General features: G+C 44.8%; 1 pseudogene across 1 annotated transcript; it reads left to right on the plus strand.

The window, feature by feature from the left end:
- The first annotated feature begins 2184 nt into the window (after nucleotides 1-2184).
- On the plus strand, nucleotides 2185-32470 carry LOC311240541 (annotated as a pseudogene). The gene is made up of 8 exons: nucleotides 2185-2618; nucleotides 2652-3095; nucleotides 14131-14296; nucleotides 17072-17134; nucleotides 18317-18398; nucleotides 24871-24972; nucleotides 31038-31137; nucleotides 31268-32470. The product of its transcript is annotated as an uncharacterized misc_RNA (transcript).
- Nucleotides 32471-72089: the final 39619 nt, after the last annotated feature.

Genomic DNA, 72089 nt, shown 5'->3' on the forward strand with positions numbered 1-72089 from the left:
TCCCTTTTTGTACACAAAGACATTCTAACTAGTGTCATTGATTCACACGAACAATGACACAAACGTCCCCGTTCCAAGAGCATGTGAATACGGATCATAAATGACAGTATTGATTCATATTTTACAGTGCGTCTCCCCGTGTGACTGGCAGGCGGGACCAGCAGGGGGCAGTAGCAGGCAGAGAGTGGCGGAGAGAGCTGAGAGATGATAAAGAGAGGAGTGCAGCGGAAGTCGTTCTCTTCTCGGCAGTGAACTTGACCACGAGAAGTCACGTCTAACGGGGGAGCTCTAGACAGCCCCGTTGCTGACGTTTATGCCGGAGTGCCCCGTGGAACAGAGACGGGTGATAGGAAGTACTGGCTAGTGGAGACGATATCCTAGCAGTACCAGTGTTATGATATTATGAACATTAAGTGCAGAGTCGGGCACTAAGAGTCGAGTTATACCTAGTTACAGTGAGCGGTATAAGTAGCGTGCGGCTAAGGATCACAGTAGCATTGCTCGTGTTATACCTAGTTACAGTGACGGTATAGTCTGCGTGCCAGAGACGTACGGGACATCCAAGCAGTCTGCCCGGGCGTCAACAGCTGTCTGCACCGGAGAGCAGCAGCACACCTGCTCAGGCTGCCTGCAGGACACGGGGAGTTCTTTACCACCAGCAGAGTTCGCCCAGCACCAGCTCAGCCAGCACTGCCTCTCTGCTATAGCTCTGCCTGCTAGCCCCTGCGGCGCGAGTGTTCGACGCCATCTTGCCTCCCGGACAACAGTGGAGTGACGAGGCGGCCATTTCGGATGAGTACAAACGAGCATTGATGCTCCCGACTCCATATACAGTATACAGTGTGGTGCTGCCCGCGGGCGAAGTTAACGTTGTTAACCACAGTTCAATAGGGGTACCCCAGACAATATATACCGGTATTAGCATAGGACTTTTGCAAGGTATTTTGTGGGCTCACTCTTTTATTTTATTCCTTTCCTTTGAGCGTGATAAGGTGTGTATTTCCTAAATAATTCCCGTTCTGTGAATCCCTTTATTCTCTTCCCTATGCTTCCCCCTTCCTTCCCCATATTCTCAACCGGGGACAGTAAGAGTGTAATTCCTTAAAGAAGGTGAATACTGTGGTCCGCCCAGACGTGGGCAGCGTTTAGTCTGGGTACCTGAGAGCACTTGGTGCCTGTGTGTGATACTGTAATTGACTTATGCTAATAATTCATGCCAGTAATTATTGTATGGATACCCATGGTGCAGTAATCACCAGCCGTAGCTTTGTTGTAACCAGGCTGAGTTACAATACAGTCATCCAGAGCGGGAGCACTGTGTGTGTCTTTCATTATTTCTAACCCTAACCCTAACCCTTTGCTACGGGTAATATATGTAATCGTAACCCCTTGCTATTCTACCTTTTCCATTGTAAGGGTTCTGGTCGTCTCACTAAGGGAGGGTACTGCTTGCGGGGGGAACCCAGTTATTTCTCTACCATCCGGTCAGTAGGTGTGGGAGGGAAAAAGGGGCAACTGTGGAGGGTGAGGGTGTGTTGGGGAGTACTGCGGACTACTCCAGAGAGAGGGAGGAAGACCAGAGTACCGGACCAGGTTTGTAAACCCTGGGCCTCATTCACCCCCACTACCAGCCTCCAGTTGACGCTCCGGACCCCAAAGACGGAGGTGCAGCTGGCCAGGGTGCTACTGTGTCTCGCTACCTATTGACCGCACCCCACAGTTCCCACGAAGCAGGGATAATCCACCCTGCTACATTTGGCGTCACGAACAGGATCAACATCCTACTCCACTCCCTTGTAAGTGACGACCCAGAGACCTGAGATGTCGGACAACGACAACCCGAAGCCCGATGCCAAAGCCGGGCCGTCCCGGGTGACGCAAGGAGGTGACTCGCCGCCCCCGCTCAAAGAGGAAGAGGGGGGAGCCGAGACGGTGCAGACCTTGACCGCCGAAGTGGAGTTCCTAAAGGGTCAACTCCAAGACCAGGCGGAAGCCCTAGACCACCAACACGAACAACTGGAGCAGGCCAGGCACAGAGAGTCGCATGCCTTGGCCCAAGCCATGATCCAACAGCTTCCTCCAGCGCCCCTCCCAGTGGTGTACGTCCAACGAGAGCGGAAGTGCAGCGAATTTGGAGGGGGGAAAGAGAGAGGAGAGCCGCTGGTGGACGACTGGATCCGAGACATGAAGGTGCATTTTCGGAGCAGCAGAGTGCCCGGTGACGAACAGGCGGAGTTCGTACAGCAGCATCTAAAGGGCGCGGCTAAACGGACAGTGCGCTTCGTGCTAGAAGGGACCGCCCCGGAGCCGGACGCCGTGTTCCGGGTGCTGCAGGAGACGTACGGAGACAAGACCTCGGTCAGTGAACGCCTGAGAGAGTTCCTCGACCGCCGACAAAGAGATGGCGAGACCGTGAGGGAGTTTGCGTATGATCTACAGGAACAGATGCGTCGCATACAGGGCCGGGAACCCCAACGAGTCGCGGATCCTGCCGCCCGGCTGCAGGAGCAGTTTGTGGTAGGCCTGAAGGATGGGATGCTGCGACGGGAGATGAAGAAGTCCATAAAAGAGAACGGAGAGCAGACGTTTCTCGAATTGATGATGGCGGCGATAGACTGGTCGGAGGAGGAGATGGTCCTGCCCCCCAATAGGGGTGGCGCCCAGGCCCTGGTCCACGCCGCAGCCGCAGAAGGACGAGAGGCCCCGATGAGCGGAGACGCAATACAGGGAGCTTTTAAGCGGCTCTTCGCAGGGCAAGAGCGGCTGGACGCACGTCAGGAGCAACTCTTCCAGGCCGTCCAACAGACGCGGGACGCGACCCAGAGAGGCGGCCCCGGACGGCGACGCAGAGACGACGCGCCCGCCGCTAAGCGGGAACTGCCCCGCCGGGACGAAGAGGGCAGGTTGATTTGCTATGCCTGCAATCAGCCGGGCCACATCAGCAGGGAGTGCCCCCGCCACGCCAGCGAGCCCCACCCAGCCCCTGCCCCCACCCCCGAAGTTCCGGGCTCGTCAGGGGACCGACCCGGATCCCGAAGGGCAGTCAACGGCGTCGTAACCGGAGTCGCCGACTCGGCCGCAGGGGGCACTAAGACGCAAGACATGGGGGAATGTCTCACCTTAGACGTCCAGATTGACGGGGTCGAGACCTGCTGCCTCTTCGACACCGGCGCCGAAGTCACCACCATGACCGAAAGCCACTTCCGCAGACACTTCCCGCGGTCGCGGTTGACCCCCTCCAACTGGATCACTCTCTTCGCCGCCAACGGGTTGGAGATCCCAGTGGTGGGGTGTCTCTACGCCGAAGTGAAGTGCCTGGATATGACATTTCCGGGGAAATGCATATTCATACTAAAAGACGATCCAGGCCGAGTGGCCACAGGAGACGCTATCCCGGGACTTCTGGGCATGAACGTGCTCGGCGGGGTAGATGGCCTGTTCAAGGGGATCAAGGGGATGCGGCCGGCGAGCCGAAGACGTGTCGACGCGGGGAGCGTCGCCATCCGCCGTGTGGTCGCCGCCATGGCCCAGGAAGCCCGAGAGTGTATCGCCCCGGGAAGGATGGGGTACGTCAAAGTGGCCGGCAGGGAACCAGTGGTCATTCCCCCGCACAGCGAAGTGGTCGTCCCAGGCCGTTGTGAGACGACAGCGGGGATGCGGCGTCCCGTGATGATAGAGCACACGCCGAGGGCCAACCTGCCTCCCGGACTATTGGTGGCGAACGTGGTGGCATACGCCCGACAGGGGAGAGTGCCTGTGCGGGTGTTGAACCCGACCAACGTCGAGATGGTGCTCCGACCCCGGGCCAGGTTGGCAGAGATCCACTGCCCCCGTCAGGTACGGCCTAAGGAGAGAGTGACCGTGGAGGAAGTGGAAGGAGGCGTCCGAGTGACGGCGATTCAGACTCGGGACCGCCCGCCAGAGGCGGAGCCGGACGGGAAGACCCGCGGGCTCGCCGTGGACGTACAGGCGAACCTGCAGGATCTCACACCGGCCCAAGTGAGTCGGCTGAATCAAGTATTGGAGAAACACAAGGCGGTGTTCTCCGTTGACGACGGGGACTATGGTTACACAACCACGGTCACACACTACGTTCCCACTGGTGACGCACACCCGGTCAAGCAACGGCACCGCCGAATACCGCCCCACGTGTTCCAAGAAGTAAAGAGACACGTGCAAGATCTGGTGGACCTGGGTGTCCTGATAGAGAGCTGCAGTCCGTGGGCGTCACCAGCCGTGATCGTCATAAAGAAAGACGGCTCCGTGCGGTTCTGCTGCGATTACCGCCGCCTAAATAACGTGACACACCGGGATGCCTACCCCCTACCTCGTATCGAGGAGTCCCTAGACGCCTTGGGGCAGGCCAAGATCTTCTCCTCGCTCGATCTCACCGCCGGCTACTTCCAGGTGGCGGTGAAAGAGGAAGACCAAGAGAAGACGGCTGTCACGACGCCCTTCGGCCTCTACCAGTGGACTCGTATGCCCTTCGGACTGTGTAACGCACCAGCGACGTTCCAGCGGTTGATGACCGCCGTGCTGGGGGACCTGGCCTTCGACGTCCTACTCGTCTACCTAGACGACGTCTTGGTGTTCGCCAGCGACTTCGAGAGCCACTGTCAGAAGCTGGACCTGGTGTTTGGACGGCTTCGGGAGCATGGACTCAAACTCAAGCCCCGGAAGTGCTTCCTTCTGAAGACCGAAGTCAAGTTCCTGGGACACGTCGTCTCCGCGGCCGGCATACAGGTCGACACCGACAAAGTGAAGGCGTTGGAGGACTGGCCGGCGCCACGCTCAGCGAAGGAAGTGAGGCAGGTGATCGGGTTCCTGTCCTATTATCGGCGGTTCGTGCCCCACTTCGCCCAGGTGGCCCAGCCACTGCACGCCCTGATGGGGAAAGAAAAAAAGGGGTTCGCCAAGGGCCGGCCCGAGGCCTTCAAGTGGACGCCGCAGTGTCAGACGGCCTTCGATCATCTGCGGCAGTGCCTCTTGACACCCCCGGTGCTGGCCTACCCCGACCTCCAGCTCCCCTTCATAGTGACCACCGACGGGAGTTACTTGGGACTGGGAGCGGTACTCAGTCAGGAACAGGAGGGCGTGGAGCGAGTCATCGCCTTTGCGAGCCGAGGCCTGCGTGGGTCCGAAAGGAATGACCAAAATTATAGTGCGTTCAAGCTGGAACTCCTCGCCCTGAAGTGGGCGGTCACCGAGAAGTTCAGAGACCTCCTGATGTACGCCCAGTTCACCGTGATCACCGACCACAACCCGTTGAGACACCTCGGCACGGCCAACCTGGGAGCAGTGGAGCAGCGGTGGAACGCTCAGCTCGCGGAGTATGACTTCGTGGTGCACTACAAACCTGGTCGACTCAACCAGAACGCAGACGCTCTGTCTCGCATGCCGATGCGATCAGAACCTGAAGTGGAAGACACCGAGAAAGACTTCCTAATGATAGCCGCGGCTGGCACCCACACCCGTCAGGGTCTCCAAGAACGGGCCGTTCCATTGTCCGTCCCCGCCCCAGTCGCCCGCGAGGGCTACGTCATGGTCCCAGCGGAGGAAGTGCGGGCCCTGCTGTGCCCTGGGAGACCGACAGAGACGCGGGAGGTCTCGAGTGTCGGCGCACGACGGATAGCGGCACAGAAGGGGAACAGCGGATATGACTGGGCGGAAATGCGACAGCTCCAGGCGGACGATCCCGAGTTGGGTCCGGTGTGGCGGGCGGTGGCACAGGGGGTCCCCCCCACTAAAGTACAGCTGAAGGAAGGAGACCCGAAACTCCGCAAGTTATACGGGCAGTGGGAACGATTCCGTCTGCATCAGCAAGTGCTGTTTCGGCGCGTAAGCGATCCCCGGGATGGAGAGGAGGTTCTCCAGCTGGTGGTGCCCACAGCCCTGCGAAGGAGGATCTACGAGACCCAGCACGAAGACGCGGGACACTACGGGGGACAAGGGACGGTGGTCCTGATGAGGCGAGGTTACTACTGGATCGGAATGGCAGAAGAGGTGAAGCAATGGGTGAAGCAATGCAAGCGATGTGCATTAGCCCGCGACGTGTTCCCTAAAGCCCAGGCACAGATGACCTGCACTAATGTGACGGCACCCATGGAGGTCCTGGCCATGGACTTCACCGTGTTGGAGAGGTCGGTGGGTGGCTATGAGAACGTACTGGTGCTGACCGATATGTTCACCAGATTCACTATTGCCGTACCGACCAAAGACCAGACTGCGAAGACCACCGCCGCTGCCATCATCAAGTATTGGTTCGTGTACTACGGTTGCCCTGCCCGACTCCATGCTGATCAAGGGCGAAATTTCGAGTCGAGCGTCATCAAGGAGCTCTGCCGACTGTATGGGATTTCAAAGAGCCGCACCACGCCCTACCATCCCCAGGGGAATGGGCAGTGCGAGAGATTCAATCGGACAATGCACGACATGCTGCGTAGTCTGCCCGCAGAGAAGAAGCGGGACTGGAAGGAGCACCTACCCGAGTTGGTACTTACATACAATTGCCACGAGCACTCCTCCACTGGATACTCTCCCTTCTACCTGCTCTTCGGGAGGGACGCTAGGATGCCCCGAGATGTCCTAGGGGGCAGAGACGTCATTGAGGAGGGGGCGGCGGACCTAGATGAGTGGGTGCAGAGTCACCACGAGCGACTAAAGGCCGCCGCGGAGGCCGCTGAGGCCACGGCGAAGCAGGCTTCCCATCGACGCAAGAGAATTTACGACAGGAAGAGCAGAGGTGCACTCCTGCGGGCCGGAGACCGGGTCCTGATACGCGACCACCGAATCCGGGGCCGTAATAAGATACAAGACAAGTGGGAGCCTACGTCATATGTGGTGGTTAAGCAGAGCCACGAAGGGACGCCCGTGTTCACGGTCAGGCCCGAAGCAGGGGGTCCAGAAAGGACCGTGCATCGAGACCAGCTCAAGACCTGTCCCTTCCCGGCTTCTGACCCGGAAGTGCGGGGGAGGGCCCCTCGACAGATCCCGGTGGCACCGCGGAGCTCGTCCGAATCAGACATCGGAGGTGCTTGCGGGCACCGGCGGGAACCGCATCCTAGGGCGTGTAACCACCCCGGTCCCCTGCGGGACGCCCCTGAGGAGGCCGTAAGCGCCGAGTCAGAGGTGGAGTCGACCCCTTCAGGAGAGGAGGGGGAAGGCGGCGGAGACGGAGTCGAAGAGGAGGCCGCGGGCGGTCCACCGAGGGCCCCGGAGGGTGAGGCCGTGGTCCGTGACCCGCCGACGGACACTGAGGAATCCGACACGGAGTCGGAGGCGGGGGAGGTGGAACCCCCCAGAGTGGAGGCCGCTCGGCCCCAGAGGAGCACCAGAGGTCGGCTACCCGCTCGGTATCGCCAGGACTACGTGCTCAAGAGCGTGTTCGCGGAACAGTGTGTCCAACTCCTGAGGGAGTGTGTAAAACTGTTGGCATAATGTGTAATTGTCAACCGATGTGTAAAACTGTTGGCATAATGTGTAATTGTCAACCGATGTGTGAAACTGTTGGTCTCAGGACCGTTTTCATGCATGCGTTTGTTTTGTTGTTTTGTTGTTAACTTGCAGAGGACTTAGCAAGTTCAAAGTGGGGGGAAATGTAGCAGTCTGGAAAATATGGTATATTATTCAGAACTGCTGACTGTGTTTATATCCCTTTTTGTACACAAAGACATTCTAACTAGTGTCATTGATTCACACGAACAATGACACAAACGTCCCCGTTCCAAGAGCATGTGAATACGGATCATAAATGACAGTATTGATTCATATTTTACAGTGCGTCTCCCCGTGTGACTGGCAGGCGGGACCAGCAGGGGGCAGTAGCAGGCAGAGAGTGGCGGAGAGAGCTGAGAGATGATAAAGAGAGGAGTGCAGCGGAAGTCGTTCTCTTCTCGGCAGTGAACTTGACCACGAGAAGTCACGTCTAACGGGGGAGCTCTAGACAGCCCCGTTGCTGACGTTTATGCCGGAGTGCCCCGTGGAACAGAGACGGGTGATAGGAAGTACTGGCTAGTGGAGACGATATCCTAGCAGTACCAGTGTTATGATATTATGAACATTAAGTGCAGAGTCGGGCACTAAGAGTCGAGTTATACCTAGTTACAGTGAGCGGTATAAGTAGCGTGCGGCTAAGGATCACAGTAGCATTGCTCGTGTTATACCTAGTTACAGTGACGGTATAGTCTGCGTGCCAGAGACGTACGGGACATCCAAGCAGTCTGCCCGGGCGTCAACAGCTGTCTGCACCGGAGAGCAGCAGCACACCTGCTCAGGCTGCCTGCAGGACACGGGGAGTTCTTTACCACCAGCAGAGTTCGCCCAGCACCAGCTCAGCCAGCACTGCCTCTCTGCTATAGCTCTGCCTGCTAGCCCCTGCGGCGCGAGTGTTCGACGCCATCTTGCCTCCCGGACAACAGTGGAGTGACGAGGCGGCCATTTCGGATGAGTACAAACGAGCATTGATGCTCCCGACTCCATATACAGTATACAGTGTGGTGCTGCCCGCGGGCGAAGTTAACGTTGTTAACCACAGTTCAATAGGGGTACCCCAGACAATATATACCGGTATTAGCATAGGACTTTTGCAAGGTATTTTGTGGGCTCACTCTTTTATTTTATTCCTTTCCTTTGAGCGTGATAAGGTGTGTATTTCCTAAATAATTCCCGTTCTGTGAATCCCTTTATTCTCTTCCCTATGCTTCCCCCTTCCTTCCCCATATTCTCAACCGGGGACAGTAAGAGTGTAATTCCTTAAAGAAGGTGAATACTGTGGTCCGCCCAGACGTGGGCAGCGTTTAGTCTGGGTACCTGAGAGCACTTGGTGCCTGTGTGTGATACTGTAATTGACTTATGCTAATAATTCATGCCAGTAATTATTGTATGGATACCCATGGTGCAGTAATCACCAGCCGTAGCTTTGTTGTAACCAGGCTGAGTTACAATACAGTCATCCAGAGCGGGAGCACTGTGTGTGTCTTTCATTATTTCTAACCCTAACCCTAACCCTTTGCTACGGGTAATATATGTAATCGTAACCCCTTGCTATTCTACCTTTTCCATTGTAAGGGTTCTGGTCGTCTCACTAAGGGAGGGTACTGCTTGCGGGGGGAACCCAGTTATTTCTCTACCATCCGGTCAGTAGGTGTGGGAGGGAAAAAGGGGCAACTGTGGAGGGTGAGGGTGTGTTGGGGAGTACTGCGGACTACTCCAGAGAGAGGGAGGAAGACCAGAGTACCGGACCAGGTTTGTAAACCCTGGGCCTCATTCACCCCCACTACCAGCCTCCAGTTGACGCTCCGGACCCCAAAGACGGAGGTGCAGCTGGCCAGGGTGCTACTGTGTCTCGCTACCTATTGACCGCACCCCACAGTTCCCACGAAGCAGGGATAATCCACCCTGCTACACATGCATTTCTACATTTTATTTCCTATTTTGTTTATTCATCCCAGTATCTTTCTTTCTTATGTGTGGAATTCTACAAGGTGCGCGCACACACACACACACACACACACCTACACACACACCTACACACACACACACACACACACACACACACACACACACACACACACACACACACTTACATTTAGTCATTTAGCTGACGCTTTTATCCAAAGCGACTTACAAGTTCTGTACGACAAGACAGCAAGAAGGGTACAACTCTATCAGCTGAGTAACAATGTTCATCAAATTGTTGCGTGTTACAGTGTAGGTTAGTTTATTAGGACAAGTGCATGAAGGTTAGTCACGGTTAGATTTTTTTTTTTTTTTTTTTTAATAATTTCATATAATGGTTGAAGAAGTGAGTCTTTAGTCGACGGCGAAAGATTGGACGGGATTTGGCTGTCCTAACTGGGATGGGTAGTTCACACACACACACACACACACACACACACACACACACACACACACACACACACACACACACACACACACACACACACACACACACACACACACACACAAATCGAAGTAAAAAAAAAAAAATTGAAATGAAAAAAAAAAATTGAAAAAAAATAAATTTTATTTTTAATTTTTATTTTTTTAAACTTCGATTTTTTTTTTAATGTTCGAAGCTTGTGCCATCGAATCGAACGTTCGAAGCTTCGAAGCATTTAAGACAGCCCTACTGATGATCCTCCTCTACCAGCATGACCAACCTCTCCAGATACTGATGATCCTCATCTACCATGTCAGTATGACCAACCTCTCCAGATACTGATGATCCTCATCTACCATGTCAGCATGACCAACCTCTCCAGATACTGATGATCCTCATCTACCATGTCAGCATGACCAACCTCTCTATATACTGATGATCCTCCTCTACCAGCATGACCAACCTCTCCATATACTGATGCTCCTCCTCTACCATGTCAGCATGACCAACCTCTATATACTGATGATCCTCCTCTACCATGTCAGCATGACCAACCTCTATATACTGATGACCAACCTCTCATATACTGATGATCCTCCTCTACCATGTCAGCATGACCAACCTCTCATATACTGATGATCCTCCTCTACTATGTCAGCATGACCAACCTCTCCATATACTGATGATCCTCCTCTATCATGTCAGCATGACCAACCTCTCCATATACTGATGATCCTCCTCTACCATGTCAGCATGACCAACCTCTCATATACTGATGATCCTCCTCTACCATGTCAGCATGACCAACCTCTCCATATACTGATGATCCTCCTCTCCATATACTGATGATCCTCCTCTACCAGCATGACCAACCTCTCCATATACTGATGATCCTTATCTACCATGTCAGCATGACCAACCTCTCCATATACTGATGATCCTCCTCTACCAGCATGACCAACCTCTCCATATACTGATGATCCTCTACCATGTCAGCATGACCAACCTCTATACTGATGATCCTCCTCTACCATGTCAGCATGACCAACCTCTCTATACTGATGATCCTGCTCTACCATGTCAGCATGACCAACCTCTATATACTGATGATCCTCTACCATGTCAGCATGACCAACCTCTATATACTGATGATCCTCATCTACCATGTCAGCATGACCAACCTCTCTATATACTGATGATCCTCTACCAGCCAGCATGACCAACCTCTCTATATACTGATGATCCTCCTCTACCAGCATGACCAACCTCTATATACTGATGATCCTCCTCTACCATGTCAGCATGACCAACCTCTCTATACTGATGATCCTCATCTACCATGTCAGCATGACCAACCTCTCTATATACTGATGATCCTCTACCAGCCAGCATGACCAACCTCTCCATATACTGATGATCCTCCTCTACCATATCAGCATGACCAACCTCTCTATATACTGATGATCCTCCTCTACCATGTCAGCATGACCAACCTCTCTATATACTGATGATCCTCCTCTACCAGCATGACCAACCTCTCCATATACTGATGATCCTCCTCTACCATGTCAGCATGACCAACCTCTATACTGGTGATCCTCCTCTACCATGTCAGCATGACCAACCTCTCTATACTGATGATCCTGCTCTACCATGTCAGCATGACCAACCTCTCTATATACTGATGATCCTCTACCAGCCAGCATGACCAACCTCTATATACTGATGATCCTCCTCTACCATGTCAGCATGACCAACCTCTCCATATACTGATGATCCTCCTCTACCATGTCAGCATGACCAACCTCTCCATATACTGATGATCCTCCTCTACCATGTCAGCATGACCAACCTCTCCATATACTGATGATCCTCCTCTACCATGTCAGCATGACCAACCTCTATATACTGATCCTCATCTACCATGTCAGCATGACCAACCTCTATATACTGATGATCCTCCTCTACTAACTTGTTCCTGTTTGCGGACGACTCAGCCCTGCTGGTCTCTGACAAGAACAAGTTACAGGTTGAAAAAACCCTCAGCTCAGAACTAGGCAAAATCTGCATATGGCTCGCTGATAACAAACTATCATTACACATGGGCAAAACAGAGTCCATTCTCTTCGGTTAAAATAACAAACTCAGCAAGACCGACGGCTTCTCAGTTACAGTGGGTGACAATATTGTCACAAGGAAAGAAGATATTACCTACCTGGGTTCCATCCTAGAGGCAAATCTTTCCTGTGACAAAATGGCATCCAATGTAATAAAAAAAGTCAACCAACGAACTCGATTCTTGTACCGGATCTCCTCACTGGTAAACAAGAATACCCTAAAGACTCTAGCAGGAGCACTCATTCAAGGGTACTACGACTATGCTTGCACCTCATGGTACCAAAGCACCTCAAAGGCGCTAAAAACAAAATTACAAACATCTCAAAACAAACTGGTCAGACTACTGCTTGACCTTACTCCTAGAACCCACCTCACCCCTGCCCACTTTGACAACCTAGGATGGCTTAGAGTAGACGACAGAGTACAGCAACTTGCAATGGGCCTGGTCTACAAGATACACTACACGACCAAGGTACCCATGTACATGACAAAATACTTCCCAAAGGTCAGTGAATACCACGATCACAACACCAGAGGGAGCTCCACAAATCATGTTAAACCCAGATTCGGCTCAAACAAGGGACTAAACACGTTTCGCAATTATGCCACATCAATGTGGAACGCCCTACCCAAAGCTGTAAAGGAATGTGAATCACTACCCACTTTCAAAAACACTCTCAAAAAACACCTAAGGGAGACTGCAACTCGAAACTGGCCCCTGTAAATGTCCGAACACAACCCCCTCCAATGTACAGTAAATTACCAAGTATGGTCTTGTCAATAATCCAATGTACAGTGTTTGTTTGTACAGGTGTACAGTGTCCCCCACCCACCCCTCCTACCCAACCCCCCCCCCCCCCCCCACTCCTACCCAACCCCCCCCCCCCCCACCCACCCATCCACCTCCAATGTACAGTCCCCCCCCACCTACCCAATCCAATGTACAGTTTCTACGTCTAATGTATATACTCTTTTCTTTCTGGACTCTTTTTGTATCACAAACAGTACTGTAATTGCAAATCTGGTATGTCATAAATGTATAGATGTAGCAGTACTGTCTATCGGTATGTCATGTATGTCACATATGTTACGATGAATTGAAAATGGGGGACCCTGATGTAAACAAGACGAAAGTCTTTCTCTGGTCTGCATCCCCTTAACAATTGTATGTATTGAGCTGTACTGTACTGTACCCATTCTGCAATCTGTTAATAAAGTTTTCAATCAATTCAATCAATCAATGTCAGCATGATCAACCTCTCTATACTGATGATCCTCATCTACCATGTCAGCATGACCAACCTCTCTATATACTGATGATCCTCTACCAGCCAGCATGACCAACCTCTCCATATACTGATGATCCTCCTCTACCATGTCAGCATGACCACCCTCTATATATACTGATGATCCTCCTCTACCATGTCAGCATGACCAACCTCTCTATATACTGATGATCCTCCTCTACCATGTCAGCATGACCAACCTCTATATACTGATGATCCTCATCTACCATGTCAGCATGTCCAACCTCTCTATATACTGATGATCCTCTACCAGCCAGCATGACCAACCTCTCCATATACTGATGATCCTCCTCTACCATGTCAGCATGACCAACCTCTCTATATACTGATGATCCTCCTCTACCAGCATGACCAACCTCTATATACTGATGATCCTCATCTACCATGTCAGCATGACCAACCTCTCATATACTGATGATCCTCCTCTACCATGTCAGCATGACCAACCTCTCTATATACTGATGATCCTCCTCTACCAGCATGACCAACCTCTCCATATACTGATGATCCTCCTCTACCATGTCAGCATGACCAACCTCTATATACTGATGATCCTCCTCTACCAGCATGACCAACTTCTCTATATACTGATGATCCTCCTCTACCAGCATGACTAACCTCTATATACTGGTGATCCTCCTACCAGCATGACCAACCTCTCTATATACTGGTGATCCTCTACCAGCATGACCAACCTCTCCATATACTGATGATCCTCCTCTACCATGTCAGCATGACCAACCTTTATATACTGGTGATCCTCCTCTACCATGTCAGCATGACCAACCTCTATATACTGATGATCCTCCTCTACCATGCCAGCAGGATCAACCTCTCCATATACCTCGACCACAGCACTGGCATGCATCGCAAGCTGAAAAATGTGTCTGAACTGGCTGAGTCTCTGGGCCCTGAGTACTGCAGCACTCTGCTGGGATACTATGTATTTTCTGGGGAAGACTGTACCAGCGCCTTCAAAGGCAAGGGAAAGGTGAATCCCTTGAAGAAGTTGCAGAAGAACCCTCAGTTCCAGAAAGCTTTCAGTCAAGTTTCAAGTTTCAAGTTTCTTTAATAGTTGTCATACAGAAGTACAGAATACTTTTATACAAAATGCTTCTTACTGTTGCGCTCCAGAGACTGTGCAAGACAAGATAAGTATGAAATAAAATAACATAGTAAAATTAGAAGTAAAAAAAAATGAGGTCACAGTGTTCAGTTTAGACATATGTACAATGTTCGATGCAGAATAGACGTAGTTACCATACAATATACAATACTGTGCAGTGTACTAATATACAATACTATATAGTGCAAGGCAGAAATGGGGAAATGGGACGAGTTGCAATTTAGGTACAATTCACAGTAGGTGTACGAGTTGTAGTGCAAATCCTTTATCAATAAATATAAAGTGTAAGTGTGTTTGTGTGATCTAAAGTGTGGAGAGTGGGTGCTGCAGTGTGTTGTTTGTTTGAGTGAGTGTGTGCGTGTGGGTGTGTGTGCTGTGTGCATTTGATGGTTGTTGCATAGTGATTATTGTTCGTTTAGCAGCCTGATTGGTGCATTATGGCTGGTGACAGATGAGCTCCAACAGGAGATGGAGTCCTTCACTTGCATTATGTATGGCCATGGTCGGATGAAGTCAGTTGATGCTGTGCGGGCCAAGATGCTGCAGAAAATGGTGGGTCTTGATAAAGTCCTGGATGCAAAATCCAAAGTAGACCTTGAACGCCTGCCTCCTCCCAAGGCCTGTCTCATCCCACATGTACAGCGAGTCAACTTCAGAGTTGCCTGCTACAAAAGAGCAGACCAGCCAATATTTGAGATGCCCAAACCCTATGATCAGGATATGGGCTGGGAGAAGATGATGAATGAGGGGGTGTTAGAGCCTGTCTGGACGATTGGACCCATCCTCCCTCCTTCTCTTGTTGACGTACTGGCCCAGAAAGTGGAGTCAAAAGAGCAAGAAGCTAGTGAGCGGTGAATGGAGTAGTCGCATTTTTCTGAGCTCCCTCCTCAACTTCAAATTTTGTATAAAAAACACACGTTTATCTAACAGTTTGCTTTCAAAAGTATCAACAGACTAAATATAACACTACCGCTGTGGAAAGTGTATGGAATCTACCGATGGGAAGGGGCCAAACAAACAAAAAAAAGGCAACCGCAGCCAGGGGGCGTAGCTGGGGGGGGGGGGGGGGGGGTAGCTTAGGATAATTCCAAGGGCCCAGCACTTTTTTTACTAGACATCACTCAGGTGTATTATTGATGCTCTCATTGATACTATGTTTGTTTCTGAAGTGTGTGTGTGTGTGTGTGTGTGTGTGTGTGAGATATATAGAGAGAGAGGGGGGGCTTTGGTAGACTATTGCATTGGTCCATTAATTGAAGATGAACGCAATGCGACATCCTTTACTAGGCTCACCCACCAACAGTGCAGGTGCTGAACTGCTGATCCGAATGTATAGGTAAAAACCATATTATGCGTTTTCATCAATAAAAAAATGGTCAAAAAAAATTCGGCTCACGCGCTTACGCGCGCTCGCATTCACTTGGGGCCTACAAATACATTCTTTCATGGGGCCCAGAATCTGGAGCTACACCCCTGTGTGTGTGTAATTATCATTTAGACTCATCAGTCTAGTCTCGAGTTCACAAGATCTTCCCTCACTCAACTAAGCCATTCTGATTTGACTGATGTGAATAAGGCACTGGTTGTAGTCACCGCCCACAATTAACAATTCGCTCAACAACAGAGCGAGTGGAATTTCTTCCTCAAACAGAGGGTGCCGGCAGAGAAAGATCGAAAGAGAGATGGATAGAGAGGGAGAGGGACAGGAGCTTCTCTCTCTCGGGGAAGCACACACGCATTTTACACACAACCTCGACCGGCGAGCGGGGAAGCACACACGCATTTTACACACAACCTCGACCGGCGCGCGGGGAAGCACACATGCATTTTACACACAACCTTGACCGGCGCGCGGGGAAGCGCACACGTTTTACACACAACCTCGACCGGCAGACTGTGGGTGACTGTCACTCAAAGCGCTTATGGGCGGAGCCAGGCCAAAACAGCTTGGAATCTTGAAGTGGAAAAATGCTGCTTTTGAATACTTGATTAGAAAATACAAAACGGGGCGGTCAGGTGGCGTAGCGGAAATTGCGTTCGTCACCAACGCCGGATATGCTGGGTTCGAGCCCAGCTCCCGGCGTTGTCACCAGCTTGGCTGGCTGTTCACACTAATACAATTGGCAGTATTAGGGGGTGGGGAAAGCTGGCGGGTGGGTCCTGGGCGTTGTGGACAGCGACCCCTACAGTTCGGTCAGGGCGCCTGCTCAGCGAGAGTAGGATCTGGAGAAAGGTAGTGCGACCTTCCACACGTTACACTCTCCCAGTGAGAATCTGAGCGGCCAGGTTGGCTGCCGGCTGGCTGCACATGCGTCGGAGGAAAGCATGTGACAGTCTCCGGCCTCTCAGACCAACAGTAGGGGTGGTGCGCAACAACCAGGAAGGGGGTTGGGAATTGGCATTGGGAGAAAAAAAATTCGGAAAAAGGAGGGGGGAAAAGATAATATAAATTTATTTTTTATTTTTTTACAGATGTGTTCAATAGACTCACAGGAATTGTGTAAAGTTGCCCAAATAGTGAAAGGAATAGCAAGACATGTCCCCTTTAATCGATTATTGATGAAGTGCACTACTGTGTGGATGTTTTACATTATGGTGGTTTGTAATGCCCTTAAATTTATCCATTTTCATTCTCTCTAGAACTATGACACCACAGAGTCCAAGCTTCGCTGTGAGTTTGAGGTGTATGGGCCCATCAAACGGGTGAGTCTCCTGATTTGTTACAGGGTTTTTGTGTCTTGTCAGGAAAGTATGGGAAATTATTCCCATCACTTGCAAATCATATCAAAACAAATTATGGGTTTTTCAGTGAAGTCTGATACATTTACTACCATTGCTTGCCCTTGATAGTAACTGTGTAAGCCACTTAGTGTTATCCAACGTTAAAAGATGGGGAAACCAGTATTATGTTTAATGGACCTTTACTCGACAGTCAGTTTTAGTCTGAACTGTCCTTTCTGTGAAGAGTAACCTCTTGTAATATTGTTCTTAATATTATTATAATAATAATAATAATATAATTATTAGTGATTGGGGGGGAAATCGGTATACAGTAATCAATATTCTGTATGTTGATATTATATTGATACTGTGATGCCAAGTATTTATATTTATAAAACCCTTTTTTCCCCTTTGGCTTGAATCTCATTTGACTGAAATAAAAAGGAATGGGGTGAACAGACTGAAAATGTTATCTTATTGGATAAAAACATTTGATCGTTTTTATTGCAGATGGTAACAACTTTCCACTGGGGACATAATAGTTAATGATAATCTTGTTGCATTCAGTGTGCGTTAAAGAGGCACTATGTCATTTGTTGTACATTGTTTCATGTACAATTAGCCAGTTTGTGACTCGCACTAAAGATTCGCTAAAGAAGCTTGTGTAAATTCTGTGAACAAAAACATAATCTTTGCCTTTTTGCGGGTATTTTTTCTTCTTTGATATTGTGCTGCTGTATCATTCTTGAAATGTATATCGAGGGCCAAATATCGTCACATTATTTTAAGTTACTTGTATCACCCACCCCTAATTACTATTGTTATTAACATAATGTGATCAAAAGCACATTTTCTGTCATGTACATATAATGGATACTATAGGCATATGACATGACCATTGATCAAACGAAAACTTGGAAGCAAACGTAAAATTACATTTATGAAAAGGATTCTAGTAAATATACTTAACAGACCCTTCTTATGAACTGAAACTAAACGGTAAATATAATCTAATTAAAATAACTGTTTGAAGGCAAGCGACAAATGTGCTCTGTAGTATGGCATTTTAAAAAGGGAAATTGTGTAGGAACCCCATCTCTAGTACTGCTGGATTGTCGATACTCAAAACGCATGCTCAACCTCAAACCTCTGTCTTTGTTCCAGATCTATATCGTCTACAATAAGAGCACCGGGAAGCCACGAGGCTATGCGTTCATCGAATACGAACATGAGCGGGACATGCACTGTGAGTACCAGGACCCCGCCAAAACACTACATCTTAGATGGGAATCTTGTGTTATGTGGATGACATGTACACAGAATCTCAATTACAAGGATCAATATTGCAGTAATATGCTATACAAAAGTGGCACTTGGCAATGACATTATCTGGTAATGCCTTCTCTTAAAAGGACTGATCCCCTTTTTTAATAGCATATGTGAGTTTTATTAGAGTAAGTACGTTTTTTTAATAGTGTAAGTCAAATATCATTTTCTGCACTTGGTTATATAGTTTAATTGAATGGTGGAATGGCAGCTTTCTAGAATAGCTACTTTTCTATGCCCTCCCCAAGTAGTTATCTGCTGTAGGAAACATTATTTGCCAACATGTGCAGGTATAGATGGTCAAAAGAAACCTTAATTCGTGCCTATATTGTCGACAATTTGCATGTCTAGAGCAAGACGAAAGTCGGAGGTTTGTGTGACGTGTCTTGTTTGGTGAGCATGATCAGGTGACTGATACTGGTGTGGTCGTGAAGGGTGGGGTCTACTGCTACACCGTAGGTTTTTACCAATGTATGCCACCTTGGTGGTTGTTTGGAGGATGGGGTGGTGTAAGTAGGTGGGAGGAGTGAGAGGTAGAAAGCCACACATGCAGAAATCCATCTCAGCCTGTTTTCTCTGTAAACCTGAACATCTCTGCCTGACATAGGGCAGTATTTAAATTTTTTTTAATTGGTAGGCATGGTAGCTCTGTGGAAGAGCAGGTGTCCCGGTTCCACCGTGATGGTAAGCACAAGGTCACACATTGACCACCACAAGATTTGACTGGGTTTCTGTTTGCAAAAATGTGTAAGGATAGTACAGGTTAGGGTTGTCGGTGGTCCTCAACCCTGGTCACGTTGAGCTTGATTCTACTTTACTTCCGGATAAGGACGGTAGTCTCTCAAGCCTATATTAAGCCCAAGATTTATTTCATGTCCATAAATCGATCCGTATTAATTATTGTTGCGTTTCTTTTTCAAATTTAGTCAAGAGTAAAGACCCTAATCCTATCAAAACAGCAGTCGAAGTGTGTTTTCAGCACTACATTTGTTTGCCATGATTTTAAGTGTTAGGAAATGCGAGGAAATGAAGTCATAAGAGGAGACCCAGGGCTAACGTTATGTTCGTGATTATATCTCACGGGTCAAACAAACGGAACATAATTGCCATAAAATACAGCGTATATTGTTTCTTCTCTGTGTCGCAATCCGGTGAAGCTATGGACATCATACAAAAGTAACTGTACTTACAGTAGATTTAATTCACGTTGATATTCATGTTTAAAATGGCATGTGTCCGGATGGCAAAATTCAGTACTGTATCTACAAAACAACATGTAAAACATCTTCCCTTTATTCATTTGCTTAGATTTGACACTTGGTCTCAAGGTGCTGAATGAGCTGAATTTTTCACGTCTGGTAAATGTTAGCATTGTGTTATTCACCATCAAAGGGAAAAAAAATTATTCTCCTTTTTGGTTCATTACAATTTACTCGAGCATAGTAAAAGACACAATATTTCTGACACTGACTGAGAATACAGGTCCCTAGATACCAAATACATGCAAATGGACCTTGTGAAACTGGAGCATCTTCCATTTACTTGGGTATGTACTACTATTAGGTGAATTTTCTGATTATGGCTCGGGCTTAAGTGGTTAATGCCACAGTGGAGATAATGCATCGTTGTTCAAAGTGTAAATGACTGGTCAATCAGCCAATCACTGACTACTAGATCTGGTTCTTGTATTTTCAAGTGGTGTCCAGTTGAGAGTAGCAGCGCTCTTTAGGACCAGGGTTGACCGCCCCTGCTATTGTCACGGCAAGGGATTGACTCTGAGTGGGTGTGGGGGCTGACTGGGGAGGGGGGGGGGGGCTGAATAGGGAGTTTCGGGTGCTCCTGCAGTGTATTAACTGTGTGTTGTTTTCATTGCCACTGCAGCCGCCAATCTGTGATGGCTATTGGCCAGAGCTGGCTTCCAAATGATGATGAAGGTTATGATACATCTACACCCTACTACCACAGCTCAGTATATGGTTGGTATAATGGGTTTGTATGATGGGTAAGATTTCTTTCCACCCTCCATCTACTTAGGGAAGAGGAGCCACATTCAGTGGGCAAAGCACTTATTCTTTTTTTCTCTTCGATGCAAGGCCTGAGCTTTGATTGTAATCGATAGCATTTCTTTGAGCTTTGACCATTGAACGCGCCCCCAGACCGTAGTGTATTGATGGGTGCCCAATGAATCTGCCCTTTGTGTTAAAGCCACCTCAGGTAGTGTGGACTTGTAGTTGTAGCACTAGTGATGCAGATTATTCATCAGTACAGCACCATAAATTATGCTTTGTGCATAATTTCCCCAGGGGAATGAATAAAGGAACACTTTATGTCTATGGAGTGCATGTTTGCAGTAAATGTGCCTCTTAAAAATGAGTTAATTGAAAAACCTGTCTATATGAAGTGACAAACTAAAGTGACACTTGAAGAAAATAGGGATTTAAGCCAAGTCTATCAAACTTTCACTGTGTAGGTTAAGACCTTCACAGTGTAGGCTAAGGGTAAGACATTACTAAGGGTGCCGACCTGACTTTCTTAGCCTGGAATTTCATATTTAAGTCTCCTTGCAGTCTCTAGAAATCCTCTCGGAATTCAAACCAAAACAGTAGCTTGATAACATGCATAGCTTGCCATCAATTGATCTCAAATGTTGGCACATTAGACGGATGTGTATTGCACACTGAGCTGGCTTTAATAGAATAGGCAGATGAGGGGACTCTTTTATAAAACCAAGACATAGGCTACTCATACACTGACGCATCCACTACATAACTAATGGTTAGTAATCTGGGTAATGCAGCACAATGCAGAAACGAGTAGTAAGATGAGGCTATACAGAAATCCCACTCACATAGCTCAGGACATGAATGTATACAGACATTGGAAGGTTTGAGAAATAAGGCAACACATTACAGCATGCGAAACCGGATAGTCAAGTCCTATTTGAAAAGCAAGTTCTTTTTTCAAGAAACGTCTGACCACACAGTAGGTCAGTATGTACCGGCCCTATGTGAGAGTTGTTTGGGGGGTTGTGGTAAGGCAACTCCTGTGAGGAACGTTCCATTTCCACTTAGGTTAGTTTGTTCATTCATGTTTAAAACGATGAGATAAGCTAAGACTGGGGGTATTGATAAGGCCCTATGAATGGAATGGTTCATGTTAAGTAAATCCAGGAAATGGAGGGGCTCTGGTAAGGCCCTACTATTTAAGGGAATGGTTCACGTTAAGTAAATCCAGGAAATTGAGGGGTTCTGGTAAGGCCCCCCATGTACCATACTTTTGTGAGGTGCCGTGATAGTATGTGCATTCTGTCTTTGCTGTGATATTGAGGGGGTTTTGGTAAGGCCCTCATATTATTGAGTGAGGGTTTTTGGTAAGGCCCTCAGGTTGAGTGAGGGGTTTTGGTAAGGCCCTCAGACCTTTGTACGTTTGCGTGAAGAGGTTTGGCGTAAGTCCCTCTTCTTGGACATAAAGAATGAGGGCACTGTAAGGCCCGCCCCATTGGGATCGTCAACCACAGCAGACCAGTGTAGCAGCCAGGATGGTTCATCAGGATCTCGCAGAGTTCTTCGGTCATAAAAAGATGGACCCCAAGACTGATCTGTAGGATAACAGGGGTGTATTTTGAGTTAGAACCTAGAGTTGTAAACGCATGCCAGAGATGGGAGTCCCCCCCCCCCTTTGTCCGTGGTTCGTCGCAGCACGTTGAGCTCAAGTCCAGGTGGTGGTAAGGTAGTTTAAAGTGGAAATGCAATCCAACGGTTCCCAAAGCTAAGCCATGAGAGAAACTCGACGTCTTAACAATGACTTTCACCCTCGTCCAACACCTTCACACTTATACTTTATTCTTATGGAACATATGCTGGTATAAATTGCCTTAGCAGACCCTGTATTCTGACAATATCAGTAAAATCTGAATATAATAACGAGGTTCTCTGTCACCAAAGCATAGTTTGCCATGCAGCTCACGTCGCTTTTGGTAGAGAATTCACCTGATGCAATGCAGGTTGTATGACGTTCTGTGGTAAGTGAGGTGATTTGGTTTTGCTGCCTCAAGGTTCTTCTCTGCAAGAAGTTTTAATTTGTTTAAGTGAAATGCTGAGCTACTGTTGACGGTTCATAGCTACCGTTTTATTTTATAACTGATGACTTGCAGCTAATTTCTGGTGGGTTATAACTTATAGGTCACATTTATTACTCGTCAAAAGACCTCACCAAGCTGCATTACATTTACAGAGCCATTTGTGACCATTTTTGTATGGTTTAAAGTGTAATGTGAAGTGCCTCACTATTAAGCAAACTTTTATTTCCGTAGGGTATGAAGAGACTGAAGTTCCACCCCATCTCTAGGCAAACTGGGTATTTCTCGACATGTTCTCGCAACGAACAATTTGCACCGTTGATTAACCGTAGTACTTAAAAGTACTACACAACATATTATGCCATGCCATATTGGACCTAAACAATGTTATACTTGGCAATCATGTTTATAAATTAAGTCATTAGAATCTATAATATTGTTTGGGATTAAAGGCAATTTTACACTAAGAATGTGGTGTGGTTGAAACGTGTTTGTTGCGTGGCCGTCACAGTAATGTGTCTTTAAGGGGTTGTGAGTGCCCCCTGCGGTTCAGGGATCCCCAATGAAGCTTTATTGAAGTACTTAAAGAGGCACTTCACCAAAAAGCAGTGCTGACTTTTGCACATAATCTTGCACGCGTCGAAAAACTCTTTTGTACACTAATTTAGTTGCGAGTTATTGCGAGTAAATTTGTTTAAATATGGCCACCAGTGATGTCATTGCCGATGTTATTTCATTGACATTCCAGCTGAACAAAATAAGGTAGCAGTCCCTATAAGACGAGATATTGCCATTTTTTTCATCTACATTTCATTGTGCTGTACAACGGACTGATTCAATGTCTCCAATGACATCACTGGTGGCCATATAGAAATTAATTTACTCAATAACTGTCGGAACTAAATTAATGTGTGATTATATGCAAAATAAATCTGCATAGTTTTTTGGTGTCCCTTTTTAAATTGGCTGGTAGTCAGCACCTTAGAGCCTTTAGAAGAATGACAGTAGGTTTCACCATCCCCAAAACTACTCTTTCCAACAGATCTGAACTAAATGATTAACTGTCGTAGAGAACATGAAGCTGGTAGGTCTTGAAGTAGCAGAACAGTGAGTTGGATTTTCACCTGAGGCAAACCCTGCCAGTTTGCCACAGGAACCTGAACATGTCTTTGGTTGTCAATGTCATGATGCTCCAGCCCCACGCCTGCAGCAAACTGGCATGCAAAGGTGTGCCGTTTAATTTAAAGGAACATCATGATACTTAAGACTATTCATTATTTTACCAAGCACATAATATCTTGTGATGAAGTCCAGCATTATATCGGTTAACTGACAACTTATTTGTTTCTTTGAAACCTTTGGCTTACGTTGGCAGCTTCTAAGTTTGCATCCAGTTAGGAGCTATTCTTAGGATAACTGTAAGATGAACGTTAAAACTGCCTCTGAACACGACATGAAAATGATCCGTTTACTATACTGTGTGGCTACCCGTGTGTTTAAGCCTAACCTTGCTAAAGCAAATAAATTGGGGTACGACTGAGACATGATGGCTAAGGTGTAATTTGGTTTGTATTATCAATATCATGAAAGAGCTATCGCAATTGCCTTTCATACTATTACCGTTTAAATATTTATAAACTAGATGGGAATAGTATTCTACTTAATCTGCACACACCAAATTGTTTATTTCCTGGCTACCTATATCCAATAGCAATATCCAATATCCAATAGCAAAAATAACAAGGTATGCAGTGTATTTAAATCTTTTTTTATTACCCTGTAAAAAAATAAATGTGCCTGTAAGAGCTACCTGTTGCATTAAAACTTGTGTGCGAGAAGAATGAAGCCCAAAATATTGTAATTGTAACAGCCCTAGACTTCAAACCCTAGTCAAGGAGTATGTCATCCCCATTCCCCTCCCTCCCCAGTACCTACATAACAGACTGTTATTTCCATACAAAGACTAGGCGTCAAATCAATTTCCCATAATATGTCCTCATTTAAAAGTTAAATATCCTGAAGCTCTCTTGACATCACAAAAATTATTTTGGCTATATTCACAACATACCGTAGGTGTATGTGGACTTCTACAGGACCGATGTACAGTATATGGGTGTGGTGGAAGGAGGTCAGCTACAATACCCACAGGCTTTTACCCAGAGAGCAGCCCTCTCGGCCTCACCTGCTCCTGGTCAGTATAACCATGTACTTTTTTTTGTCTCCTTGGCCACAGTGATACAGCCGTACTCCATACTTACCCCCCTCCCCTACCTCCGTGTCTGCCCCCTCTCTTCCCCACCCCCTCCTTCTCCAGCTGCCTACAATCATGCAGATGGGAAGAAGATTGACAGCAGGAGAGTGCTTGTGGACGTGGAGCGTGGCCGCACCGTCAAGGGGTGGCATCCCCGCCGGCTGGGTGAGGCGTTTTTCTCTGCAGTAGTAACAGACTATCTCTTGGAGAGGTTTTGTAGGAGTCCTATAGACCTGGATCTGCTGCAGCTACAGGAAAATGTATGGAATATTGATAGATCACTCCTAGCTTCATCTGTGGTCCATGCAGCTGTGGTCCCGTGAACAAAGCCTAATATACATTTTTCTCTGATAAGGCAGTGGGTTTAGAATTAGGGGTGTAACGATTCGACCTCACAACGATTAGATTCGATTAAAAAAATCTATCATGGACCATGAAATCTCTTCATTTGACCAAGATTCGATTAATTTTCCATCAGTTAATTCCCCAAAAATTTTTGAATACACAAATGTGGCTGGGTTTTCAACAAACAGGGTTTTTGTAGTTTCAATGAAATACGCAAAAAATGTAATCTCACCAAGTCCACATTCTATTATTACGCACAGTTATTGGCATGTTTGAAAGCTCACAGTGTTTCATTAAAGATACCAATTGTACACCACAGATACCACAAATTTTTCTATGAAAGAGAGACATCGAGAGGTTTTGTTTCAGATTTTTATCATCAATTACTAACGGCCTCGTATGAAACCCTCCATCTAGACTCTGTCTGGAGGAGGGATATACCAGACCTGGAGACAGACTTTGACTGGCAAGAGGCCTGGGTAAATGTACGACTTGCATCAAGGAACCCGTACCATCAACAAATCAATCTTAACTATATTCACAGGACATACTTAACTCCTATAAGACTGAACAAAATGGGTCTTAAACAAGACTCCAAATGCTCCCTATGTACAAATGGGGACGAAGGGACATTTATGCACATGTACTGGGACTGCCCACCAGTTAAGATATTTTGGAAAGAAGTGACCCAGCAATTATCAAATCTCTTGGATCTGGATATACCTGTACACCCCTCTGTATTACTGCTGAATGAACATGCAGTACCTCCACAGCTAAAGAGATTGGTTTTATCCGGTATCACAGTGGCTAAAAAGCTGATAGCATCACGATGGTTTCAACCGGAAAAAATGTGCCGGAAGGTCTGGACTCTTACATATCTCAATGTGATTTATCAAGAAATATCTACAGCAAGAATTTTGGGTCTCAATGAATCCAAAATGACTATGTGGTTAGAAGTGGTGGAGAGAATAAAAGCTAGCATATAATGGTAGTGTCTGGTTAGGAACAAGTTATAATGGTTGGATTATCCAATGGGGGGTCCGGGAGGGGGGGGGGGTACGAGCTAGAGCATATGTGTGTAGGTTTTTAGATAACAGGTATTAGGGGTATATCCTGTATAAGACATTTGACTAAATGGTAATTTCATTGGATATGCACTGTAATTAATGCTTGTATATCTTATCGTGTGTTGTCATGTTTGTTTATATGTTTGTTTTATTTAGATTATAATCTATTCTAACATTTTGAAATCGATGCAGTTGAATCATCACATTAGAATCGATGCATCGTTACACCCCTACCTATAAGACATGGTATTGCTATTTTTCATCTACATCATTTCATTCAGCTGTAATTAACCTCTTAAGCCCCAGCCATATTTTCAAAAAATTCGCCTAAAAGTAGTACATACCCAAGTAAATGGAAGATTGCTCCACTTCTACAAGGCCCATTTGCATGTTCATAGGTATCTAGGGACATCTATGGACCTCAGGGAATTTATTCATCTATGGATCTGGCCAAATCTCCTCTTTCCAATGGCAGACTTCAATCTGGATTTAGTACCACCAGGAGCCCGTAACAGGGCAGCAAAGACCGTAAATGGTAAATGAAATCCACTGTAAATACAGTTACTTTTTTATCATGTAAATAGCTCTACCATAGAGATTTATGAACTCATATTTCGCATAACATACATAACACTTAAAAATCATTGGTAAACAAACGTAGTGCTGAAAATACACTTTGACTGCTGTTTTGATAGGGTTAGGGTCTTTACTCTTGGCTAAATTTTTTATTTTTTTTAAATGCAACATTAATTAATACAGACTGTATTGATCTATTAATTCCGGCCCCGTACCGGGCTTAAGGGGTTAACACTATGACATCACTGGTGGCCATATTCAAACTCCTTTACTCTTAATAACTGTCAAACTAAATTGATGTGTGCAAAACGGATTTGGATATGAGTGAGATTATGTGTAAAATAATTCTGCATTGTTTTTTGGTGAAGTTTCCCTCTTTTTTTTTTTCATTGGCAAACCATGTGTAACAAATGTGGCACATTTTTGGCATGTTGAAGTATGTTATATCTGTATTGGAGAAAATGAATTATATTCTCATCACGCTGAATTGACCAATCTGCGCCCTCTTAACTTGACTTGAGGAAAACAACGGTTGTGATTGGAGGGTCAAGAAAAGAGGGCAGAGGGGGCGGCTACGTGGCGCAGTGGGCAAGGCGCTCGCCACGAATACTGGAGACTCGGCTCGAACAGGAATGCCTCCCTGTTCGAGCCCAGCTCTCCACATTGCTTTCAGTTTAGCTGGTCGTCCACACTAATACACATTGGCCGTATTAGGGGGAGGGAAACTGAAGGGTGGGGATCGGGCGTTGTGGACAGCGACTCCTACAGGTCGGTTGGTGCGCCTGCGCAGTAGAATCAGGAAGCGACGGGGGTGGGGCCCCTCCAAAGCCCAGACCCCCGACACTGAAAGATCGAGCCGCGCAGGTGGAAAGATGCTACTGCTGTTATCGGAGGGGACTCGTGCTATGTATGACTTAGTCCACATTGCAGCCGGCTTGTGGGAGGCATGAAACAGCATTCAAAGACAGGGGAGGGTTGAATTGGACGATATGAAAATTGGGATGGGAGAAAAATAGAAAATTGGAGAAAATGTGGATAAAAAAAAAGAAAAGAGGGCGGCTGGGTGGCGCAGCGGACATTGCGCTCGTCACCAACGCAAGAGATACCGGGTTTGAATCCGGCTGTCGGCGTTGCCTCCGGCTTGGGCCGGCCGTCATACTAACTCAGTTGGCAGAGTTAGCGGGTGGAAGTCGATGGGTGGTAATCTGGACGTTGTGGACAGCGACTCCTACAGGTCGGTTGGGGGACGCCTGCACAGCAGAGACAGGAAATGGCGGGGGTAGTGTGAGCCTCCCACACGTTACACCTCGCCAATGAGAGTCCGCGCTGGCAGGTGAAAAGATGTGACAGGCTGGCGGCTGCCTCCTCGTGTATCGGAGGGGACACGTGATGCAAGGCTTCTATCCTCCCTACAACCGGCCAGTGGGGGGCATATACGAGCAACGTTCAAGACAGGGGAGGGGAGAATTGGCACAGTGAAATCTGGATGGGAGAAAATAGAAAAAGAGGAGAAAAAAGTGGATCAAAAAAAGAAGAGAGCAGAGCTTGGGATCATTCAATTAGACTTCTTTAGCTGCAGGCGTACCAGCATTTACAGTTCCACAAGACCTCTTTGATAATCCCTCCTTCACATTGGGAGCAAGGTAAATGTGGAAATGCAAGGCAAGTAGGCCAATTGCAGCACTTGCGGTTCTGCATTGCCTGATGCACAGTTACATTTCGGGAGAGGTGCATGTAGGCTCCACTGGTAGTCTCGATGCGCGACACCTCTGAGGGCCCTTTCACGTTGTCATGTACAAAGGTCTGATGACCACATAGAATAGAAACTGAAGCAGGCTGCACATAAACAAAAAACAGCCCCTCTCAGTAGATGCTTCCAAAACAGTCCCGGGCAGGTAGGAAACACGAATGCGCTTTCAAATAGTAAATTATATTTATTAGCTGTGGTAGGGATTGAAACCTCCACTTGTAGTACGAATATATATAACAAAGGGAAAAAACAACCCACAAACAATTAAACAGGGAGAAGGGTAAAGGGAGAACAAACAAGATAATAGGTAAAACACAAGTGTTGGCAAGGGCCAACACAGTATAAAATTCCCTTGGGGAAACAGTGGCAAAAATGGCCTAAAGGCCAACAATATATATATAACAATCCCACAGTGGGGAATCCACACAAAGTGGTAATATGTACTGTGCACTATAGCTCCACACAGGGGAGGCAAAAAGGCAGAAGGCCCAATACATAGATATATATATTAACTAATTCCACATGAGTGGCAAGTGGCACAGAGGCCACAATATATATATATATATATATATATATATATATATATATATATATATATATATATATATATATATATATATATATATATATATATATATATACACTTACCTGGCAGCAACACCAACACAGATACAATGCCTACCAGGTAAGTAGTGTGAACATGAGAACACACAATAGTGACAATAAGGCCAACACAAGATCAATCCACACAACAGTGGAAACAAAGGCCAACACAAGATCAATCCACACAACAGTTGGTAAACAATGGCAACCCCACTCCACTCTGGTCACTGGCAATTGACAGAATGAGGCGCCCAGACGTGTGTGTGCTGTCAGGTATTTGTCCACCCGTCCCTCTCGAGGTGATTGCCATCAGCTGTCATTCATTAGGCAATCAGCACTCTTCAGTGTAGGGACGGGCGGCACCTGACAGGAAGAGAAAAAGAGACAGCATTAGCTATCATGCTCACACACACACACATCACATACAAAACATAACACATTAAATATACTAACCTGATGTTCAGATGATGTCATAAATACAGTAATAATGGTAATGACCAACCCACGTACCCATGTACGTCACACACGTTCTCTGAGGGCTCTTTCACGTTCTACCATAAATGAAACTACTATCTACTTTGGTATTGGCAGTTTTGTTTTTCAGAATAGGAAAAAATATACTCTGCATTTCATTACCAATCTGGTAAGGTACTAAGGTGCCTGAAGGAATACTTGGCTCGTGTGAAAACACAAAAAAAAACATTCTGCTACTACTGCTATAACAGGCTTCAGATCCGCCCTATTTACTTTTTTTTTTTTTTTAATGTATTTATTAGTCGTTAAAACACTTTCAGAGCCCAAGCTTAACCTTGATTTACCGGTTGAATGCCCACCATCCACTTCAATGTTAGCGTTATAAACGCCTAATCTATGTTTTAAATTATGGCTATGTGTCTAATCTGCCCGTCGCTTATCAATGACTCGTTTTCCAGTCAACATTGTCGAAGCGGATGGTTTTTTTAGCCCTCGTTTTCAAGGAAAATATAAATATTCCATGATAAAAGTCGTTTACTGGAATATTCTAGAATACAAAAAAAAAATAAAAAATGTCGGCCTATTTATGAATCGTTTTCAAATATAGATAGTATATGTGTACGTATGCACGCTGGGGCTGCAAGCTGAAAAATCGATTATCTGATTTCCTCATCAGCGATCGCGCACACAGAGACACATCACACATAGGGCAAACGCTGAGATCTCAGCGAATACAACTCTGATTATCCCAATACTGGTAAAATAGATTCCTTACCTCAGATCAGATGTTCTCCAAAAAGATCATTCCAATTCCTGATCGCCATTCCAAAAATCGATCACGCTTATTGATTGAGTATTGGCTACTGTGAATATATATTTCAGGCTGATTCCCGTCCCGCGATGACTTCCATGTTGAACAGACAGCTTGCCAGCTCAAGGAGCCAGCTGGCTCCGCCTCTACATATCGACTGATCCCAGGTCAATCTAAGCGACTGACCTGCAGTTACACAGGGATAGACGATAGGGGGCGCTTTTTTCCATTCTGAGCTGCTGGAGGAGCTGCTGTACCAACGGGAGACTCGGTTGATGAAATATGAAATCAGATCGCTAATAAATAAAAAATAAACGCTAATACACGTCGTGGGCATTCAGGCATTGGGCTGATAAAACGTCATATGACGTCATGGGCACTTGTCCTGACCTATAGTGTCTTTAGCTTGGCTATGTAACCAATAAAAGGGCCCCAAACTATTTCAAACTTTTCACTAGACCCCCTTAGGTTGTATTTAATTTTCTCCAGATTTAAAAAGAACATGAGATCTTTGAGCCATAGGGATGCTTTGGGGGCTGCTGGTGATTTCCGCCCTATTTACCTTTACTCACTGCTAGTGGTTATTGTATCTATTTCCAACTAGGCGGTGGACTGGGTGGAACCAGAAGGGGCGGAGTTGATGTCAACATCAAGCACTCCGGCCGAGACGATGCCTCGCGCTACGATGACCGGGCCATTGGAGGGTGAGTTGCTTTGTCTCCGAAATGCTCCACATGTTTGAGCAGCTACTCAATGTTGGATCGGTACCATACCATACCATGTGCCATGTATGCCATTAATAATATTGGTGGCATTCTTATTCACTCTCTCCAGGGATCGCGAGCAGGAACGTGGTCCTGGTGCTGGTGTTGGTCCTGGTCCTGGTGCTGCTGGTGGTGGTGGTGGAGAGCGAAGGGAGCGCAGTCGCAAACGTGGTGAGCGGGACAAGGACCGCGGAGAGCGACGGAGGTCCCGTTCCCGCGAACGCCGTCGGCGCAGCTCACGATCGCGAGAAAGGGACAGGGGGGACAGGGCCATGCCCGCACCCGGGGAGGAGAACAGTGTGGGCGGCGGCAGGCGCAGGGAGAGGGAGAGGGAGCGTGGCGCAGGAGGGCCGGGGGAGGGCAGCAGTGAAAGGAGCCGCGACTGAGGGGACAGAGGAGACCGAGGGGACCGGAAGAGACGCAGTCGCAGCCGCGATCGGAAGAGGGACAGAGAGAGGGGCAAGGGCCTGGATGGGGGGGAGGAGGGCAGCGTAGGCCCAGCAGAGGTGATTGGCAAGGCAGGCGACAGGGTGCCAGAGGAGCATGAGGGCGAGGAGGGGGCTGAGGGCTTAGAGGAGCGCGGCAGGGACAGGGACCGAGACAGGGAGAGAGACCGCGACCGTAGGCGCAGCCACAGGGACAAAGACCGCGACAGAGACAGAGAGAGGCGCAGGGGAGACCGCGAGCGAGACAGGGAGCACAAGAGAGATCGTGGGGACCGGGAACGGGGCGGTGGGGAACGGAGGGATGACGGGCCGATGCTCTCGCGAGACGACATGGGCCCCCAGGATGACATGGGCAACGGACACGAGGGCGACAGGCACGAGGGTGACAGGCACGAGGGCAACGGGCACGAGGGCGACAGGGACGAGGGCGACAGGCACGAGGGCGACAGGCACGAGGGTGACAGGCACGCGGGCGACAGGGACGAGGGTGACAGGCACGAGGGCGACAAGCAGCCTCCGGAGGAGTACAGCCAGGATGGGATGATGATGGACCAGGAGTCTGTACAGTCGGGTGAAGGCTACGGCTCCAACGAGAACAGCTTGAAGGTGACTGTTGAAGAGCAGGGAGAGGAGTTCTGACCCAGCCACCCATTTTTCTTTTTATAATTCAGCAGACTCTCGCTCTCTCACAATGAGACACAACATATAGTTGCATGCTTAAAGCTGCACTACCCCCCCCCCCCCCGTTTTGTGAGAACGATACTATAATGATTGACTGCCTTGTTGTGACTGCTACAGGGCGTTTTAGGCATAGGAACCCCAGGTAATTTCTGAACTTCCATAGCACCAAGATCATGAGTCTACATCGACCCTTCACTCTAGTATCTTAATTTGACAAACGTTTGTATTAGGAAGGGTCCACTTGGATATTGTACGAAAAATAATTGACTGTTTATAATCGTCTCTCCAAGCGGGTGAAATGCTTTACTCCTGCTCAACTAATCCGTGCCACCAAATGTTGTATTTTAGAATTTCAAACTGGGTTGTCATAACTTTATTTTCGTACCTTTTTTTGTTGGGGGGGGTGTTGGGCAACAAGGACTAGCCTATTTCTTCAGATTTGTAGAAGTGGATGATCTTTCATCATTTTGTTTTTATTTTGGTGTAATGTTTTTGCCTTTAATTTCCAATTTTTCCAAACCAGAGACCAGCCCATTTAAATCTTGCTCAATTGGATACAGATATTTACAAATGCATAACTGAATTTCAGATTGGCAGAAATGTTCTGCCTGATACAATGTTGATTAAATTATATATATCCTGCCCCCCACACTGTAAAACTCTTCCTCTGAAAGGAATTGTTCTGTTCAGCATCTCTATTCTGTCGGAATAAAATTGTTTTTCTTTTTTTATTTAATTGTGGCTTCCTAAGGATTGTGACACTCACTGGGCTTAAGAGATGAAATGATACATCATGTTTAAAGCCATATAATTTTAACTGTTTACTATTTTTAAAACATTTTTTCCCCCATGATTAACATTAATAGCCCAATCTCAAGATATCTGTAACAAATTACAAATATTTCCGAATTTTAACCACTTATATTTGTGTTCGTTTGATACCACGTCTGTTTTTATTGAAAAAATGCATATTCATATCCATATTCATCATATTTCTATAAATTTTAGACACCATATTACAGCGTGTGAAAAATGGACAAAATTCCTGTGAATAAGAATCTGCCATTATAAAAAAGAAAGGTTGACTATTTCGGTCAGAAATAGCGGTCAGAAATAGCCGTTAGTAAGCGTTAGTAAGCACCGGTTAGTACTAATCTATTACTAAAAGGTATGTATTGTATGTATTTTGAATGCCTGGTGTAATTATTCTGTTTATTTATCGATATATATACTGTGAAAATTAGAGATTAGAGATAAAAAATTAAAAAAATTAGACTTGCGGTTTTATTAACATGGAAGTGGATGGAGTAGAAAACATGACCAGGTCCCCCGTAGGTACTAAACACTATAACTATTTTTTTTAGAGTGTTTCAAATTATAAGCTTTTGACACAATGAACATATATGTAAAATGAAGATATTTTCCCAATTTCATGAAATAATAATAAACACAGACACCGCTGTGCTCACACACACACACAAAATATTTCAAAAAAGTAGTTTTCATGACCAGGGAGCCACAAGGGTTAAAAAGCAGTTGTGGGCCATATCTGTTCTTGGTGGACTTGAAAGGAGAATCTTTGGATAATGGATGTGATTTTATTTTGCACAAAATTTCGCATCAAAAAACAGTTTTGCACACATGAATTTAGTTTGACAGTTATTTCGATTAAATTAGTTTGAATATGGCCACCATTGATGTCATCGTGGACATTGAATCCTTGTGTTAATTACAGTTAAATTAAATTATAAGGTAGTCACTAGAAGACGAGGTATTGCTATTTTTCCAATCTACATCAATTTCATGGAGCTGTAATTAACACCACGGATTCAATGTCTACGATGACATCACTGGTGGCCATATTCAAACAAATTTAATCTCAATAACTGTCCAACAAAATTAATGTGTGCAAAACTGTTATGACTTTTGGGTGTGTGTGTGAGGTCATGTGCAAAATATATCTGCTTTTCTGTGAATCTGAACGGATGCGAGGCATTGCAATGTCCTGCCTACCTCACCAATGGAAGCATATACTTGACGTGTGTTTGTGTGACTGGTTTATGGACGAATGAAATTGCCCCATGTTCTTACGATTTGGATTGCGTGTATCCTTTTCTATTTCCCTTAGTATCCGTGAGCGTCAGGAGCCCATTCTCTCTAGGCATTCAACCGTTTAGATTGACTTCTCGCGAGTCGCGACCTTGTGCATCCATAATTTCAACGCATTTAGAGCGGCGATATCGTTCTATAATTCTTAGCAGTGCATTGAATCCGGGGGGGGGAAATCCTTGTAAATCTTCCCGGACCCGTCCGGCCGACGAGAACCGTCCACCCTCCACCCACCGCAGTGTCGAAACAAGGAGCCTCGCAATGATGGGCCTGGTCTACAAGATACACTATACGACTAAGGTACCCATGTACATGTCAAAATACTTCCCAAAGGTCAGTGAATACCACAACCACTACACCAGAGGAAGCTCAACAAATCATGTTAAACCCAGATTCGGCTCAAACAAGGGACTAAACACGTTTCGCAATTATGCCACATCAAGGTGGAATGCCCTACCCAAAGCTGTAAAGGAATGTGAATCCCTACCCACATTCAAAACCGCTCTTAAAGAGCACCTACGGGAGGCTGCAATTCGAAACTGGCCACCGTAAATGCCCAAAACCCCCACCACCTCCTAATAGACAGTCTCCTCCCCACCGCATGTATATATTCCCTCCCCGCCGTATGTATATTTCTCTCCCACCCACGCACCCCCTCCTAATGTACAGTCCCCTCCCCATCATATGTATATACTCTGTCAGGATCTAGGGGTAACAGTACTGTATATTTGAATACCGTTTATGTCACAAATGTATCAGTACTAAATACCTATATGTCCCTATGCCATAAATGTCATGTATGTTGTGTATGTCATAAATGTCTATATGAATTGAAAATGGGGGACCCTGATGTAAACAAGACAAACGTCTTTCTCAGGTCTGCATCCCCTTAACAATTGTGTGTATTGAGCCGTACTGTATTGTACCCATTCTGCAATCTGTTAAATAAAGTTTTCATTCATTCATTCATGTCATCGTATTATCATTCTGGGAAGGAGGTGGACATGGCGACAATGACGGAGCCGCTTTGCTTGGAGAGAGGTAACTTTGTACATAATTTTGTAGAATTTCATAAAGCAACAATGTTGCAACCTCCAAAATGTAGCTGCTTGAGGGGAAAGCCCAGCCTAGACGTTGCCCTGGTGTGATATTATTAACCAATACCCACGCATAGTGTATTTCTCCCTGGACCCTCAGCAGCGGATTAGTGCGATTGTAAATACTCTAGTCACGTCCCCAGCAGCACATTCCCCGGTTTACTAGATTTGCTTTGGTTGGTTAAACTGATTCATTGACCTGTGACCTGCAGCACTTTGTGACCCACTCGGTCTTTAGTGAGTTCGCCAGGAGCCCATGCAGCCTCGTTGGCTTAGATACCCCAACAATGATGTTAACGTCTGTACTAGTGATTGCATTATAAGGCTACCCTTCAAACACCCCAAATAACGGAACAGCAGAGAAATGGGCTACGTTATATAATATAAACGATCTAGAGTATAGCTCTCAGTGGAAGGAGTCAAATTAGACTCCCACTTTGCACTCAAAACGGGTTCCTTATTCTGGGGTTGCAATTTGCAAACTTCACCTGCCATAAGGTGCGTGACCCCGCCACCCTCCCCCACTCTGCAAGAAGCCTGAGACGTGTTTATTTTCTGCACATAAGCATTGTGGTCTTAGTTTAATTAATCTGCATTGTTGGCTGCTTTGTGCAACGCCTGGCAGGTGTTACAATAAAAACTAAAAAAGAATGCTTATACTACAACAGGCAGTAGTGGAGAACTATCACATTGATAATTATTTGTACTATGCAATGTTGAATCGTATTGACTAGTGTCAAGACAGAAGTGTTGTCTGGAGCATTCGAGGATTATGGAAGAGCGGCTGGCTTGAGAGAGACTACATTGACTCATAATTGTAAGTATTTTAACTAGTGCTGTCAATAGATTAAAAAAAAATTAACTAATTAATCTCACAATTTTCTGTAATTAATCTAGATTAAAAATAGCATTTTTCTACCGAAGCTTGTAACAGATATTTACTTGAGTAACATCATGGAATTAATGTAAAATCAACAAAGAAAGTATATTTAGATTCAAAGACTATTTCTTTTCTTATCCACTTTTTCTCCCCATTTAAAATGTTTTCTCCCATCCCAATTTCGTATTTCCAATTCTTCCCTCCCCTGTCTTGAACGTTGCTAGACTATGCCTGCCACTGGTCGGCTGTAGTGAGGATAGAAGCCTTGCATCACGTGTTCCCTCCGGTACACGAGGAAGCAGCCTGTCGCATCTTTTCATCGCAGCAGCTCGAACTCTCAGTGGCGAGGAGTAACGTGTGGGAGGCTCACGCTGCCCCCGATACGTCCTGTTTCCGCTGCACCGGCATCACCCAACCGACCTGTAGGAGTCGCTGTCCACAACGTCCAATCCCCACCCACCGGCTTTCCCACTCTCTAACACTGCCAATTGTGTTAGTATGACGGCCGGCCAAGCCGGCAGCAACGCCGAGAGCTGGGCTAGATACCAGCATCTCCTGCGTTAGTGGCGAGCGCCTTGCCCACTGCACCACTCAGCCGCCCTTATTCAAAGGCTATTTTAATACCTTTCTTTGAATACAGTTTCTCTCCTGTGAAATACAAATGTTCAACAAAACCATCAACATTGACTCAGCTGACCTCTTTCTTATATCCGCGGCGCTAAGATTGAAGATTAATTTATTTTAATGCTTTAAATAAGTAATCTCAAATTAAAGCATTCATTTTGACAGCCCTAATTTTAACCTTTTCATTTGTATGCTGGTTCACATCCCTCTGTCAAAGAGACAAGAACAAACTGCAAGGTGTTGTCAACCTTAGCTAAAAAACGGCAGAACACAAAGATCCATAATGCAGTTTTACAATGCTCAAGAAAGCACATAAAATAATTGATGACCCCACATGTATTTTATGGGGAAGACTGTACCAGTGCCTTCAAAGGAGTCCTTCACTTGCATTATGTATGGCCATGGTCGGATGAAGTCAGTTGATGCTGTGCAGGCCAAGATGCTGCAGAAAATGGTGGGTCTTGATAAAGTCTTGGATGCAAAATCCAAAGTAGACCTTGAACACCTGCCTCCTCCCAAGGTCTGTCTCATCCCACATGTACAGTGAGTCAACTTCAGAGTTGCCTGCTACAAAAGAGCAGACCAGCCAATATTTGAGATGCCCAAACCCTATGATCAGGATATGGGCTGGGAGAAGATGATGGATGAGGGGGTGTTAGAGCCTGTCTGGACGATTGGACCCATCCTCCCTCCAGACCCGGCGCCATGGGCGGGCATTAGGGGGCCGGGCCCGCCCACTGAGTCAGTTGTGCCCACCTGTCCCCAAACGCTGCTTGCCGCTCTACTAATGATGGTGAGTAGCCTGTGGAGGAATTTTGTTTGCTTTTTTATGCACCTTATTTTTGTCAGTTCAGTTTGTCAGTGAATTCAGAAGTGTTGAATAAATGGAGACTTTTCAAAGATATAGAATAGAAATGTATTATCCTGAGGGAAATTTGACATTGCAAATCACTCAACATTAAACATTTAGACAGAACAAGTCACAAATAACAAAACAAATGGCCTAAGAATAGAATAAAATGAAATAGAATAAAAATAGAATAAAAGATACAGTAAATAAATACAGTAAAAATATACTGAAGTCTACAGTAGGTGTAATATTGCACAGTGCTGTTTAAAAAGTAAGAGTCCAGGAAGATGATAACTGTCACTCTGTGCTCAGTGATGCAGTGAGGCACAGTGATGCATTGTATAGTCTGATGGCTGTCGGAATGAAGGACTTCCTGTGCCGTTCAGTGCTGCATTTAGGTAGTGTGAGCCTATAACATGCTCCTCCTGTCAGCCAAGTCTGTGTATAGTGGGTGGGAGGGGTTTTCCCTGATGACCTGGAGCTTAGCAAGGTTCCTCCTCTCCGCCACCCTCGCTAGAGTCCAGCTCCACCCCAACCACGCTACTGGCCTTCCTGACCATCTTATCCAGCCTGTTTGTGTCCCCTGTTATCAGTCCGCTGCCCCAGCAGGTCTGTTATATATATCCGTTCAGTCTGTTTTTGTATAAGTGAATGTTCTTAAGATAGAGAGAAATTAGATTTTTCAATTGCCTCTCTGCTGTTTAGTTCAGCACCGTGGGCAGTGCCAAGCAAGCCACAGCGCCGTTGTCCCAGCTGAAACATATAAAAGGGAACCTGTGTTGAAAAACCATTGTGCCCCCCCGAGAACATTTTATGCCCCCCCACTCATTTGTTTCTGCAGCCTGGTCTGCCTCCCTCCTTCTCTTGTTGACGTACTGGCCCAGAAAGCGGAGTCAAAAGAACAAGAAGCTAGTGAGCGGTAAATGGAGTAGTCGCATTTTTCTGAGCTCCCTCCTCAACTTCTAATTTTGTATAAAAAACACACGTTTATCTAACAGTTTGCTTTCAAAAGTATCAACAGACTAAATATAACACTACCGCAGTGGAAAGTCGAGATTGTATGGAATCTACCGATGGGAAGGGGCAAAAAAAAAAAAAGGCAACCGCAGCTGGCAAACGACAAACAGGCATGGCCACTACGAGACAGGCAGCAGCAGCCCAAACATCTGACAACACTGCCAGCGCTGCTATTCTGGCTGCAATTGAAAGCCAGGGTAAGAGTCTGAAGAAAGTGATGGATGAGACCCGAGTCTTTATCACATCCCGTTTGGACAAGTTTGAAGCCACTTTGGCATCCCTGCAGTCCGAGCAGAACAGCGCGAAGCAGCTAGTGACTGGGATAGAAGTGACAGTGAACGACCACGACGCGCGTCTGAAAGTCCTGGAAGAATCCCCAAAATCCTTACGGAAGGAAAACACAGAACTCAGGGCTAAGCTCAATGACTAGAGGGCCAGTCCCGCCAGCTGAACCTTAAATTCGTGGGAATCAAAGAGGACGAGGAGAAGGGAAGGCCTACTGACTTTGTGAGCGAGTTGGTCTCGCAACTACTTGGCAGTGAAAACTTCACCAAGCCAATTAAAGTGGACAGAGAGCCCATCGTAACCTGCTAGCCAAGACCGCTGAGCCGGAGAAACCACGCACTATTATTGCCAAGATGCACCACGACAGAGACACGGCCCTCTTTACTACAAAGGATCCAGAGTGTATATTTTTCCTGATTATACAGCGGAGGTGATTGAAGAGTTTATCGCCGGCCACTAGAGGGCAGCGTCTTACCAGCACCCAACCGGACATGCCTTGATCTGCGCTGTTATTACTGAGCGGCCATCTTAGTCCTCATTCCCTCACTCGCCTGCGGCAGAGACGTTCGTTCACTCATTCATGTGAGATGCTTATTGCACTATTGCTGTTCATACATATTATATATATTATATTATATGCATTATACAGATATATATATATTTATGTGTTACCATAGTGTTATTATGTATTCATGTTACACATTGTCAGCTGAGTGTGTTGTCTTGTCTGTTTCAGAGTGTCTTCATCTTTGTCTGTTATTAAATACTGAAACTGACATTGAGGAGTGTTTCTTCATGAAGACACCATGGTCGTCGTTGGATGCCCTACGTCGCATGGCTGTGTTAACAGGCCTGTACCTATCAGACTCGAGCACCACATCTTCTCCAAGGGCGAATGGAAACGAGCCAGGCTGAGAGACCACCCCAGAGCACTGATCACTATCTCGGTGGACATGCCAGTCGGACTGAGGGATGGCACCAGCAACCGGGGCTCAGCCAAAGGGGCTCGGATATTTGCTGTCGCAGACACTGGCGCGCAGTCGGACCTTTGGTCTCTGGAGGAGTTCCTGGCCTGCGGTTTCACGCAGGACGACCTGCGACCCGTCAGCCTCAGCCTGTCAGCCGCCAATCGATCCCCCATAGCCATCGAGGGAGCGTTCTTCGCTAGGCTCTCGGCGACCTGCAGCGGGGCGCGCGTTACATCCTGCCGTTCCATGGTATACGTGAGCAGCTCAGTCCGGGCCATGTACCTCTCCTACGAGTCGTTGCTCAACCTCGGCCTCTATGAGCTTCCCGTCGGACAACGTTACAGGGGGGCCCAGGGACAGGCGTAGCCCTGACACGGCTGACACGCCAGACCAGCCATTGTCCGTCAATGCTACAAGGTCAACCAACGGCGGCTGCGTAAGGCCAGGTGACCCCCAGGACGCACAGTGCTCATGCCCCCAGCGCACGGTCCCCCCCGCGCGCCCCGCGGCACTGCCATTCCCCTGTACGCCAGAGAACAACAGCAGGATGAAAGGTTGGCTACTCCGGAGGTATGCCTCATCGACGTTCAACACCTGCCCTCATCGGGCATTGCCATGCATGGAAGGACCGCCTATCGAGATGCCCGTGGACCCCGCAGCTACACCCAAGGCATGCCACACCGCGGCCAACGTGCCTCTACACTGGCAGCGGAGGGTCCACGATGATCTCCTGCGGGACGAGGCCCTTGGGGTCATTGAACGTGTGCCATACGGCGAGCCTGTCACGTGGTGCCATCGTATGGTGGTCACTCGGAAGCACGACGGTTCCCCCCGCAGAACCGTGGACCTCTCCCCCCTCAACAAGTTCTGCCAACGTGAAACCTTCGCCACCGAGTCTCCGTTCCACCTCGCATGCCGCGTCCCGAAGGGCACCTGGAAGACCGTCACGGACGCCTGGAACGACTACCACAGCGTCCCCCTACGTGAGTCGGATCGCCACCTCACTACCTTCATTACGCCCTTCGGCCGTTGGCGCTACACCAGGGCTTCCTGTCGTCAGGGGATGGCTAATCGACGCCGTCCTCTCGGACTATGAGCGCAAGGAACGCTGTGTGGATGACACATCCACTATGACACTGACCTGGAGCAACACTGGTGGAGGACCATCGACTTCCTCACGCGTGTCGGCCGGTCGGGCATCGTGTTGAACCCGGATAAGCTTCAATTCGCGGAGAGGTGCGTCGATTTCACTGGCTTCAGGGTGTCGGAGTCTACCATCGAACCACTCCCGAAATACTTGGACGCCATCCGGGACTTCCCTACACCGGGCTCCACGACGGATATCAGGAGCTGGTTCGGCCTTGTTAACCAGGTGGCTAACTATGCCCAGCTGCGTGACACGATGGCTCCATTCAAGCCATTCCTCAGCCCACGTTGTGTGTTCCGATGGTCCCCCGCTCTGGAGGAGGCCTTCCAGACGTCCAAGCAGGCCATTATTGGGGCCATCCGTGAGTGCGTGGAGAACTATGACATGCGGAAGCGTACCTGCCTCCGCCCTGACTGGTCCAAGCTCGGCATTGGCTACTTCCTGCTCCAGCAGCACTGTCACTGTGCCTCGGGCATGCTGGACTGCTGTTCAGGAGGATGGAGGATCACCCTCGCGGGGTCGCGTTTCCTGTCCCCTGCGGAGCAGAGTTATGCAGCTGTCGAAGGAGAGGCCCTGGCCGTGGCCTGGGGTCTGGAACAGATGCGGTACTTCACACAGGGGTCCGACAACCTCGTCGTGGTCACCGACCACAAGCCGCTGGTGAAGATCTTTGGCGACCGCACGCTGGATGAGATTACGAACTCGCGTCTATTTAGACTCAAGCAGCGCACCCTCCCGTGGCGCTTTGACATTGTGCATCTGCCTGGCAAGAGCAACTATGCCGCTGACGCCACTTCAAGGCACCCTTCCCCCTCGGGCTCGACGAACGGCATCTCACTGTGGCTGCCGAGCGAGCCTGACACCGTGGAATCAGCACTCATGGCCTCCATCCGTGACGATGCACGAGAGCTCGGTGCCGTCTCTTGGCCCCTCCTCGCACGAGAGACAGCGGCTGATGAGGGCCTTGGCCACCTCCTCCGCCTCATCGAGCAGGAGGGTGGAATTAACGTCAACGACCCCGCCCTGGCGAGCCTGTCATCGGTCTGTGAGTCCGTCTACGCACAGGACGGCGTCCTGCTCTATCAGGACCGCGTCGTGGTTCCCCCATCCCTCCATGAGAGAGTCCTTCGGCATCTCCACGCCGCCCACCAGGGGACTTCAGCGATGGGGCAGCATGCCCGAGCGATAGTCTACTGGCCCGGGATGTCAGGGGACATTCAAGCCACCAGGGACGGGTGTGCAGACTGCAACCGCAATGCTCCGTCACAGGCGGCTACACCCCCCCTGCCATCATCACCCCCATCCACTCCGTTCGAGGCGGTGTTTGCGGACTTCTTCGACTATGGGGGCCGCCACTACCTAGTTGTTGGGGACCGGCTCTCGGGCTGGGTAGAGGTCCTGAGCTCTACGGCTGGTACTGCCCTGGCAGGCTCAGCGGGCCTGGTCCAACACCTCTGTTCGTTCTTCGCCACCTTCGGCGTACCGGAGGAGCTCTCAAGCGACGGCGGTCCAGAATTCAAGGGGAGCCACATTGAGGACTTCCTCCGCCTATGGCACGTCAAGCACCGTATATCCTCCGTCAGCTTTCCACAGTCGAATGGGAGGGCAGAAGTGGCGGTGAAGGCTGCTAAGCGCCTCCTGATGTCCAACACCGGCCCGTCGGGCAGCCTTGATCAGGACCGCTTCCTGCGCACGATGCTGCAGTTGAGAAACACACCTGACCCCGACTGCAACCTCTCGCCAGCGCAGATCATCTTCGGCCGCCCCCTTCGGGGCTCGCTCTCCTTCGTGAACCGCCTCGAGAAGTTCTTGAACCCGCATATCCGCCTGCTGTGGCGCGAGGCATGGGCGGCAAAGGAGGACGCCCTTCGGACCCGTATGTCCCGTACCACAGAGTCTCTGGGGACTCACTCAAGACCGCTCCGCCCGTTGGCACTCGGCGAGAGAGTATTCCTCCAGAACCAGCAGGGCCAGAGCCCTCACAAATGGGACAGGTCAGGGGTGGTGGTGGAGTCACTGGGCCACGACCAGTATCGGGTCAGGGTCGACGGTTCGGGACGCCTAACATTGCGCAACCAGCGTTTCCTCTGCGCCTACACACCGGCCACACCCTGCGCCCATCAGTAGTCGGCTGCGCCGTCGCGTCACCTACTGCCATGGGACGTCTGCCCCCACCCGTTGTCCCCACCCCGGCCCCCACCCGTCAGCCCCCGCCCGCGATACCCCAGGGGTTTACTCAGCAGCCGGCTGATGAGCCCCGCGACTCGGCTATGGGTGCCTTCCCTACGGCGCCTGCTGATGAGGCGGCCTCTGACCTCACCGCTCCTGCCGGTGCCTTCCTGGGCACGCCGCTTCCGGTGCCACGGTCGCCACCGACGCTGCCCCTGCCGGGCCGCGTGAGGAAGCCGCCTGCACGTTACGAGCCCGAGTCCGGCAGCTGGATACAGGATTTAGACCGTTAATCTATTCCTACCCTTAGCTTTCTGGTCTGGGGGGGATGAAGAGTTTATCGCCTGCCACTAGGGGGCAGCGTCTTACCAGCACCCAACCGGACATGCCTTGATCTGCGCTGTTATTACTGAGCGGCCATCTTAGTCCTCATTCCCTCACTCGCCTGCGGCAGAGACGTACGTTCACTCATTCATGTGAGATGCTTATTGCACTATTGCTGTTCATACATATTATATATATTATATTATATGCATTATACAGATATATATATTTATGTGTTACCATAGTGTTATTATGTATTCATGTTACACATTGTCAGCTGAGTGTGTTGTCTGGTCTGTTTCAGAGTGTCTTCATCTTTGTCTGTTATTAAATACTGAAACTGACATTGAGGAGTGTGTTTCTTCAGTGATGACCCAGCGCAGAGCCTTCAGTGATGTGATGAAGAGCCTCCGAGAGGCAAATGTGAAATACACCCTACGCTTTCCAGCCAAGTTGCGCGTCGAGCACAACTCTACTGTCAAGATTTTTGTCACGCCGGAGCAGGGCCGTTTCTGACCATTTTGGTGCCCTAGGCCAAACACCCACTGGCGCCCCCCCCCCCTTTGTCGATTTTTTTGTCAAATAAGTTGTGCAATAGTAAATTTTGGTGAGTTGTTTCTACACAATTCACTTATGACATTTAGGTAACATTAATGAACAAAGTGACAGCTACAGTATGTAAATTGTAAACGTTTTTTTTTTTTTTATTCCAGTCGATCATAATGATCATTCATGATCATACTACGGAGAGCTCACTGCGTTGGAGAGAGAGGTAGAGAGAGGAGATCGATGATCTCTCTCTCTCTCTCTCTCTCTCTCTCTCTCTCTCTCTCTCTCTCTCTCTCTCTCTCTCTCTCTCTCTCTCTCTCTCTCTCACACACAGCATTAAGTATGTCACGTGGAATTCCAAGCAGATCTTATCTTTAAGATTTTTTTTTTATTAGATCTGAATGTATTGAATTAAATAACACACTTTAAATTGCAATTATTATATATAACAAGATAATCAGTAATAGAATTAAGGCAAATGATAAATTAAAACAAACTGAACTGTACATTAAATGATAAAACTATAAACAATATAATTAACATTAACAAAATAATGTGTGCATTTTGTGTCAGGTGCATTTATTATAGATCAGTTATGCATTTGTCTTCCAAATTTAACCCGACAAGTATTTGCATGTTAAGTGCAGTCAATTTGAATCGATCAGGAATTGAGGAGGACTGTGGAGAGAGAATCCCTGACTCAATATCTTTGGGAACTATAAGAAAAAAAGAAATTACTGAGATGGTAAACAAATGCATAAACAAAACTTCAAGAGATGGAGACAACATTGATATGACCCTGGTAAAGAATATAATTGAGGGAATTGTGGATCCATTAACTCACATATTTAATCTTTCATTCAAAACGGGAACATTTCCAGAAAAAGTGAAAATTGCTAAAGTTATCCCAAAGCTGCGATAAACACCTCTTCACAGACCGGTATCATTATTATCACAGTTCTCAAAAATACTTGAGAAACTATATGATGAAAGCCTGGCCAAATTCATTGAAAAACATCAACTATTAATGGATAGTCAGTATGGTTTCAGAACAGCTAGATCTACTTCCATGGCATTAATGGAGCTAGTATAGAGCAAATAACCACATGTATAGAGAGAAAGAAATACGCACTTCGTATATATTGACCTTAAAAAAGATTTGATACAATAAATCATGAGATTCTACTTAAAAAGATGGACAGGTATGGTGTCAGAGGGGTCGCATTTGAATGGCTTAAAACTAAGCTATTAGTAATAGACAGCAATTTGTTCAAATAGGCCAGAACAAGTCAAGGTGCTTAAATATTACCTGTGGTGTCCCACAGGGGTCAGTGTAGGGACCCAAATTGCTGCTGGAAACCACACAAAATATTTATGCTCAAAAATTGCGAAAAACTTGGGAATTCTGGGTAAAACGAAATACATCTTAAATCAGAAATCACTGTACACTCTGTATTGCACACTCATTGTACCTACCTCCTGTCATATTGTGTTAAAGTTAGGGGAATACATATAAAACCAACCTACAAAAGATATGCACACTGCAAAAAATAGCTATAAGGATTGTACATCATGCTGGTTATAGCGATCATACCAATTGTTTATTTGTTAAAAGTCAAACTCTGACATTTAAAGATTTGGTTAAATTCAAAACTGCACAATTCATGTTTAAAGTCCTGGGCAACATACAAAAAATGTCCATGGGCAGAGATGGGGGTTATAATCTAAGAGGGGAATTTAATTAAAAACAACCTATTGTCCGTACTGCTCTCAAAAGCAAGTGCATCTCAGTTTGTGGGGTATCCATTTGGAATGGCCTTGATGTAGCAATAAAAACAAGTACTATATACTACACTTCCTTAACAGATCGGCTTGGGAACATTCACTTCTGTTTCAACAATGAAATGGGACCCTACTTTGAGCAGCCTTAAAATCGGACACACCTTGACTTCCTTGCTGCAAAATCATCAATAATGTCATCATATGAAAGCTTGCTAGACACATCTCTGTTAATACTCATCATAGCCAGGCCATTGAGACGGTCCTTGACATTGTAGACATCAAGTATGTTTTAATGAGCTTCAATTTTGAGAAGCTCCTCTCTGCAGAAGCTACAGTCACTGGAGAAGTGGCAGCAATTATGAGGGCCACCCACATATTTGGGTACATTTCTTTCAGTTTCTTCTCCTGTAGAAAGGATAAAAGTTCCAGGGTGGTCATGTTGGCCTTGGGAAAATCTGGGACATTTTGCATTTCCAATGCAAGTTCTTTTCCATCCAGGTCTGACTGGCCATTGCAGGTGAGGGAGTTACTTAGTGCTTGCTGCTGCACACGGCTGTTTCTGCTCCTCAGTGGAAAGCTTAGGGAAGTTGATAAGCACCCCAAACTTGCTCTCAACTTCACTTAAGGTCTGAAATCGCTCACGCAGTGATTCAATGGAGACATCCACAACCTGGTTGAAGAAGGAAACTTCCATTTGTTTCAGTGCATCACTGAAGGGCTCATCAGGAGACTTGTAGGAGAATTGCTGTTTTGTTTTTCTCAGCCTCTTCTGCTTCAGCACAGCCTCCACATTCATCTCCTCACAGAGGTCTCTGGCAGTGGCTTGAACAGAAGCAAATCCGGTGCTTCTGTAGCTGATCTAGACTCTTCATATCTAGCCTTGTACCAGCCTGATATCTGATACTAGCCTCTACGCCTGTACGTCACACAGCCTGAAACACACTGCTACACAGCTGCCTGTACGTCACACAGCCTGAAACAGTAAACACACTCCTACACAGAGCTGCCTCTGTCTACGCCTGTACGTCACACAGCCTGAAACACACTCCTACACAGAGCTGCCTGTACGTCACACAGCCTGAAACACACTCCTACACAGAGCTGCCTCTACACCTGTACATCACACAGCCTGAAACACACTCCTACACAGAGCTGCCTGTACATCACACAGCCTGAAACACACCGCCGCCTCTACGCCTGTATGTGTTTACTATTCTGGAAATGATAGATATTTTAGTTGATGAAATACTTTTTCATTTCAGTGTCACAGTATGACCTCGATCTCCAAAATAAGAGATGTAATTTTTTTTTTTTTTTGCGCCCTCTCCAGCCATTGGTGCCCTAGGCGATCGCCTAGCTCGCCTATGCATAGAAACAGCTTTTCTGAGACTCTCGACTGATGGACCTGGTCCCAAGCTGGCGGTCTCAAGCTGACTGTATATACAAGCTGATTTGTTGACTATTCAACATAAGACACGTGTGAACACTTTATTATTTTCATCCACTGAGTTGTGGAGGGACAGCTGTCTAGGTATTGGTAACTATAACGTTAACCGGTGCAATGCGATGCCTATTCTTTTTCCCAGCTGTTTTTAGTGAGTATATGGGGGTTTTGCCGTTCAGTTTTGGTAAGCGGCGGTGGGGGGGTGTTGGCGTTTATTGTGTTGCCAGTCCTTATTGTTATATTTTTGGATCTGAAGTCTCTTTCAAGAAGGTGGATGATCAATGGATTAAAATCTACTTCATATACCATGCTGTTTGTATTAAAATCCGCTTTGTTCAGTAAACATTTCAGTATAATACAATTCTTTTTTTCTTCTTAATCTTACATCTTAATAGGAAATCCATGACGTCCACACCAGGCGTACCACTGTTCTCCATGCCCTGCCTGTGTATCTGCATGAGGAAGTCTCTGGATTTTTCAGAACCTGCACAGTGAGTGAGTGAAAATAATTTACAGTACAGTTAAATAATAATAACCTTCTCACAAAAAAATATATTCTAACTAAAATATGAACAACTTACAAACACAACTCCATATACTTAGCTTTGTGCTGCACTTTGTAGAAACCATGGATTTGTTTATGATTATTATGTCTCTTTCATTCCTTCAGGACGAGCCTGATGAGCCAGAGCTTCAGGGTGTTGCAGTGGCCCTCCTTACTGTCATCAGTGACCACCATGACACAGTCCAGTTCACTACCAGCCTGTGACAATCTCTATTGTCATTGAAAGTCATATCATGATCAGCCTCCCCAGATTTGGTGATTCCTTCCTGGTAATGTTTGGACTAATCTATGCACTACACCTCAGCTACCCCAAAGCACTTACCAACACCTCAAAAGTGTGTCTATAGAAACTCATCTGAAAGAAGGATGTGGGGTGAGGTATTCATTTCCTTGTCATGTCAAAATAATACCTTCAAAAGTTGCTGTACTACTTTGCAGATGTTCAGCCAATAGGTCCAAACTACTCAATGGACCTTGTTCTTTTTTTTATGTAATATGTTTACATTTGAGAGTTTTACAGTTAGAATGTTCTTAACCATCTATTCATGGGTACCGAAGACGTCAAGCCAGCCGCCATCTTTGTGACCTACTTTATTAGCGACATTGACCATCATGGCAGTCAACACAGCACATCTTAATGAGAGCGAAAGACAGCGATATTTGGAGAAGACGTCGATTATTGGTTGTGATCCATATTTATTACCTTCAACTTTATTTTGTCCCTTAAAATCAGCGGAACGTCTGCCCCAACTTACTTTTCCCGACATCTACATCTATCTTGTACATAATCCATCCCCATTCACCGGAGAGACCCTGAAGGCTTTCAAGAGCACCGATGCTTATCAATATTCCGTTGCAGGATGGGTGAACGACACCAAGATATGGCATCTGGAGACCAAAAATATATATGTAATCACAGGACGTGTAAGTAATTCAACAACCATTATCAACCGTGTTATTTTGGTGGTGGTTAACGTTAAGTCTAGAGTGCTAATGTTATAGAGAGTAGTTATGCGACTTTCCATGTTGACTGCCAGAACGTTAAGCCTTACTAGTCTTTAAAACAATAACGTTAGACTAACGTTACCACACGAGTTCAAATATTATATCGTTATGTATTTGAACAATTTTGTTAACAGTTGCAGTTTAGGTGAATTGATGATGGGGTGAAAATGATGAATTGAAAATGGGGGACCCTGATGTAAACAAGACGAAAGTCTTTCTCTGGTCTGCATCCCCTTAACAATTGTGTGTATTTAGCTGTACTGTACCCATTCTGCAATCTGTTAATAAACGTATCAATCAATTAGGCAGTTTAATATTTTATTCTGTTTTCTAATAATACAAAGTTCTCTAGGCTATATTTATTTTTTACTGGCAGGTCTAAGTTAATTAACCACTATTTATTTGTTTAAAAAAGTTATTGCTTTCTGTGTATGGCCCAGCTAACATTTGGGGCTTCTTAAGCTCAGGGGAGTTTAGCTTTGACTGTATATTAACGTTCACATTTTTCACTTAACAGGTGAATCATTCCCAGGCTCTGAACACAAAGGCAACATGTCCATGGATAGTTGTGCAGGAGGAAGGGACAGTGGTGATGGCACATTGCACATGTATGGCTGGGTTGGGCGAGGTGTGTTCCCACGCTGCTGCACTGATGTTCACAGTTTTGGCTGCTGTTGACAAGAGAGAAGGACAGACATGCACCGAGAAGCCATGTGCATGGACCAAGCCAAGCACGAAAAAAGTTGAGTATGCTGAGTTGTCTAACATCTTTGCTAACCAAGAGCAAGGTGAAAAAGACTATTTGCAGCACATGAGACCATCTGCTGATGAGTTAAAGTTCTTCTGTGAACAGCTCCACCAAAGTGAGGACCAAGAGGCAAAGCCCAAGAAAAGTGCGATCCTGTCAGTCATCGAAGGCCATTCCCTCAGATACATGCCCAAGACTGTACAGTTGGATCTGCCAACACCTCTGTCAACACTGTATGCAAGCACCAGGCTTGAAATGGATTTGCCCGCACTGCTGGAGGAGGGTGCCATGATCTTTGATGAGCTGCATCTCACACCAGAGCAGGTAAGAAATGAGAATGGCTCGTTAAAACAAGAATGTCACAATCCCAATATATAAACATCACCAAATTCATTAAGAATAGCTTAATTCCTTTGTGATAATTACAGCTGTTTTGATAGTTGAATTCTTTTTTTAGTGTTTGTTAGTTGAGGAGAAGACCCGGCAACAGAGAAAGTCGAGGATGTGGTTTGATCAGAGAGCAGGAAGAGTTACTGCATCGTCGTTCCATGAGGCAGCCAGGACAAAGAAATCTCTATCTTTGATTAAGAGAGTTTGTTATCCTCGCTCCTCTCAGTTTTCGACTGAAGCGACCAGGTATATATATATATATATATATATATATATATATAATTTTAAGCAATATGAAATCATGCCTTTTTTTCACTACTTTATCATGAATAAATAAAATTGAGAACTGGATTGAGAAACTATATATTAGGTGGGGAAAACAAAATGTTAACATTCTAATTACAGTATGTTTGGGATAATGTAAAGAGAGCCATACCCTGTTGGTGTTTATTTTGCAATAATGAACATCTCTTCGAATGATTCAGTTTATTACACTTACTTATGAAAACAATAATTAAATAATTAAACACAAGGCTTAATGATGAAAAATTAATAAATAAATAAATTTCACCACAGTCAGGTGTTCTCAGGTTAGAACCTCACTGTTTTGTTTAGGTCCTAGTCTGGAGTTGTTCTCAAATGTTCAAAATAACATGTCTCACTTTTGCATTATCTTCATCAGATGGGGTCTAGAAAACGAAGACACTGCCAGAGAGTCGTACCTGATGACGATGCAAGATCGCCATGCAGACCTCACCGTTGCAGCATCTGGGCTTATCATCAATCCAGAGCTGCCATGGATGGGTGCATCACCAGATGGCGTGGTGACCTGTGCTTGCCATGAGCCTGGCATGTTAGAGATTAAGTGTCCTTTCAGTGCAAAAGGCTGCACTCTAAATGAATGTGCCAAAGACTCACGGTTCTGCTTGACTGTCACTGAGGAAGGTTTGATGAGCCTAAAGCTAGATCACAGTTACATGTATCAAGTGCAGGCCCAAATGCGTGTAGCAGAGGTAACATACTGTGATTTTGTGGTGTGGACACCTCAAGAACTTTTTATACAGCGTATCCCGTTTGATGGCAAATTTTTTGATAATGGGTATTTGAAGGTGGTTGACTTCATTAGAACAGGGATACTACCAGAGCTGTTGGGTAAATGGTTTACTGTGCCACGCCTCTCAGCCACTGCAACCTCTGAGGAGACAGTAATGGTATGTTACTGTGGTAAACCTACTGGTGACACAGACAACCTCCTCTCTTGCACATCTGAGCAATGTAAGCGAAAACACTTCCACAAGTCTTGTCTGAAGCTGAGCAGGGTACCAAAGACTTGGAAATGTTTAGAGTGCAAGAAGCAAACAAACAAGAAATAAGCTCCACAGATAATAACATAGGCCCTTCGGGTATCTGCAGGTTTCAACAAGTTAATTGAGTCGATACCACAGAGTCGGGTTCACCCTAGAATGGCTGATATTCCATACATTATTCCATATACAGCCATAGAAAAATCGATGTAACGTGTTATTTAATTCTAATTCATCTAGTTTATTGATTGATTGATTGAACATGTACATTGGTCGATGTACATTGGTCGTGTAGTGTATCTTGTAGACCAGGCCCATTGCAAGTTGCTGTACTTTGTCGTCTACTCTAAGCCATCCTAGGTTGTCAAAATGGGCAGGGGTGAGGTGGGTTCTAGGAGTAAGGTCAAATAAATTCTGAAAGAAACTATTCTGTCTTTTGGTCATGTATTTGTGTAATGTGTACACATTCATCTGACATCACTGAATCATATATATTCAAATACCGTAGATCAGTGGTCACCAACCTTTTTAAGCCCAAGATCACTTTTTTTTTGGTGAAGGCAAGATCTACCTATTAAAGCGTTGAGAGAAAAAGACAGCCAAGATTGTACTTTAAACTAAATTACTTTTATTTGCCTGTATTCTAATTACATGCAATGCTTTGGTCCAACATTAAAACGTCAAAGTAGAAATGTAATGTGTACTTTCTCAGTGCTAAGTGCAGTCAGTAATAGATCCATTTCACATGGTAAGCAACTACTGCCTGTCTATTCTGTGGGCACCACAGATGGGCAAATATTACAAAGAGCACAGCAAACTGTTACCATCTTGTCAATGGAGGTAGGTTGTCCTTGAGCGGCTGTTTGGCAGAGTGACAGTGGGATGGTGGTCTGAAGGATGGTGTATTTGTTCCTGACCAGGCCAATGACTCTTTCCACATGGATCCTAACGGCAGCAAGTCCCCTTGTTGCTTCTAGTTCCAGGGGGTGCAGTTGCTGCTTGCCTCTGGTGAATGCTGGGATTTTCAACTGTGCACAATACAGGCCTACCGTATCTTTGACATTGAAGCCTCTATCTGCAAGAATGACATCTCCTGGTGATATTTTCTCAAGATAACCACAGTTTTCTGTGATGTGCTTGTCGCTTGTGCGTCCACCCCAGCCATTTGACACAAAGGATATAACACCTTGCGGTGTTATTGAAATCAAGAATTTTACAGTGTTGTGATGCTTGTACTGAGAGTATGTTTGTGCACGAGCTCTCAAGTTTTTTGGCTTCTCTATGAATATTTCAAAACAGTCAATGATAGAGGTGCAGTTTTTAAAGTTACCCCTGAAACACATGGGCAGACTGACCTGAATTTGTTCTTTTGATGGCCAAAAGATAAGTGGTGACATTCTAACATACATTACATCTAATGTACTATTAAATATTCTGCCAACACTTGTCTTAGACATACGAAATAAATAGACAAAAAAATATAGAGGTAAATTAAGCCTCATTCTCATCAGTGTTAACAGAAAGCTATGAAAGGGAGTCAGTCTTGGACTAGGTTTCAGAAATCCTGACAGGAAAGTAAAGACAACCATTAATTTAGCATAGCTTGGAAGGCCTGTGAGTTCCAGTACCATGTCATCATTTCCTTTAAAGGCCTCTTCATTCAAAGACAGCTCATCAACGTTGTCTTTTAGACGATGAACCTCTGCCCTAAGTCGTGCACACTCATTTGTCAATGCCTTGACTGTAGCTTGGCAGGCTGCATTCGAGCATGGTCCCACGATGCCTGGGCTATGAATGGCTTGGGAGTAATTGTGCTCATCCTTCATGCATTCTGCCCGTACTTGCATGGTGTTGTCATGCTCAGTGTCATCGCTGGTGCTGGAGGGGGCCACAGTCTCATGGTCATCACTGCTAGGGGCCATTGTCTCAGTCCTTTTCCGTTTCATCTGCTGGGTATGCTCAAACCTACTGTTGGCATAGATGGTTTTCTGCCTTTGTCCAGCTGAAGTGTGTGCAAACAGGCTTGGTACATAATCAGGACTCATGGGGTTCTCACTTTTTCTGCCTAAGCAGACAGAGAGACAAGAATGGTAGACTATTAAATGTGTGCATAGTGCATACCATCAAAATATTGACCATCTTTTTCTCAGAATTTGTTCTCTCTTATTCACATATATACTGCAGTATATTGTACTGTATATTTAATTAAGTGCAGAGGTAAGTAAGAGTAGCTTTACAACTGGGTTTAATAACAGTTTCCTTTTTGACAAGTAGCTAGGTATGTGATTAGTGTAATAAATCTAACCACTACACAGTCTGAATCTATCTCAAATTAGCATTATGTGTTTGGATGACACTGCTAACGTTAATTATGTTTAAGTGTTTCAAGTGTTTCCCTGAGCTAAAGATTAAAATAATAATTAACGTTAGATACGTTGAGGGCAAAGCAAACGTAAATTTACCGGATACGAAGTGTTGACTGCACAATCTAGAATTAGATGTTGGCTGCCAGTGGTCCCTTCTGATTGAAGCCAACCATTTATTGCGCCGATCGAACTCCTTTGGGATGGAATACAATTGTAGTTCGGGGTTTCTCTGACGACTGTTGTTACAGCCAACTGCACAACATATCCCGGGCATATTGTATGAAGTTGTATGAACTTTAGTTGTGTTTCGCGCAACTTCTCTTCTCTAGTTGTGGCGCGCAGGAGTACCTCTCTCCTCATTCACCTGTCGGACACAATACAGGACACAAAGATGGCCGCGCTAAATCACTGTGACGTCATATGGCCCAGATGAATAGCATTATTGTAATTTCATCCAAGTTTAAGTTTTAGAGTTGAAAGAGTTTATCAGAATCTCAAAGGCAACATCCAAGTCCCAAAATGTTTGTTTCTCGAGGAACAATAGGAGGCAATGGGCATAAATGTCACTCTGCTCTGACTGCTTCCATTGCTTGTAGGCAGTGGTAGAGTTAGTGTACTGTATAGTGTTCTCAGTACAGAGTACTGTATAGTGTTCTCAGTACATAGTACTGTATAGTGTTCTCAGTACAGAGTACTGTATAGTGTTCTCAGTACAGAGTACTGTATAGTGTTCTCAGTACAGAGTACTGTATAGTGTCCTCAGTACAGAGTACTGTATAGTGTTCTCAGTACAGAGTACTGTATAGTGTTCTCGGTACAGAGTACTGTATAGTGTTCTCGGTACCGAGTACTGTATAGTGTTCTCAGTACAGAGTACTGTATAGTGTTCTCAGTACAGAGTACTGTATAGTGTTCTCAGTACAGAGTACTGTATAGTGTTCTCAGTACAGAGTACTGTATAGTGTTCTCGGTACCGAGTACTGTATAGTGTTCTCAGTACAGAGTACTGTATAGTGTTCTCAGTACAGAGTACTGTATAGTGTTCTCAGTACAGAGTACTGTATAGTGTTCTCAGTACCGAGTACTGTATAGTGTTCTCAGTACAGAGTACTGTATAGTGTTCTCAGTACAAAAATACTGTATAGTGTTCTCAGTACATAGTATTGTATAGTGTTCTCGGTACCGAGCACTGTATAGTGTTCTCGGTACAGAGTACTGTATAGTGTTCTCAGTACAGAGTACTGTATAGTGTTCTCAGTACAGAGTACTGTATAGTGTTCTCAGTACAGAATACTGTATAGTGTTCTCAGTACATAGTACTGTATAGTGTTCTCGGTACCGAGCATTGTATAGTGTTCTCGGTACAGAGTACTGTATAGTGTTCTCAGTACAGAGTACTGTATAGTGTTCTCAGTACAGAGTACTGTATAGTGTTCTCAGTACAGAGTACTGTATAATGTTCTCAGTACAGAGTACTGTATACTGTTCTCAGTACAGAGTACTGTATAATGTTCTCGGTACCGAGTACTGTATAGTGTTATCAGTACAGAGTACTGTATAGTGTTCTCAGTACAGAGTACTGTATAGTGTTCTCAGTACAGAGTACTGTATAGTGTTCTCAGTACAGAATACTGTATAGTGTTCTCAGTACCGAGTACTGTATAGTGTTCTCAGTACAGAGTACTGTATAGTGTTCTCAGTACAGAGTACTGTAGTGTTCTATAGTTATCATTATGCAAACATAGCCTGCTCTAAATGACAGATGGTGCCTCTGACATTCTGACCAACTCTTTCAATGAAAACACCATCTTGTTCCAGAGTATGAACATCATGGAGCAAGTACAGCTGCATTTCCATACCTATGTAGGTATGTCACTATTAACAGTATTGCCAGCTGTATAGCGTGTAATGTGGATTGGTATTTTGGTGCCACATTGGCAGGACCCAATATACAGCACAAAGTTTGTGAATTTTACATGTGCCAAGCGGATTGACAATTTTCAGATAATCTATATAAATTAAATTCTATATAAACCAGAAACTGTTCACATTTGGGAGGCTAGAATAAGATCATTTTGACTTTTTATTCTTAATGTCTCAACAATTATTCCTGAATTTTTTACTGAATGATGTATCAATGTATTTCCAGCAAATATTGAAATAATAAAGGGTAAATTAAATATGTGCAGTGTCACATGACCAGAGCTGTTTACATCCTCCCCGCCCTCTCCTTCCCACCATGTCTCTCTCTCTCTCCCTATCTCTTCCCAGCTATGACTTCCCAAGAAAATGGAATGCAACATTTGCATGTGTACACTGTAAGAAATAAAAGCTGCAAGAAAACGGTAAATGTCTGGCATCAATGGTATCCAAATACTTACGGTCAAATTACAGTAAAATCAAATACATTTACAGATTACAACCTTTTAACCAGATTAACCTGGTTAATATTTTGATAAAAGGTCATTTACTGTATGTTTATGGTATTTATACTTAAAGTAGAAAAACAAAGGTAATCTGTAAAATAATACAGTGAATTTCCTGTGAAAAAACATTTATCTTTACAGTGTGTACATAGATACACTGTGTTATCCCAACAGTCACAATAGTTGCCGTCAACATGTTTGCTCATTCTATGACCACACTATACAAATTTGAGTAATTCAGCCAGGATGTAAACAGCTCTGGTCATGTGACACTGCTCATATTGAGACCCTTTATTATTTCAATATTTGCTGGAAATACATTGATACATCATTCAGTAACATTTTCAGAGCCTTATAACAAACATTATTACACTATTGTGACCAGTGGGATTAAATGTGTAATATACATTACATTTTATGTACATGTTATAACATGCATGTATTCTTTATTTTCTATATATTTCTATATATATTCTATATTTTTTTTTTCTATATCTATTTAATTTTAACATTGCCATGATGTTGGAGAGGGCAACACAATGTTTTTGTAAGTTGCATACAGTTAAATAGATGTATACTAAGAATAGAAATAAATAAGAGTTTTAAGTTGATATAATGTGCTTGTGTAGTTATTGTCCTGTTAACTTATTCACATGGATTTTAAAACTGAACCTTAAGTCATAGTAACTGCAAATATTTGAGTTGATTAACTTAAAAGAAATGAGGCTTGACTCAATTTCTTTGAGTTCTGTTAACTTATTCCCATGGATTTAAAATTGAACCTTAAGTCACAGTAACTGAACAATTTGAGTTGTCTTAACTGAAAGCCTTAAGTCACAGTAACTGAACATATTTGAGTTGTCTTAACTGAAAGCCTTAAGTCACAGTAACTGAACATATTTGAATTGCCTTAACTGAGAACTGTAAGTCACAGTAACTGAACATATTTGAGTTGCCTCCACTTGAGAACCTTAAGTCACAGTAACTGAACATATTTGAATTGCCTTAACTGAGAACTGTAAGTCACAGTAACTGAACATATTTGAGTTGCTCCACTTGAGAACCTCAAGTCACAGTAACTGAACATATTTGAATTGCCTTAACTGAGAACTGTAAGTCACAGTAACTGAACATATTTGAGTTGCCTCCACTTGAGAACCTTAAGTCACAGTAACTGAACATATTTGAATTGCCTTAACTGAGAACTTTAACTAAGTCACAGTAACTGAACATATTTGAATTGCCTTAACTGAGAACCTTAAGTCACAGTAACTGACCATATTTGAGTTGCCTTAACTGAGAATTGTAAGTCTTAGCCAGGGGTGCAGTGGTAATATCAGAAGTGGATACGCACGCGCATGCGCATAAATGTTCCCTTGTGTGCACACAGAACAGCTCCGACCAGCATTATGATTAGAATGAGTATTATGCATAAATAGTAGGAAAGATGTTTGTATAGGAAATTACTAGTTTTAGTTTAGTTTTTGTAAATATTGCCTTGAAATAGAGAAGTTGAAAAAGGTAGCAGGATGTAGCCTTCAATATATAAAGAAATTATAATGTCAACAGATATGGTGGAAAAACAAACAATGTTTTAAATGTAATTGTAGTTACAATTTCTTTAATTGAATTAACTTAAACTAGAAAAGTAAATACAAACTAAATTAACAATGTAACTTAAGGACAGTTTCCTTCTGAAGCACAACTTAAGAAATGTCTCATCCTTCCAGTCGGGACCATTTGGTTCCACAGCTCAAGCAAACCCCCACCAATTGGTACAGGGCTTGTATTTTGATTTTGCACTTCTCGTTCTGTGTTATGCTATTGCTATGCTATTCTTATGCAAAGACTAGGTGATAGCTGAGTACCGGTACTTAAATACGGACAACGGGTGGGTACTTAGCGCAGGAGTCGAGTGGAGCGCATTTTTGTGCGCGCGCGTGCACATCCATGCGCGACTGCGCGTACTTCTGCTCAGAAAAGTGGTGGGATGGCGTTGTACCGCATGGGATCACCACTGCACCACTGGTCTTAGCCAACTGAAAACATTTGAGTTTCTCAACTTAAAAAATTTGAGGCAGTGGATTGCCAAATTTTTTTTAAGTTCTGGTAACTTATTGGGTTTTACAGTGAATATTGCAGATAACTGAACAAATGAGGTGTCTAGACCCATGTTTCGAGGGTCAAAGATCACAATAACACTATCTCTAGAGTGATCACATGTTTCTATATAAGTAGCCTATGCAAATCTGTGCTGTCAATACAAAATAATCACATTTTTACCAATTCGTTTAGTAGGAAAGCAGATACTATCATGCACCCCCTGGAAATATATTGTTAACCAGTGTTTCTAGATTGGAAGAAATTTGTAGAAAATTATAGGCTATGTTAAAAATCTGTCAAATTAATGATGCCATCATCAAAAAATTATAATTGTTATTATATGGCTCTGGGCCAGTGGCGTCATTAGCCCTGGGCTTCCGGGGCTTTAGCCCTGGGCTTCCGGGGCTTTAGCCCTGGGCTTCCGGGGCTTCAGCCCCGGATGTTTTTCTCCTAGCCCCGGATCTAAAAAAAATAATAATAATCATTTATTTTTTATTTTTTATTTTTTTTGATGGCAGCATCCCCATTGTCTGTGCTGAATGTTTGTTAGTGTTTGGTATTTTTCTTTGGTTTTTAGTACTTTTAAACATTGATTTTTAGCAAGTAGTAGTTTTCATTTGATCCTATATAATTTTTTCATTCACCGATTTGTGGACTTTTTTTTTTAGTGTCTTGAAAGGCGCATTATAAATAAAATGCATTATTATTATTATCATCATCCAGGAGGGAAAAGACACTTTGGATAGTAGGGACTGCATCTCTGCCTGTCCTGGCCAGGAAACACTTTGCAACTGTGATCTCCTCTGGCAGTAGTTGGATATTGTAATGTGTGGCGAGGGGTTGCAGCAATTCCACTGAGAGAAACTGGTCTGAGGCTGGATAACATGCCTGTATGCCTCTCATACGTTGTTCTCCAACTCATGAGAACCTGCTCTCAAGCTCTTGCAGCATTCTGTCGAGGACTGGATAGAACAGTCTCTGTCTCAGCTGATCTCCATGAGGTCTGAGCTTGTGCCACAAGATGACTCAACTACATACTCGTCCATCCTTTTCTGCTTCCTCCTTTGGCTAGTAGTATGTTCCTCAATCCCAAGGCCATTACATATGGCCTTTGTCCTGTCATACATGTCCACTGCCATCTCTGAGGTGCGATAACCATGAGTATGTCCTGCACTGTGCTTTTAAATAGTACAGATAGGTATTGAAGATGTGCACTTTAACGCAGAAGCACCTGGAGCTATCCATACCCATGTCCAGTGTCCACTGACAAAGACATGCTCATGATACTGTGATAAACTATAATAAGCTTTAATCGAACCCTGGTTCATTTCCTCGGATAGTCCGGTTGGTTTGGGGTGGTGTGAAAGCTCATTCACTCTTGCAAGTGAACCCTGCTGCGGTTCATTTGAGATGTGAATGCAAAGCGGACCAAAGGCAGGAAAAGACCCCAAAATCGAATCTTTTTTTTATGAGAAGACTGAAACATTATGTATATAATTTTTTCGATTGCTTAAAGGGTAACTCCACTTTTTTTGGAAATTAGCTTATTTAACATCTTCCCTGGAGTTAGACAAGAAGATGCATACCTTTTTTGTCTCTGTGCGTGCATTTTAGCTTTGGGAATAGACGCTCCGTTAGCATAGCTTAGCTTCATCACTGGAAGTGAGGCAGGACAGTAGCCTTACAGTGCCTTACAGTGTATTGCAAGGTCTGACATTGACCAAACTTGATATGCATGACCTTGGTGGGCTCTAGGTCAACTCCTGAAAAGGGGGTCAATGTCAGACCTTGCAATCAAAAGTTAGGGGGCGCACTGAAATTATGGCAAGGGTTATTAGCCCCCTAACTTTTGATTGCAAAGTCTGACATTGACCCCCTTTTCAGGAGTTGACCTAGAGCCCACCAAGGTCATGCATATCAAGTTTGGTCAATGTCAGACCTTGCAATACACTGTAAGGCACTGTAAGGCTACTGTCCTGCCTCACTTCCAGTGATGAAGCTAAGCTATGCTAACGGAGCGTCTATTCCCAAAGCTAAAATGCACGCACAGAGACAAAAAAGGTATGCATCTTCTTGTCTAACTCCAGGGAAGATGTTAAATAAACTAATTTCCAAAAAAAGTGGAGTTCCCCTTTAAGCACGATTTTGAAAACAGGGCCCGGTGTTTCAAAACACTACACACAATTAGCACAACCACACACACAATTATCAGAACACCTCAGATCCTTTGCTAAATTAAACACTTACAAAACCATACACTAATTTATAAAAACTACATTTTGTTACCATATGAAACACACGTTTCATATGACTTAATTCTGTTTGAACCAGTTACACATTGCTGTGCTTAACCTAAACACATTTAGCAATTCTACTTCTCAGTGATTAGAGTACTGTAAGTGAAGCTTAAATTAAACCTTATTGGTGTATCTACAATTAAGCAATGGTGTGTTTGTGCATCTGATTGCTGTGTTTAACCAATTGGCTCATATGTGTGGTAGTTTGACATTCTATGTGTAATGTAATGCAAGTGTGTTTAGTGTTTTGCAAATCACTGTGTGTATTGTTTTGCAAAAAGTGTGAGGCTGACTTTGTGCTTATAGGGGTGCAAATCCTTGAGTGTAAGGTTTTGATAATTGTGTAATACTTTTGATTTGAGTGTTTATGCAATCGAAGAAAACTGTAAAGACTAGAGATTAACTGTTTATTTTGTAAATAGGCTGTGCATAATGTTTGTTTGTTTATTTGCTTATGTGTATGATTCTTAACTGTGTTTTTATTTTGTTATTGGTGTATATGTGTGTATGTATGTATGTATGTATGTATGTATGTATGTATGTATGTATGTATGTATGTATGTATGTATGTATGTATGTATGTATGTATGTATGTATGTATGTATGTATGTATGTATGTATGTATGTATGTATGTATGTATGTATGTATGTATGTTTGTACTCTTGTTGGGGCCTCTTGGACCATATCAATGTTTTATCTGGCTAAATAAAGGTTAAATAAATAAATAAGAAACTGATGATTTGGTCCTGTTAACTTTGAATTTTCTATGTGGACTGCCCAGATCCCTCTCATGGACCTGGACCTCACTTTAAAAAACTCTAATCTAGTTATTCAGTATTCGTCTCTAATTACTATAAAATTGCGTATTTCTGAGTGTAAAAAAAAAAAGGAGGCTGAAGCCCCCAATGTTTTCTAACCCTAAAACCGCCCCTGCTCTGGGCGGTAGTAAAAACTGTGCAGGTCTGCGCAGGCCTCGCCAATCTCAAACAAGCCCAAAGTCAACTCTGAAGTGTTCGACTTTTTGACTCCTCCCCCGGCTGTAATCGGCTACTCTCGCATGTTTTTGAGGCGAGCCGGAAGTCATCTCAAACAAGCCTAATAGCCTGCTCGCCTCGTCTCGTAATGGCAGATCATGTTCACATCAGTACTCTGATAAAAATCATTTGTTCATAAAGTTTATCTTGGAATAATGATGGATAAGATCATATTATCGATAACCATGCGCCTTTCAAAACCATGAAGGTTAAGGGCATTCATCTTCCTTGGGTCACATCTGATTTAATTCATATATTCAAGCAGAGAGATAAGGCCTGGGCCTCATTTTGCAGGACAAAAAGATCCTGAGGAATGGGAAAAATACAGATTGTTGAGAAATAAAAGTAAAACTGACTAGAAATGCCAAATCTAATTACTATAAAGATTCTCTCACTCAGGATTTAAAAAATCCTAAACAATTTTGGAAAAATATATATATTTCTTTTACAAATGCACCAGATAAAACTCTTCGTAACAATCAGCTAAAAGTAAATAACACAATATTACACGATCCTCTTTCAGGTGCTCAAGCTTTTAACCATAATTTCTCCTCTGTCTGTACTCCAACAACACCTGATCATTTATCTGTACCATTTAATACACCACCTTGTCACAGCTCCTTCTACTTCAAGAAAATCACACCAATTGAAGTTCTTAATACCACTAATGATCTCAAAGTGAGCAGCAGCCCTGGGTTAGATGGCATTGAAAACACATTTCTCAAACTAGCTTCACATATTCTGATGTATCCACTCTGTGATCTTTTTTAATTTGTCTTTATCTACTTATGAAATACCCTCAATTTGGAAATGCTCACATATCACTCCGTTGCACAAAACCGGCAGTGAATTGGATCCTAACAACTACAGAACCATTTCCATAATCTGCTCTATAGCAAAGATTTTTGAAAAATGTATCTACAAACAACTGTCAGACTATATCTCACCAAATACAATATTTTATCTCCTTACCAGTCCGGTTTTCGTTCAGATCACTCCACAACTACTGCTTTATTAAAACTCACAAATGACATATGCATCTGATAACAGCAAAATTACAGGAGCAATCTTTATTGATTTAACGAAAGCATTTGATCTAGTCGGTCACTATCTTCTCTTGGACAAACTGTATTCTATTGGTCTTTCCCGTAATGCTCTACTGTGGTTTAATTCCTACCTACATAACAGAAAACATGGTGTTGCAATACAAGGTAACAACTCAAGTTTAACTGTGCAGCAACGAGGTGTGCCGCAAGGCTCAACTTTAGGTCCACTTTTGTTTTCTATTTTCATCAATGACCTTCCTTTAATTCTTTCTGAATGTAGTGTTTAACTCTACGCAGATGATACAGTTTTTTACACATCACAAACTAACTTGTCAAAAATACAGTCAATTTTACAATCAAACTTCAATGGTCTTCAATTCTGGCTTGCAGCTAACAAATTAATCCTCAATAAAACAAAAACCTATGCAATGCTCTTTGGTACTTTTCAGAATATTAAATCTAAAACAAAAAATCAACCTTATAATATTACTTGTCATGACGGTACATCACTGCGTAGAGTTGAACACTTCAAATACCTTGGTGTATGGCTTGATCAACAACTATCTTTCAAATGTCATATAGATAACATCATGAGGAAAATTAACTTTAGCATGGGTGTTCTTTACCGCAATAGAAATAGTTTTACATTTACGGTCTGAAAAAAAAGAATCTCACAACTCATAATGGACTATGCTGATACAGTATATATGATTGCAGCCAAAACTACCCTTGTTCCGCTTAACACCATTTACAATCGTATATGCAGATTTGTTCTTGGCTGTTCATATAACACTCATCATTGTACTATGTATGAAATTCTCAACTTCCCTTCTCCCACAATAAGAAGACAACAACATTGGTTACAGTTTCTTTTTAAATGCATTTACTTTAATTATCCTCAATACCTTAACCCTTCTGCCTTGTTAGGTAACTGACCGAGTTGGCACATCAGTGCATGAAAAGATTGCATCACGTTCAAGGTCATAAAAAACTTAATTTGTAATATTTCGTTCCAATTCTTTTTTTATGAATACCACTATGAACCTAACTCAACATATCTATCGAAGATTCCAAAGATTTCCAAATTGTAACCCCTTATATTCCCGTTTTGTTGTATGCTTTTTATTTTTGTATTATTTTATCTTCTTGGCTGGCGTTGCTTATACTCTGTTGTTTTGTTGCTTTTGTTTCTGTTTTGTTTTGTCTTTTTTGTTTGATATTTGTTGATTGTTGTTTGTTGTTTTTGTTATATAAGATTGTCAAATAACTCTGTATTTTGTCTTTGCGGACCCCCTTGAAAACAAGATGGTTTCATCTCAAGGGCTTATTCCCAATAAGGACATTTCAAACATATCATCATCATAGGCGGCTGGGTGGCGCAGCGGACATTGTGCTCGTCACCAACGCAAGAGACACCGGCTGTCGGCGCTGCCTCCGGCTTGGGCCAGCCGTCATACTAACTCAATTGGCAGAGTTAGAGGGTGGAAGTCAATGGGTGGTAATCTGGACGTTGTGGACAGCGACTCCTACAGGTCGGTTGGGGACGCCTGCACAGCAGAGACAAGAAATGGCGGTGGTAGTGTGAGCCTCCCACACGTTACACCTCGCCAATGAGAGTCCGTGCTGGCAGGTGAAAAGTGACAGGCTGCCTCCTCGTGTACCGGAGGGGACACGTGATGCAAGGCTTCTATTCTCCCTACAACCGGCCTGTGGGGGGCATATGCGAGCAACGTTCAAAAAGACAGGGGAGAGAAGAATTGGCACAATGGAATTGGGATGGGAGAAAAATTTGAAAAAGTGGATAAAAAATAAAAATATCATCATCATAACTTCCTTGTGGGTGGTGACAACTTTTCTGAACCAATGGGCGCAACCAGAGCAAGTAGTTTCCCATCATGCATGAGGTTGAGCAGTCGGTGGAGAGCAACTGCGTCACCTAGCCCTGAAAACTGCGAGTGCCTTGCTCCCGTGAGATTTCCGCGGCTCGCGCAGTCAGATTTCCAGAGCAAGTTGGACAGCATTCTAACCGCCATGCAACGCGCTTGGCAAGGCTGTGGTCAAAACTGTGCAGGCCTAGCTCATCTCAAACAAGCCTATTGATAAATCCCATACGTTGCTTAGAAATGATTGTACGCACGGTTTACGCACATTTCTGTGCGTACACAGCATTGATAAATGAGGGTCCAGGAGAGGACCGTGTGGTGATGGAAGCGCTTGCAGCCACCCTGGCCCAAATAAAATGCACAATTACTCAGTAGTATTTATATATTTTATATCCAGTTTAATCACCTGTGCATTGTATGTTACTATTGCACTTTGGTTGGATGTTGTATTGTACTTGTGCTGTATAATGACAATACATTTGAAACTAATCTCATTTTGAGATCAGTCGCAAATCGCTTCCGTGCTACCTGTTGAATGGGTCAGCACGGTGCAGATGCAAAGCTGACCCTCTCGCTGTTTTGCACACGCCTCCTTCGCCTTATAAGGATTTGGCGGGGAGTGTCTGTATGTAAATTCAGGTGTACGAGAACGCGCTTCCAGTTTTCATTCATGGGAACCCAGAACCCAGCGGAACCAAGATTTTGGCCACTTACGGAGACCGTATCACATGTTCAGGAGTAGGGTGATAGCCCCAGTGTGCAAACTATTCCATACCAAAATGAACAATAGCTAAACTATTATATTCCTGTGTTCTCTTTCTAGCATACACCGATTACTATAGAAATACTATAGAGACATGCCCGAGCATCCATAATTAAAATGATCATACTACCTAGGATACATTTTGTCAGCTCAATGCTTCCCCTTCCTTTTCCAATAGACCACTGGCGTAAGACTCAAACTATGATATCCAAATTTATTTGGAATAATAAACGCCTGAGAATCAAAAGAACTACCACTCAACGTAGGAAACAGGATGGGGGCTTGGCAATCCCCGATTTTAAGTTATATTTCTGGTCCTTCTCGCTGAGGCCCTTGATAAACTGGCTGGACCCTGAAATTGCTGTGTCATGGCGCTCCTTAGAAGCAGCAGCGGTCTCACCACAAAGACTACAGGATGTAGTATACTCCACTATTCCTATATCAAAATGCCAGCTAAGATATGGACCAATCATATTCCACGTGATTCAAATGTGGCGTAATGTAGAGAGGTCCTGTGCGGTTAAATGCCTGTGGCACCTCGACTCGCCAATTTTTCATAACCAGCAACTACTTGTTGCGCACAAACCTGTTAATATTCCTCAATGGGAGAGGAGGGGAGTTCATACTCTGGAAGATATACACTATATGATAAAAACGGTCTTCGAGCGTTTCAGGACCTTCAGGAGTTTTATGATATACCTGGCGAATCATTCTTCCTTTACCTACAACTAACGTCGGCGCTCAGGGCCCGACGGTACACTGAACCCACAGTGTACCGTGGGCTCAGGCGTTGCACCCACACCCCTTTGTCTGGCTTAACGGTGACAGGACAACCACAAGAGGGTTTGTCTCAGATTTTTATATACATTTAATCAAATCCACATATAATTTTTTTTACATTAGATACAGTATGGAGAGGGGACATCCCAGAGTTGGACCCTGAGTTTGACTGGGACGACGTTTGGACAAATGCTATATTGGCCTCCTGCAACCCTAATCACCAACAAATTCATTTGAATTATATTATTTTATTTTTTATCTACCTTTTCTCCCATTTTCTATTTTTCTCCCATCCCAATTTAGTATCGTCCAATTCTACCCTCCCCTGTCTCGAACGCTGTTAGGCCATGCCTCCCACAAGCCAGCTGCAATGTGGACGAAGCCTTACATCATGTGTCCCCTCCGGTACTCGAGGAAGCAGCCGTCGCATCTTTTCACCTGCACAGCGTGATCTCTCAGCGTCGGGGGTCTGCGTTTGGAGGGCATGCCGCCCCCGTCGCTTCCTGATTCTGCTGCGCAGGCGCACCAACTGACCTGTAGGAGTCGCTGTCCACATCGTCCGATCCCCACCCATCAGCTTCCTACCCCCTTATACTGCCAATTGTATTAGTATGAACGACCAGCCAAGCTGATAGCAATGCGGAGAGCTGGGCTCGAACCCAGCGTCTCCTGCATTGGTGGTGAGCGCCTTGCCCACTGCACCACCTAGCCGCCTGTGATGACGAAACTTAAGAAAGAAGAGGCACAGGTTATTTTTCTACAAGAAACACATCTAATATCACAAGAACATGAAAAACTGAAGAGATTCGGATATGAGAATTTGTTTTATAGTTCTTTTAAACAGAACCTTAGGAGAGGAGTAGCTATATTAATTAAGAACGCAGTAAAGTTTGAAATGATTAAAGAAATAAGAGATAAAGAGGGGAGATATGTAATGGTCAAGGGGAAAATGGAAGGTCAAATGGTAACTGTTACAAAGGATCAGATTAAACCGAATATATATATTTATTGATTGATATATATTGCATAGTATTTGTATATCGTTTGATATCCCTTGTATATTCCTTGTACATATACACGGAATATCCCTTTAGCCTAGTACAGACCATAATATTTCATTCTCCTATTGGACAGCGGTCCACAGGCGCCAGGGCCATGCCTCCAGAGTCAGGTTCAAAGCCACCGTCAAGACATGTCTGTACATGCCCGGCCTTGCCCAAGAATACGAGACAGAAATGAGGTTGGGACTAGATTGTTCGCCGTGCATATAAATATGGCGCAGGTGAATACAGAAGGACTTAGGAACTAAAGTTGAAGCCTCACCCACGATACTCCGTGCGGTGAAGTATGGCCTGTTTGGCCCCAAATAGAGCATTGAGACCGCGTGCGAATTAATAACTGAAGTGTCAGAGTTTGGCGCTATACCGTCGAGTGCGACATATTTCTATTAAGTCAGTAATAGTCTATTTGTGTATAGTGTATCGTGCGGCTAAAGTTCTACAGTGACCAGCATCACCAACGCTTCCTCGTACCAGCTAGAGTGCTTATCCAGGCTGGGCTGCTTTCATGGCGCTTTCACCCGAGGAGACCTAGACGAGGACCGTGTGGACATGTACACTGGATTAATCTACCCGACGACTGCATAGCCATTTACGGCTGGATTATATTTGTTTTGGTCCTGTGATTTATGGAGCGGAGAATCGCCGACGCCTACACGTGTGTGGGATTTACCCTGTGAGGATCCACGTCGAGTCTGCGCCTCAGAGAGCCTGAGGCAGGCTAGCTTTCTTCACTGTGGAGCTACAGTCTACGGAGAACAGCTGTATTCGTCTGTGGATCAAGAGACTATTGCACCGTCTCCTGTACTTGGAGTCTCCTTAGTCATCGTTGACCAGACTCTCTACTACCGACAGATCCTCTACCCCTGCTGGCTTACAACCGGGGGGACCCTTCAGTATCTCCCGCTATATATTACCAGTGCACCATAGATATAATTCCCTAAGATTCAGGTCGTATAATTACCTCCTGCGTAACCAGAGAATGGACATTCATTATTGATTTGCCTACGCACATTCCTTTGCCTTACAAGTGCATTCAAAGTATAATAGAGAAGTATATTATGTACCTTTTGCTGCAATAAATACTTAATTATAACTTTGTGTGGAACCGATTTATTGTGGGAAGTGTTCATCATATTTATATATCATGTACTGTATGGCCAGTAATTAAAGTACATAAAGCGGTAGTGGTTTAATGATACCATACTTATCAATACAGTCAGGGAATTGTACCCCTCAGTTACAGTAACACTAATGAATGTATATGCCCTCTAGTCATTGTAGTGTTGAGTCGATGTTTTTGGTGTATTTTTATGTATTATTATTGTTGTATGTTTTAATGTAGTATTGAACTATGACATGGACACGACAAGCACAAATAAATGGAGAACACACATTAGCAAATATCACGGATATGGACACGACAAGCACAAAGAAATGGAGAACACACATTAGCAAATATATGAATATACAATTGACAGAATTAGGAATCACGGATATATGGAGAGAAACACACACACACTAGACAGGGAATACACACATTATTCACACCCACACACAACATATGCAACTGCAAGGATAGACTACTTTCTCATGACAACAGGGGACAGATACAGAGTAGAGGACTGTAGGATAGGGGTAACAGACATATCAGACCATAGCGCAACATATCTGACAGTGAATCTTAAAAGTAGACAGAGAAATAGAGTTCAGTGGAGACTGAACGTAGGTCTATTGAATAACAAAGGTTTAGTAAGCGAAGTAAAAGAAGACATAATAAGATAAAGAGAGGAAAATGACAACGGAGAGGTAGATCCAAACATTCTATGGGATGCAATGAAGGTGGTAATACGAGGAAAATGTATAGCAAAGGCAGCACTACTCAAGAAGGCCAGAATAGAGACATACCAGAACTCTATATGAATTGAAAATGGGGGACCCTGATGGAAACAAGACTAACGTCTTTCTCAGGTCTGCATCCCCTTAACAATTGTGTGTATTGAACCGTACTGTATTGTACCCATTCTGCAATCTGTTAAATAAAGTTTTCATTCATTCATTCATTCAGTAAAGAAACTGAAAGAATTAGAGAAAAAACACCAAAACTCAAAGAACCAAGAGACACTTAGGGAAGTAAAAGACGTTAGAGAAAAGATAAACAAAGAATTACTGACAGAAATAGAGAAGAAAGCTAGATACATGAAACAGACATACTATGAAGGAGGACTTATGCGACCAGACTTTTAGCTAGACGAATCAGGACACAACAAAAACTGAACACAATACACACAATAAGGGACACAAACACAAACAAAATACTAAGAGAACCAGCTGAAATAGAGAAGACATTTGAAGAATACTATAAGAAACTATACACACAACCGATAGCGGTAGGAGAAGAGGAGATAGAGTCATTTTTAGAAAAACTAGATTTACCATCGATAGGAAAGGAACAGAACGAAATATTAAATGCAGAGATTACAGAACAGGAAGTGGGAAATGTGATCAGTAAAGCAAAGAACAGTAAGTACAGGAACAAGAGAAAGACATAAGGATGTTAGAAGAAAGGACAGCTGAAACGGAGGAATGGAATACAGAAATACAAGGAATTCTAATGGCGACGCTCGAACAACAAAACATGTTAAGAGAAAAGCTAACGGACTTGGAGGGGAGGTCAAGGAGAAATAATATACGAATATGGGGACTGAGAGAAGGGATAGAAGGAGACTCGATGACCAAATATGTAGACAACCTAATTCGAGAAGAATTAGAAATGTCAGACCTCGACAAGATAGAGATTCAAAGGGCGCACAGGGCCCCAGCACCGAAGCCACAGATAAACAGACCACGAGAGCAGTTATAGTTAATTTCTTGAAATTCGAAGTCAAAGAAAACATTCTCAGAGCAGCCTGGCAGACGAAGATGGAGGTGGAGGGGCAGAGGATAACCTTCGACCATGACTATTCAACAGAGGTGGCTGTAAAACGTCTGAGCTATGTTGAAATAAAAAAGACTTTGAAAGAGAAAGGAATCAGATTTCAATCACCAATGACCACGCTGAAGGTCCATTGGAAAGAAGGCATCATGGTGTACAATGACATGAACCGGAGAGGATGGAGGGTGCCGGGAGGAGAAGGAGAGAGACCGACGCTGATGCAGAGGTTGGAGAAGGCGCGCAGATGGACCAGGGTCGAGGGACAAGGACGAGGAGAGGAGGACGGGAAGGTGAAGGAGATCTGAACCGATTCAAAGCGGATCAACTGAGAAGAACGACAAAAAGACACAGGGAAGGGGAGCAGAGAGGAGACGAGAGGGGACACGGTGATCCAAGGAAGGATAAGTACAATACACATTAGACTGGTATACATGTGACACACACAATACAAGTAAATGTAAACATGAAAATGACTTATGCAATGAGAAGATGGTAAAGTACATACGAGATAATTATACCAAAAGTTATAAAAAAGGACATGGAGATTCAAGAGATATATTGGGACGGACATGAAAGAACCACAGGATTACACGTGACACATAATACAAATAGACGGGAACATGAAAGTGACTAATGCAGAGCTTTTGACCGGGAGCTCGGAGGTCGCACACAGAACAAGTTGGACATGTATAGTGCGCATCTTTTAGCCACTAGGGGGAGCCCTCTCACTAAGAGAGCCACTACTCCCCACCCGCCAGCGGGGGAAAGAGGGATACGACTGAGATCCTCTACTACCATGGACGTACCAAATGTTAATGTTGATGTTAATGTTTATTATGGTTATATGTATGTAAATCAGACAGGGATAGCAGTGGCTACAACCACAAATATTATTTTATGTGACATGGGTAGAAAGGGAGAACATTTGGTAAAGAAATATGACAAGTTAAGGGTATCAAAATGATGTTGTTGAATGTTAATGGTATGAATAGTCTAATCAAAAGGAGTAAGGTGATGACAAAACTTAAGAAAGAAGAGGCGCAGGTTATCTTTTTACAAGAAACACATCTAATATCACAAGACCATGAAAAGCTAAAGAGATTCGGTATGAGAATTTGTTTTATAGTTCTTTTAAACAGAACCTTAGAAGAGGAGTAGCTATACTAATTAAGAACACAGTGAAGTTTGAAATGATCAGGGAAATAAGGGATAAATAATAATAATAACTAGACAATTCCGCGTGGGGGAAATTGTGAAAGTGTGGGTGACGCCTGTGCACTGCCGGCCAACGGGAGAGGGTCTCTCGCGAGTCTCTATGACAAACGGTTCAAAGGATACAAAAAGGGGGCACGGCCTTGTTTTTTTTTCTACGTCCAAAATTGAGATCACTCTCGCAATTTACCCAAGGTAGTGGAAAAAAAAATATTCCATCTGTCGCACTCTAACTTGCAATGCATTTCCAATGGGACCGAAATGTTCCTGTTTAAAGTCGATTCGTAGCCAAACGGTGCAGTGAAACTAGCGCTGTTGCCATAAGCAAGCCGGTCGTTTCGATACCTTTCACGTGTATGGGGCGCGAACGCTCTGGCACGAGTAGTGTTTGCAAAATCGGTGGAATAAAGAAGAAAGAATAAAAATAGTATAGATTACTATAGTGTGGGTGGCAACCTGGCTTCGCCAGGTCACCCACACTAATAATAATACTTTATTTGTATAGCACTTTTCATACAGAAGTTGCAGTTCAAAGTGCTTCACAACAGTAAAAAAAATATAGGCATAAGCGAGCATGAGTAAGGTAAGGTAAATCACAGTGTTT

Source organism: Notolepis coatsorum (genome assembly GCF_963971535.1).
Source record: "Notolepis coatsorum genome assembly, chromosome: 14".
NCBI classification, from domain to species: Eukaryota; Metazoa; Chordata; class Actinopteri; order Aulopiformes; family Paralepididae; genus Notolepis; species Notolepis coatsorum.